The following is a 72089-nucleotide window of genomic DNA, read 5'->3' on the forward strand; positions in this document are numbered from 1 at the left end:
ATTTGGAACACTTACGGCAGCTCTCTGGTCTCCCCCTTCCAAGCCACAGTTATCGAGGGGGCCTATTATGCCTAGGGCTCACCGTCTGAGGCACACGAATGACTGTCCTATCTCCAGTGGACAGAAAACTCCTCCTGAGCCCTGGCTATGGGCCAGCAGATTCACAGGAACTTACTTGAAACAGACAAGCCTAGAGGTTCCAGCCTTTGTGACCCACACACGGCAGGCTCTGTGGCTGGTGGGTGACAGCCCACCCTCCTCCTGGGAACTGCCCCCGCCACTGCTCACCTCTCGTCACCAAGAGAACAGTGGACATACCTCCACTCAACAGGTGGGGAGATGAAGTCGTCTTCCTGTTGGACCACTCGCAGGGACTGTCTCCTCATTGTTCCACCCTGGCCAGGTGGGGCGACCCCGAGAGGTGGTCCCTGCAGTGGTGGAGCTGTGGGCAGACCCCAGGGCAGAAGAGGGTCCCCAGTGAGAAGCCCGAGGCCTTGGAGAGGACGTGGGGTCTGGGTCAGGACCCCAGAGCATGCTCTGCTCTCCCCCAGCTCGGTGGTCCATGCTGCCTCCACTCACACGCTCAGCTGCCCTGGGTCTGAGGGGACAGGGGTCTTCTAGGCCGACGCTGACGCTGTTTGCCCTGAACTGGCTGGAGCCGGCTGTCTGAGCCTGACCCAGGACACCCTGACTGCTCAGATTTTAGAGAAGCCGCTTGGCTGACACCTTCCCCGGAGCCTCTCCCTTGCTGGAATGTTATGTCACAGGACGTGCCCACCCCAGGCCAGGCTGCCTCCCCGCAGCCCCCTCGCTCTTGCTGGGTGCTGGCCTCCGGCTCCATGGCTTTGCTCGGGGGTGGGGTCGGGAGGCAGGGCAGTGCGGACAGCGCAGGGCAGGTCTGGCTCAGGCCCCGGTTCCTGCCTGGGCAGCTGCTCAGCCCTCCCCAAGCCTCGGCGTCCTCATCTGTGAATGAGAGTCAGTCCCTCGGGCTTCGGGGTGGGAGGTGTAGGGAGCGTCTGGCCCAGAGCAGAGGTCAATGCAGTCTCTTCCTCCTTTTCTCAGTGATGAAGAACTGTCTAGTCAAGGGACTTTCCTGGCGGTCTTCCTGGCTGGGACTTCGCCTTTCGGTGCGGGGGCCTGGGGGTGATGTGTGTGCGGGTTTGAGCTCTGGTTGGGGAGCTAGGATGCCACACACCTTACAGCCAAGAAACCAGGGTATAGCACAGACGCAACACTGAATATAACACATTCAATGAAGACTTAAAAAATGGTCCACGTTAAAAAAACTTTGTTTTAAAAAATTAGCTAGTCGAGAAGAGCAATTTGAAAAGGAAAAAAAAAAAGAGACCTTGGGTCACCTCTCCTGCTTTTTCTAAACTGCAAAGAACACAGCAGCTCTGTGTGGTGATGAGAAATTACGGGGACGCTTCTGTTTCTACCTGAGAACAGATCAAGATGGACTTTATTATCCCAATGAATGCCCTACAACTCAGTTAAAAATCAGAAAGAGACAGCTCCATTTAAATCTTAAATGTACCTGATGCCTAATTTAGAACAAAGCTCAGAGTAAGCTGATGATCGCAAAAGTGCTAAGAGATCCTCCACCCTTTTAAGCCACGTAGAGAAGGAGAAGGTGGCCTCCTTCTGCAGAAGTGTAAAGCCCCTAGGTGACTGAGAGAAGGCAGAGTTGTGCAACCCTGAGCTCCCAAGATCTGAAGGCAGAGAAGGTCCAGCCCTCTGAGATGAAAGATGCAGGGTGGGGGTGGGGGGGACAGGAGCACGCAGGAGAGAAGTGGGGGGCTGGTATCTGAGTGACCCCAGCCAGCACGGAGGAGCAGGCTCAGGGCCTGTTAGACGTTCCGGCTGGAGAGCTCCGGGCTCGGGCTGAGCTGCTGAGCCCCTGGCCCCTCACCTGACAGTGGGGTGCTGCTTAGTTACTGGGGCGGCAAGGACGCCTCAGTGCACAGAAGCTCCTGGGAACAAACTAGTCCACTGTCAGTCACCTCGTAGGACAGAAGCCAGGAAACCATTACGACACTAATTTCCAGATAGACCTACACCCAGGTAAGTGTGACGGTGGTCCCAGAGTCCAGATGTACGAACATGTGAGACCCGGTGGCACATGAACATTCAGAGCATAGCAGCCTCCATACCTACCCATCCAGCATGCATTATCCACCCGTTATCCACCCACCCATCCATCCCATCATCCATCCATCCCATCGTCCGCCCAGCACCCGTCCAGCATCCTTCATCCAGTCTTCCCAGATGACCTACGTGTGAGGCATTATAAGAAATTAGGCTTGATAAAGATGGAAAATTATTGATGACTGTGGAAGCTGGGTGATCAGCACACAGGGTCATTATACTTGCCCACTTTTGTGTCTTATGTTTGAAGATTCTCACATACGAGGCTGAACAGAGATCAGGTGCGGAGTGCGGAAACTGGGGACTGCGGTCTCAGGCCCGGCCCGCCACATGCCAACAGTCAGTGCCTGAACTCTTTCCAAGCTCTGGGGGGTGGTGACATTAGGCTCACCGAGCCCCAGTGCATCCAGCATCAGCGCCAAGCAGCACCCAGAAGGAGGACCCTGCTTCCACCAGCACACAGAAAAAGCAGTTTCTAGTGTGACCGAGGTCGCGTTATCACCAGGCCCCAAGCGGCATGCTGAAGACCACAGAGAAGGCCCAGGGACGAGAGTGGAAGGTGAAAGGCAAGGAAAGTCGGGGACCTGCCGCCTGGATCAACACCACACCCCCTGTGCCCCCCACAACCCCCTTCCCCTCTGTTCTCAGGCCACCTGCTCCAGGCCAGCTTCACAGAGACCAGACGTGCCTGTGGGCTGGCTGGGGACCAAGGGCACAGCTAATGAGGCCTCGGACCTCAAAGACGACCATCACACAACAGTGAATAACCATGTGTTTAATGCTTCACAGAGCAGACTTGTTCTCTGCTCTGAAGTTCATTATGAACTTGAATCACTGTGACTGTCGAGTCTATAACCCAAGTTAAATCCCGGGTGACGACAACTCTCGTGTAAAAATAATTTAACCGAGTGAAGTTTGTGCAGATTCACAAACCTTTTCATATAGTCTTGATCTCCAGAATTTAACTAGTGAGACGTAGCAAGCCCTCCACCCCACTGCCATCAGTGGAGAGAGTTGGCTAAGGCGACCACGGCTGAACCGTGATTTGAGCTCGGAGGAGCATCCATTGTCACCTGGGCCATCCGCCCGGGGCCTGGTGCCCACCCCGCCCTGGGACGAGAGCTGGCTTCTGAAGGCCGTGCCAAGGCAGCGGGCCAGGCTGAGGCCATGATGGAATCCCCGGGGGAGGGCCCTGCATCCCCACCCAGCCCACAGCCACCGATACCTACCACCACCCAGCGGTAATGCGCCTTCCCTCTCGCCATGGAAGCCGGGGCCTGGCCTCCCGGTATGAGCCTGCCACGGGTCAGAGACCACAGTTCAACTCCGCTTTACTCTAGAAGTGCCTCTGGGTGCACAACCCCATGTCCCCACCTCCAGGAAATCATCATTTCCTGGGCCGGGGGATGTCCGTCAGCTTCAGCGAGCGTGACGCTAGAGTTTGCTGTTCTTCTGGAACTGAGCCACTAGGCTGAGGACCTGCTCGGAGGCCTTGATGCTCTTGGAGCCGAGGTAGGCGGTGCTGTTGGTGGCTGTGTCCTCCAGGAAGTAGCGGTAGTTGACCATGAGGCCGCAGGCGCCCGTGATGCCCTTGAGGCTGACGTCGGCCAGCCAGTTGATGCGCCAGAGCACGGCACCGTTCTGCAGGTGGAAGTGGGCCACGGGGTTGAGCGCGTAGCCCCGGTGCTTCTCCCCATACAGGTACCAGGCGCACAGCCGCATCAGCGGGGCCTGCAGCGCCCGCGCTAGCTGCTCCGACTGCGCCCACTCGCTGCTGCTCAGCAGCGTCTGCAGCATCTCGAGCGCGGGGCCACCCGTGAGCTCGGCGATCTCCTGACTCTCGGAGTCCGTCAACAGTCCACTCCGCCCGGGCTCCTTGGCTTTGGACTTGAGCAGCCCCAGGAGCCACTTGGTGAAGCCGGGGATGGGAGACAGGCTGGAGAAGGCGCCCAGCTGGGAGAACTCCTTCTGCAGGCACGGGGGGCGAGGGAGGGGGAAGAGAACACACACACGGTTCAGGGCTGAGGCATGGACATGGACACCCCCGCATTTACGGCCTACGTGTCCTGAGCCTCCGGGTGCTGCCGCATGGCGGACGGGGCACCACGAGCAGCGGGTTACTCTTTCTTCTCTCCAGGGACAGTTAGCAAGGACCTGCCATGTGCAGGGGTCCTGGAGGCATCCTGCGGCTCCAGGACAAGCCTCCCTTTGTGGTGTGTCCACCCGTACTGCCATCTGAGCAGACAAGCTGGGGGGACTCTCCTGAAATCGGAGGGGTGGGTCGCTGCGGAGTGGGGGGCCTGACTAGAGCCCACCAGGCCCATCTCAGGGACTCCGCTGAGGCCGCGTAATTGGTTTGTTGCTCAGCACGGGAGTGACTGTCTGTTGAATGAATGATCACCCAACAATACCAATGGGGGCGGGGGATGGGAGGGACAGGGCGGGGGCGGGGGCAAGGGTAGGTCTCCACATCAGATAACACGGTTCAATCACTGCTGTTCAAATCGCACAGCGACCTCAATGCTCCTTTCACAGAAGCCAGAATTTTCCAACTGAAAATGTAACATACACTCACTACAGAAGAAATGTCTTAAAGTCCAGGACAGAAGCAAAGGAAGCAGCACACTCCAGTACTCCGAGCTGAGTGCTCTCTAGGCGGAAAGAGAGGAACTCCACTGTCTCCTGGCGGTGTTTACAAGGCTGAGACAGCTCTCTCACATCCTGCTGTCTGGATTTTGTCGTTACTCAGGATCCAGAACCACAACTTTAACAAGTTGCTGTTAAGACGACCCCCGGACGCTGCTCCTCCTATCTTTCATAACCCCCCACGCAGGCCTCTGTGGAGACAGGGCTGTGCTTCCCTCCAGACTCCCCGGACAGACATCTCCTCCCAGCCGAGAGGGGGAGCGGACGTCAGCGGGCAGCACGGCTCCTGGGCCGCAGACTCAGGAGCAGAGCTCGGGGGCAGGTCCCGGGAAGCGCCTCCTCCTCCAACTGCTTCCTGACCCTCCTGCTCGCTCCCCCCAACCCCGCCCCCGTCATCAACACCTTAAGCAGAGAAGCAGAAGAGAAGAACCCAAGAGTAACTAGAACAGGTGGCTCTAATCACCTCTGGGAAGACAGCGGCAGGGCCTCAGTCTAGAAGCTGATGCCCAACTGCATCCCGAGAGCGCAGACGAGAAGAGACGTCTACCGCGAGGCGCCTGAGCGTCTGAGTTCCACCCCGGCCGTCCCTCTCCCCCGCCGCGCCAGCGGAGACCACAGGCGCAGAGAGCACCGCTCTCAGAGCCCGTTCTTAACCGTCTAATTATTTTACCTAAAAAATGAGACTCTACGCATTACAGTTCGCCCCAGCCCCTCATGAGGTGATTTTAAACAGCCCAGACCCACAGTGCACCAGGCGTTTCGGTTTCCCAGGGCAACAGTGCAGGCACCCTCCATCTGCCTGGTCTGAGCGTGGGGCTCCCTGCGGACCACGAGTAGGTGGGGGTGGCTGGGGGGGCTCATCAGGGCCAGGGCTGGACCATGGGGGCCTGCTGGTGACCGCGTGCCAGGCAGAAGCAGCCCCACCGGCCCGGGGGCAGGGCCCCCCACAGATGCCGCCGCCCTCGGGATGCATCTGAGCCTCCTGGTCCATGAGAAGTTAGTTTCGAGGGTCTTTTTATCAGCATGCCTTCCAACTCCCGAGGAGTCTCGGGGCTCCTAGGAGCTGCCAAGGGGCACCTGGTACTTTCCCACCCCTCCTGCTCGCCCTGGCCCGGAGCATCACCTTGTCCCTTAGACGAGGGCAGGACCCCTTGGCCACCCCAAGGCGGGGACGCACAGGGCGGGACCAGCAGCCAGTTTGCTCACCTGCAGCTCCTTCACCACCCGCTTGATGAGGAAGGAGCCCAGCTCCACGCCCTGCAGCCCCTGCTGGGTCAGGCTCATCGAGTAGAAGACGGCCGTGGTGATCTTGTTCCGCTCCTCTGTCTCTGACGGGGGGCACTCCTTCATTATGATCGTCTGGAAAACACAAAGGAGCCCAGGGAAGAGAGACAGCCTCCCCTGACCCCCCAGACCAGCTCCAGAGGCTATACGTCCTGAGATCCCTCTGGAGGCGGTGGTCTCACAACCTCTGCGGCCGTGTGCCCAGCGCTGCATCACTTCTGTCACTTGGGATTCTCATGCCAACCGAGTGCAATCATGACTCCTGGCCCTTTGGCAGGCCTCTCTGGGGCCTCTGTGCAAAACGCTCCCCTTGAGCCCCGGAGAAGCACGCTGGCCCTGCTCCTCCATGGGGCCCCAACCTGGGTCACCTCCCTGCCCTGAACCGAGGGCGCACAGGTACCTGGATGCTGCTGGAGATCTCGCTGGTCAGGGCCACGTGCAGGACGATCAGGGGCTCCCCCGGCGTTGAGCAGTGAGAGAAGAAGTAGCACCTCCGGTAGGGCCCCACGCGTCGCTTCATGTCCATCCAGGTTTTCACGGGGTGCACGGCCTCAGCCCTAGCGGGGATGAGAAAACAAAGCGAGACTAACGTCACGGTTCACGGTCAGACAGCCGGGGCAGAGTCCTATCAGCTGTTCACTCAGGTCAAAGAAACCCTGTAAACACAGCTTCGAGGGACTGAGGAGGAAATTCAGAGATCGATTTAGCGTGAAGCGGCACTGGCTGTGAGGAACCAGAGCTGGTGACCGTCTCACACACAAAACTGTGCTCTTGGCCCGGGTCTTAAAGACTAGTTCGCCAGGCTCTGGGGCAGCAGTTGTGCGGCGGATTTTAACACAGGGGCCTGACCAGATGCCTGTAGCTGGGGGCCCTGCATCTGCTCTGAATCTCCGAGGTCTGAAGTCATAGCCGCCCATGGACACGCATCGCCCGGCGGGTTCCGCCTGGTCCAGCCACCTTGGCCACCACTGCTCTGTTTCAACACGAGACACAGCAGCAGCACTGTCTGCCAACCTGCCTTTCACTGTGTCCAGGGCAGGCTGGATTCGCTCACTGTATTGTGAGTTTGGAGATTCTTATCCAAGGGAGACATTTTAACACTGGTTGAGATGATGCTGTCTGGGTGACTAATGCCCACTCTTGGTCTGCGAGTCTGGGCAGCTCTGATCATGGGGGTCTTTGGGCAGAAGTGGGCTTGAGAGCTTTCTTTCTTTTCGACATTTATTATTATCATTTATTTTTTGGCTGTGCCACGCGGCATGCAGGATCTTAGCTCCCTGATCAGCAACCAAACCCGTGTCCCCTGCAGTGGAAGCACAGAGTCTCAACCACTGGCCCGCCAAGGAAGTCCCCCGAGGGCTTTAACTATGAGCACGTAGCCGAGACCCCGCATGCAGGTTCACTGGCAGAAGGAGCAGTTTCCACCTGCGCCCTTTTCTCCTCGTGGTCTCGGCATCATCTGCTAGGACAGCCACCCCTGGGAATACCGTGTTTGGGTTTTATCAGGCTTGGGAGAAGACATACACGGGTGGGGAGGCAGGGGATGGAGGCTGGCTTTGAGCTGAAATGTAAGCAGAGCGGCAGAGCCACACTCACTCGCTGATCCTCTGGAGCACTTCGCATGGAGAGTGCCAGGTGACCCGCTCCAGGTTCAGGAATCCCAAGGAGAACCACTCCGAAAGCATGTTTTTTAGCACCCCGTTCATTTCCTGGAACGGAGAGGGGAGAACGTTGGCCTTCCGTGGCGAAGACCGCAGCCCGTCCCCAGGGCGCTGCGGGGGATCGCACACGAGGACGGGCAGGGCTGTGTGCTGAGACAGCCGGACGGACGGACGCAACGCTCCTCCTTCCCTCCTCCCACCGGTAAGACAGCTGACTGGAGTGTGCAAGTTGAACCAAGTTCCCCAAGTCAGGTAACGTGCTCCGGTTCATTCCCCACCGTGGGCACAGCTACGCATGTGCTTTAGGCTGACGCTGAACGGGGTGTTGTGGAGCAAATGTGGACACCCTCTCAGGACCATTCTTTGATTCACCAAGACATCCATCCTTCTTTCTTAAGAGAAATAAGTACTGGCTCCCGGCCCCACATTTTGACAACTCTAAGGTGTGTGTTTTCCTATTTTTAATGTCTCGGAACTCAGGACCCATCTCTAGAGTGACGGTGGGTCACAGCTGAATCAGCAGCATTCTTTCCTTTCCTGAGTGGCTGTAGAATAGTAGTGCATCTGGCAATCTGTGCATTTAAATTTGACATTATTCAAATTTCACTTTTTTTTTTTTTACAGTGAAATCTACTTCCCAAAATGATCTGAGTCAACTTTACTATCAGAGCTACATTCCCACTGAAACTCTGAGGAAGAACAGAATGAGAGGTGCATGAGGAGAGGACACGGCTTAGTCTGGTGACCTCAGGCCAAATAAGTGGTGGGCTTTGTGACAGCCAGAGAGGAGAGGACACCCAGAGCAAGAGACACGGCTGTTGTTCCTCAACACTTGTGTCCCTTTCTTCCAAATCAGCAGAAGCCTCACTTTTTAGCCGGGCACAAGGATGTTCAGAACAAAGCCTGCACAGCAACTGAGGGCAGCCACATCACCGAGTTCTGGCTACTCAGACGTAAGCGGACGTGTTCTGTAGCAGCTTTTGGGAACCTTGAAAGATGGCAGGAGCAGCCCTTTGCTTCTCTTCTTCTTTGCCCTTCCCACTGCACGTTGGAAGGTGATGTGATGGCTACAGCTAGAGCAGCCATCTGGGGCTGTGAGGTAACTTTGAGGATCAAAGTTTTTCAGGGAAGAGCAACAAATAGAAGTCTGGGTCGACTGAGGGCACCACAGAGCAGGATCAGCCTGGGCTGCCCACCTCGACTTCTAAATGAGAGACAAGCTTCTCTTGTTCAAACCACTATTTTTCTTGAGTCTCTGTTACCTAAGATGAGATACATACTAACAGATACACTGAATATTATTACTGAATAATAGCAAACACCTCCGTATGTCTGGTACAGAACTGACCTTATGAATCCCTAAGAGTCACAAAGACCATGACGGATAACACCTATAAAACTGTACACAAGCTATGAAACTTACAGGGCCATTTCACATTCTAATCCCTGGTAGCAGCTCAAAGGACTCAGAACCTTGTCACTTGAGGATACAGTGCAGGCTTGGGGTTGGTGGCTCAGAAAGGGTTTCAGAATGAAGTGAGGTCCATCTTTAAACACTGAAGGCCTGGGGCACAGAAGAGGCCCCATGGGGGCAAGAAGTCGGGGGTAAGTCATCTAGGACCAACTAGGGGAGACAAAGTCAGACTCCATGTAACGAACATTCGTGTAGCTGGGGCTGCCCACGGAGTTCCTCCTGGCAGAGAGCGGCCCTCCCCATGGGATGAGACGGGCACAGGGTGGCAAGAGCATGGCGGAGATGTTTTGATGAGAGGGCCATATGACCTCTAATTCCTCTTCACTCTTTACCCCACGGTTTAGTCTCCTTCACTGGGCTCTCAGCTCCATAAGCATGGAGGTCATTTCTGATTCATTCCTCTGGTTCTCAAAGCATCAGTGGGGTCTCCCACGTGGAAGATTGATGGCAAATGAAAAAGAGAAGACACCCTGGAGAACAGCGACTAGAAGCAGCAGGGAGAGGGAGGGATGGCTTCTTATGAAACTCTCTTTCCTGCACTGACTACAATGGCTCAGTCTTCCTGGGGTCCTTGCACACTCCAGAGAGTGCACCTAACACCGGCACCCTCTCCCCAGAGAAACACAAACACATTAGTGAAACTCTGCATAGAATTTCCTGGGTTTCATGGACCCCTTTGAAACTCATCTATGGATCATCTCCAGGGGTCCCTGGATCCCAGGCTGGGGACGGCTGCTCTGAAAGGTCAGGAATGGGCCAGGCGAGTTCCATGTAGGATGTATTGGCATCTCGGTGACATTATGTAATAGGAAAAAGCTGGGAAAAAATCTAGCTTTGGTGTTAGTTCAGTTTAATTATGAAAGGAATGGTCTGGCTGATGGAAGTGGCCTCCTCTCTAAGTCCCTTCGTTCTATTCTGGGCTACTGACAGCTATAAAATGTGACACTGGACACGAGATCTGGGAATCTAGGTTAAAGGTGACCCATCTCTCCTGCTCAGGGCCATTAGGACTGCAGCTGTTTAGGCTGGAATCAGGCGCCGAGGGCAGTAAGGTTGCTGGATCTCTGACCATGGAAGGAGAGGGAACGGGTATGTGTGTGTCAGCCTCAGGAATTCAGAAATTGTTCACCAGCAATCCAGGACTTGAATATGCCAACTGCTGGCACAACATTCTTATGTACAAATAAGTTCTTCTCTTAGTCTGGCTGACGGAACCTAGTAGAACCATGAGGACCACCAGGTTAACTTACAGACAGGACAAGCCACCGGGGGAAGTTTATGACAAAGGGTCTGGGCTGGGTGCTGCGGTGGTGGCATGGGGACCTGGCTGGAGAAGAGCTTGGTCCCTTCTCCTACGTTCTGCCTGGACTTCTATTAAGGTTTCCACAGCCTTCGCCATAATTTCTGTGTTCAAATTTCCCATCATTTCCGAAATGCCAGCCCCGCTCTGCACATCGCTGATGGTACCTACACTCTCTGCTAGAATGGGAGTCCCCTTGGCTTCACTGGGGGTTTTATCTGTAAGAAACTTAACTCTTCAACCTAAAAGGGCTTTTGGAAAGAACTCTGCAGAAAATCAAACAGCCTGTAACCAGGACAAACAGGAAGCACACTCCAACCCACAAAACGCACACACTGTGTACCCTGACCAGCGCGCCGTTGACGTACAACTGCAAGTTCACAGGGTGTCTCCTTTAGGAGGAGAGCGACTGACAGATGGACTGGATTCACGCCTCAGAGCCCAAAGCCCTCCTCAGGAAAGAACATGCAGATTTGGGCTTCTGGTCACACGTCCAGGTGTCAGAATTAGCCTCTCAACTCACCTGGAACTTCAACAAAGAAGAGCTTTTTTAAACAAAAAGAACATTGGATCTTGTAAGCCAAGGCACCGCTTCTTTTTCGGTATAATTAAGCTGCTTTGTGGGTCTGATGTCTCCCCCCCCATCCCACCCCTGCCACCAGCAATGGATGACTGATTCTATTTCTTATGGTTAAAACTCGGTGGGGGTGGGGTGGGGGGAGGTCCTGTGATCAGAAAATTCAAGGACATTGACAAGTCCCTTTCCTACAGAATCCTTAATTATGAAAACAACTAAAATGCCTCTCTTGGAATAACTCCATTAAGATCAGTTCACTTACTACCATCCAAGAAGTTCTACTAAGCAGCATCAGATGGACAGATCACAGGAGCGGGGATGTGGGATGGATCAAGAAGTCCCAGACTGATCCTCTGAGAAACTCGGGCTCCTCATGACCTTCTAAGCAACAGGTGGCAAAGTCCAGCTTCTCAGCAGTGGATCAGCTATCTTGAGAACAACAGCACAAACGTTTCACCTTTGCTGGGTTGTACAAACTTTCCCCATAGCACTTGCATCTTCCCAGCAGAGACTGGACACTCTGAACTTCCTATCAAGAATAATTAAGAAACCTTATCTGATTTAAATTATCTGACAAAGGTTCGTATAGTCAAAGCCATGGTTTTTCCAGTAGTCATGTATGGATGTGGGAGCTGGACCATAAAGAAGGCTGAATGCCTACGAATTGATGTTTTCATACTGTGGTGCTGGAGAAGACCCTAGAGAGTCCCTTGGACACCAAGGGGATCAAACCAGTCAATCCTAAAGGAAGTCAACCCTGAATCCTCACTGGAAGGACTGCTGAAGCTGATGCTCTGATACTTTGGCCACGTGATGTGAAGAGCCGACTCACTGGAAAAGACCCGGATGCTGGGAAAGATTGAAGGTGGGAGGAGACGGGGACGACAGAGGATGAGATGGTTGGATGGCATGACATGTTTGAGCAAGCCCTGGTAGGTGGTGATGGACAGGAAAGCCTGGAGTGCTGCAGTCGACGGAGCTGCAAAGAGCTGGACATGGCTGAGCAAGCGAACAACAAGATAGGGGAGCCGCGCCCGCCGAGATTCCTGCCTGGGGCTTCACGCTGCACTCCACAGGGATGGACGTGTCAACTTCCAGAATCTTCCTCTACTGCCAATCATCACAGCCCTCAGTCAGAGGCCAACACTGGTAACCATGTTTTCAGCCGAGCTCCACAGGACCTCTCCGGGCATTCCTTAGAAGAGAAGCAGGCTGACCTTGGGCAGACTGGCCGCTGGCAGAGTCTCTCACCTCAGCGCAGAGCCTGCTGGCCCAGGACGGTGAAGGGACTGGGCAGCGGTCACCTAAAATCACGCTTCTAGCCAGAGGACGGCAGACAGCACCAGGAGCCAGCCTGTCCACCCCCACCGTGTGCCTTCCACGGTACCCACTACTCCGTGGGAGACACCCAATCAGCCTCCTTTTGGGCCTACCACTTGCTGGCGGTTATTCTCAAAATGCCTCTGTGCTCACAAGATCCAGTAACCAAGAAGCTGAGATCCAGCAGATTGAGTCCACAGCAGGGCAATGCCCAGGCCTGAGCCCCAAGCAGCTCTTGTTCACCTGACATTACCTGGCAGCTCCAAAGGTCGGCAGGGCCCAGGGGAGAAGCACACCTGTGTGATGGGGTGCTGGGTACAGAGCAGGGGTGCTGGCCCCTAGGGATGCAGGGCTCCCACTCTAAAGCTTCGAGGGCCAAACCTCCGCTGGTTGCCTACACTGAATTCCTAAAAGCCAAAAGCTCTAGCGCTGCCTCTTAACTGTGGCTGCAAAATCCCGAATCAAACAGAAGAGATGGGATCAAGATGGACCACACACACTAGGCGATTCTGAGGGAAACTACCGCATCAGGTCCCAGCAATGACTTCTATGGATTAAAAAACCTGTGTCAGGGAGGAAGGAAACCAGTTTAGTAACTAACGTCTCACAGCATTGGAGAACGGAGAACCAGAGGCGACATCAGGAACTGCCCAGGGCGAGGGCAGCCCTGATGTCATGTAGGATGACTCTTGGCTGCAAAGAAATCTTCCACAGCCCCTGGGACTTGGATCCAGGCTCAGACCCTTGAGTGGAGCAGCCTGACCTCGGGACAAATGGGGGTGGTTAGCTGCCAGCTTCGCTGGACGGTGGGGTATCCAGGAATCCAACTCACACTTCATCACTTGGCTACACAGGACAAGGTTCCCAGTTTCCCAGGAGCTGATCATCGAGTTGCAGGGTAACAATACATTCAAAGCCTAGATTCTCTGGTTAACGTGTCTGAGTGGTACAGACAGTTACATACCTATTAAGTTCAGAACGGGGTGAGGCCACCCTGAGCTGGACTAGCTGGAAAAGTCCAAAAAACGAGCTGGGGGTAGAGGCGGCTCCTACTATTAACAGGAATCATGAGGGATGCAGGTTCAGGAACTTTCCACCCAGGAGCCAGCCTGGCTGGAGAGGAGGGTCTGTGGAGGGGAGCGAGAAATGGGGAGCTGGGATGTGCAGGGTGGCTGGTGGGCAGCAAAAATGCCAAAGAACAGACACTGAGGGCCAGCCTTCTGGCCATGCAAAGTTGGATGATTTTTTTTCAACAGAAGAGTAGAGACTGACCTGAGACTTCAGAAAAAGATGTGTGCTGAGGTGGCTGGCGCGAGGGAAGCTTGCATAGTCTTGGAAAGATAAACACACTCACAACTAGAGAGCATTAAACTCCTGCCTCAGGGAAACCAAGTAAAACAAAGCCATTTATCGACTGTGTTGTCTCACCTTCCCTTCGGTTTTACAGAAGAAGGCACATTCTAGGAGAATAAGCCCGCTCCGATCTAGTTAGGCCGTCAACCAAGAAAGTTGGTGTGCCTTGAAGGAGCACACACCTGCAGTCGTGGCTGCAAGGCCTGGGCGGAGGCCCTCTTACCAGCTCTGTGCTCTGAGGGCTGCACTGGGACAAGCTTCAGTCACCTCATCTGTCAGGCAGTCCCCACATCTTGGTGAGGATGAAATGAGCTAGGGAATGAAAGGCACTTACACCTACTGTGTCTGCAGTTAACTCTTCATATACTCGAAGGGAAGCTCCTGGACCACGCCACCTTGGAGCCTGGAGCATGCCTGGCACGATACAGCCAGCCAACGGATGACTGAATGGATGGATGGACGGGCAGGGAATTTCACTGTGGGTCAGGTGACAGACATCCCACCTAATTCTCAAGTCTCCTATGCAACGAGAATTTAGTTTCAGAAGGCTTTCAGGAGCACTGGTCTCTGCCTCAAAGGAAAAAAAAAAAGTCTGCTTGGATTGCAGACTAAACCCAAGACTCTCTTGAGAGGAATGGGGATGCCCGCAGGGTGTGGAACACAAGGTCTCAGCCTTTCAGATGGGGATTTAGTTGGCAACACTCAATTTAACACACTCAGACTCCAAGACTGACTTGGTGCTAATGCAATAAACCACCAAGGTTCTCAGTTTGCCCCTAGGGAACACTTAGTAGTGTAGATCAGCCAGCTACAAAGAGCAGTCAAATTATAGCCTCTATTATCACCCCGAGATTAATCCTAACTACACTCAGTTTTTATGCATCTAAGGCAAAGAAAGTTTCTGATAAACACCAGAACTCATATAGCATGATGGGGATATAAAGTATAGCGTATAGTATAGAAGCCAGGAAATTTGGATTTGGGTGGTGGTCTGACATTCTTATTTGCTCTGAGTTCTTGGTCAAGTCTTGTGAACTCATCTGACCTGTTTCCTTTACTGTAAAAGGTGACATATCACTTCCCCAAGAGTAAGGATATGAACATGAAAACCATTATGCCAGGTGTTAGGAGTTCTTAAAGGAATCAGGACATAATCCTTTTAAGTGTGCACTTTTTTCTAAGCCAACTGGACTTGATAAATTTCTGAATGTCAGAACTTTCTATAAAGTTTACAGCATTTTTGGTTTGCTATAGAGCAAATTAGTGGTCTATACTTCTTATCAATGGAATACAAGGACTATATTCAACTATCAGCCACCTTTCAAGTCATCATTATTTAAATCTTAAATTATCTGTTCACATCTAAGCTGGGCTTACTTCGCTAAGTGCCTGATTACCCAAGGAGACAACTTAGAATCCTATTTTAGGGCTGAACTCCGGCTGGTGAAACGCCCTCCTCCGGGCGACACGGCAGAGATGATAGAGGGCACCCGGACTCCTGGACGGTGGTGACCTCGAGTTCTAGCCACGTCTGTACGTTTCACAGGGCTTTTCAGGATAACGGCTCACACAGCTGGCGCTACAGGTAAGTTACCTTTTGTTGACCCCATCCAGGTTTTCAGAAAGTTACCCGATGCTCCGTTTGGTACTCATTCAAGTGTACCGCACAGACGAAATCTCTCAGGTAAGATAATAAAACAGAGAACTCGACAGAGCATGCTCATCAGGAACGAGGCGTGACAGTCACCTTGAAAGTAAGCGGGTGCCAGGTTTCTACCAAGTCTGGAGCGAGCTGAGGCTTGAGTGAGGCAAGGATTCGGAAAGCGGGGGAAGGAAGGGGGGCAGGGTTCAGGGGCTGTGACTCGGAGAAGTGGGCACGGCTCCAGGCAAGCGAAGGTGGAGTGTTTGGGGCTTGAGGGGCGAGGACCGCCAAGGGTCAGCGGAGCTGGGCACTAGGCGGGGACGGCCCGGGAGGAGCCTTACCCTGACGTGCGGCCCCTCCACTAGCTTGAGGGCTTGCGCCTCAAGCAAGTCGGCCCGCAGCCGCACCAGGAAGCGCACGCCGCCTTCCATCTTGCTGATGTGGTGGAAGAGGCTGCGGTAGCGCGGCACTAGCGCGTAGCGCAGCCGGTCCTCGGCCTGCAGCAGCACGGCTGCCTCCCGCGGCTGCTGGCGCAGCTGGAGCACGCCGGCGCTCTGCTCGGCCACCTGGCTGTGGTCCACGCCGAAGCCGCGCGCCAGGCGGCCCAGCAGCTCGGCGCGTTCGGCCGTCTCGGCCAGGCCGCCGTAGAAGCTCACGAAGTCCGCGCACTGGTTCTCCGCCCGCGCCGGCGTCTTCTCGCGCAGCTCATAGGCTGGCATCGCGGGCACGGCGCGGTGCAGCAGCTCGTCCATGGCCCGCTCCAGGGCGCCGGCCGCCGCCGTCCGCCCGCTCGACAGCCGCGGTCCTGGCGGCTGCGGCTGCCGCGGGGGTAGCCGTAGCCGGAGGAGGCGCCCGGCCGACAGGCTTGGCCCGAGGACTCGCATGGTAAGCGGCGACAGCTGCCTGGGGAACGCCGCCGCCACCGCGCTTCCGGCTTCCGGCGCGCGCGCCCGCCCCATTGGCCGAGGCTGAGGAATGGCCGGGGCGGCGACCAATCGGGGATGGGGGGCGGGGCGACGGGGCGGAGCGGGGCGCCAGGCCAAGTGCGGCCAAAGGTAACCGGGACCTCGACCAATCCGAGGGCCGAGCGGCGGCGGGGCGGCTCGGGTTGGTGAGTTCAGGGGCGGCCCCTGCCCTGTCACCTGTTCCCCCAAAGTCACCTCCTCTGCCCCTCTCTCCTCCAGGGCCGAGCTCTCCAGCCCTAAGGAACATGACAGTCACCCAGCGGACGTGTTACACGCGCAGATTCGTGGCCCGAATGCAGAGATCCTCGGAGTGTCTGGGGCAGGGGCGCAGGCATCTGCGTGCCTACGAATACGCTAGTGGTCGTTTCTGGCAAGGTAGGTCGCCTCTGTCTCGACCCCTGCCTGGCGCTCTCGCTTGCACAGATGACCCCCAGAGCTGCAGGCCTTCGCTCTCCTGAGCTCCGGACCCAGGCTTCCAGCTGAGCTGCCTGCTGGAGCGCTTTCTCACCGATGCGGCAACCTGGGCTCTCCCAAGCGGCTCGTGCCCTACCCTGTCCGCCTTCCCTTGGCCCGCATTCATTCATTCTCTCATTAAACAAGGTGTTTATTAGCGGCCTGGCAGATGCCAGGACCTGCACTAGGCACAGAGATAAAATAGTGAACGACAGACCTGATCGTGCCCCCACGGAGCTTACATGCTAACAAAGGAAAACAGACCACGGCATAACTGCTGGTTGTGGTAAATGCTATAAGGGAAGTAAACTGTGCGGAGTGATATAACTGGGCCGTCGTGGACTTCCCCTCACCCTGTGGACAGGGTCATCAAGGAAGGCCTCTTCCCCACAAGCTCAGGAGCAGGAGCGCAGGGTGCCCTATCAGTTACTAACCCAGTTCTTGCTTGCTCCACAACCAAATGCAAGCACCCTCTTGCATCGCTGGAGGGAGCAGCACTTGGTAACACCCCTGTGTGTCGGGGAGGGGGGCGCCTTTGCAATACCTCTCAGCTTTGCAAACTGGCCCAGCAATTTGCACAGATAAATCCTCCGTCTGCTGAATGGGCTAATGATAAGAATGGGCTACTCTTCCTAGGAGAGATGATTTCCTCCCCTAGGAAGTGAAGCTCTGACTCCCTTCTGTTGTCTCCTCCTCCTCCTAGTCCCAACCCCATACTGCATTCATGGGAGAATACCACACACCAGCCATGTCCCCCACGGAGCAAAAACTGCAGGAGGCATGAGGAATATGGGGGTTTTGCTCCACTCAGATGGAAATCCAAAGCGTCCTTTGTTCAAGGGGGGAGAAAAGCCAGTGCCTGGCTGCCTAGATACCAGAACTACCCTAGAACTGTCTGGTTACAGTATAACCAGACAGTTAAGTGTTACAGTATAAAAAAGCCTGGGGTAGTAGTTCTTTATGGGGCCAGCCTTTGCCTTGATTTTACAGGGCTCCTTCTGAGGGCTTGGCAGTGGCTTCTGAGTCTGCGCTAGTTCACTTTCACCAAGGAAGTGGCCAAGATGCATCTCCAACTGCTGAAAGTCTGCCCAGGCCAAACAGGCTGCTCTGGTGCTTGACCTCACATTCCCTGTTCCATGTGCTCTCATCTAACCCGGCCTTGCTGCAGGAACCTTGTCCACTGCTTAATTACTAATATTCACTTAAAGTACAGTTCTCAATCCATCTTCCATCTCCCTACCTTTTCACATACTTTCTTTTTTTTTCTGAAGTATGGTTGAATTATAATGTGTTAATTTCTGCTGTACAGCAAAGTGACTCAGTTATATATATGTATACATTCTTCTTCATATGCTTTTCCATTGTGTTTTATCACAGGATATTGAATATAGTTCTTGGTGTTCTATAGTAGGGCCTTGTTATCTATTCTATATATACCAGTTTGTATCTGCTAATCCCAGACTCCCAATCCAGTCCTCTCCCAGCTCCCTCCTCCCTGGCAACCACCAGTCTGTTCTCTGTTCCTGATACTGTTTCACAGATAGGTTCATTTGTATTATCTTTTAGATCCCACATATAAGTGATACCATATGGTATTTGTCTCTTTCTGATTTACTTCTCTTAGTATGGTAATCTCTACCTGCATCCATTCATATAATTTCCTTTTTTTCTGATAAATAGGAGGTTTTAATGTATAAAAAGTGAATTAAGCAGCTCCTGGAACACATATAATTTCTTGATTCTCCTTTTCTCTGTGTTCATAATTATTTTTCTCTAGGTGTCAACCGCCATTCTCTGCTTCTCCCTGCATATTCCCTTGGTTCAAAACACTGCCCTAATCCAAGACTGAAATTGAGGAAACAATTCCATTTACAAGAGTATCAAAAAGAAAAAAACACTTACGAATAAATTTAACCCAGGACATCTAGGACATGTACACTGAAAACAACAGAACACTGGAATTAAAGAAGACCCAAGGAAATGGAAAGATACTCTGTGCTCATGAGTTGGAATTTTTAATATTGTTAAGATGGTAAAACTGCCCAGATGAGTATGCAGATTCAATGCAATCCCTATCAAATCCTCTTTGCAAAAGTGGAAAAGTTCAGCCTAAAATTCAAAAGGAAAATGCCAGAGGCCCTGAATAGCCAAAACTATTCTTTCTTTGTTCTTTAAAAAGAACAAAGTTGGAAGATTTGCACTTCCTGATTTCAAAACTCACTACAAATTTACAGTATCCAAAACAATGTGGTACTGACAAAAAGGCAGACATATAGATTGATGGGAGAAAATTGAGAGTCCAGAAATAAACCTATGCATCTGTGGTCTGCTGATTTCTCACAAGGTTTCTATGACCATTGAATGGAAGAAAGAATAGACTTTTCAACGAATGGGACCAGAACAACTGGATATCCACATGCAAAAGAATGAATTCGGATGTCTACCTCACATCATACATAGAAACTAACTTAAAATGTATCAATGACCTAAATATAAATCTCTCAGGGAAAATAGATGTAAATCTTCATGACATTAGATTAGGCAATGGTTTCTTAAATATGATACCAAAAGCAAAAACAACAAAATAAAGTGCACTTTATCAAAATTAAAACCTTCCATGCATCAAAGGACATTATCAAGAAAGTGAAAAGACAATCCACAGAATGGGAGAGATACTTGAAAATCACATATCTGATAAGGATCTAGTATCTAGAATGTATAAAGAATTCCTATAATTGGACACCAAAAAGATAAACAACCCAATTTTAAAAAAGGGCACAGGAATTTGAATAAACATTTCTCCCAAGAGGATATGTATATGATCAATTAACACGTGAAAAGATTCTCAACATCAGTAGTCATTAGGGAAATGCAAATCAAAACCACAATGAGCTATCACTTCAAATCCACTGGCATGGCAATAATAATAATTACAAAAACAGTAACAACAGTCAAGTAAGTGTTGGTGAGGATATTGAGAAATTGGAACTGTCACACACGGTGGGGATGTAAAATGGTGCTGTGCATGTGTGCTGAATCACTCAGTCATGTCCGACTCTGCGACCTATGGACTTGTAGCCCACCGGACTCCTCTGTCCATGGGCTTCTCCAGACAAGAATACTGGAGTGGGTTGCCATTCCCTTCTCCAAGGGATCTTCCCAACCCAGGGATCGAACCCAGGTCTCCTGAGTTGCAGGCGGATTCCTTACTGTCTGAACCACCAGGGAAGCCCAAAATGGTGCTGCCATTGTGGAAATTATTTTGGTAGCACCTTAAGAAGTTAAACACGGAGTTACCATATGGCCCAGCAACTCCATTGCTAAGTATATGTTCACAATAAAACGTGACTACAAATATTCATAGCAGCATTATTCATAAAATCAAAATTAAAAACAGCCCAAACACCCATGACTGGATGAATGAATAAACCCAATATCATATATCTACAAAATGGAATATTAACAGCCATCAATAGGTATGGAATCCTGATACATGGTGCAACATGGATTAGTCTGGAAAACATCTTGCCAAGTGAAAGAAGCCAGATACAAAAGACCACGTTTTGTACGGTCCTATTTATGTGAAATCTCTAGAACAAGTCTCTACAGACAGAAAGTAAATTAATGATTGCCTAGCACTGTGTCATTTTCACACATTGGAGAAGGAAATGGCAACCCACTCCAGTGTTCTTGCCTGGAGAATCCCAGGGACGGGGGAGCCTGGTGGGCTGCCGTCTACGGGGTCGCACAGAGTCCGACAGGACTGAAGTGACTTAGCAGCAGCAGCAGCAGCACTGTGGGAGGGGAGAATTGGGAGTGACAGCTCATGGGTGTGGAGTTCTTTCTGGCTAATGGAAATGATCTGGAATTATACAGCGGTGATGACTGCACAACATGAATGTACTAAAACCTCCCAAATCGCACACTTTAAAATGGCCGAGAGAGGCACAGACTTCCGGTTACGAGATGAATGACATGTACAGTGTGAGGGATATAGTCAACAGTTATGTAATGTCTTTGTATGGAGACAGATGGTAGCTAGACTTGCCGTGGTCATTTTGTAGAGAAACACTGAATCGCTATGTTGTGTATTAGGAGCTAACACGGTGTTGTAGGTCAATTATACTTCAAACTCAAAGGAAAAAAAGACCAGATTGGTGGTTACCAGAGCCAAGGATGGAGGTAGTCAAAAGGTACAAAATTCCACTTGTAAGATAAATAATACTAGGGCTGTAAGGTACAACATGATTAATATAATTAACACCGTTATATGTCCCATATGAAAGCTGCTATTAAAGAGTACATCCTGAGTTCTCATCATAAGGGGAAATTCTTTTTCTACTTTTTTAGTTTATATGCAATGATGGATGGTCACTAAATTTATTGTGGGAATCATTCCATGATGTATGTAAGTCAAATCATTATGCTGTACACCTTAAACTTCTGTCAGTTATATCTCAGTGAAAGTGGAAAGAAAAAAATAAAATGGTTAAAATAAAAATTAATTTTATGTTATGTGGATTTTATTATTTTTTTTTAAAAAGGACCATCTCAGAAGGATTTGCATCTCTCTAGCCAATTTCAGTTCAGAGAATCTGATTGATCCAGCTTGGATTAGGTGACCAGGCTAGGATAAAAGGTAAATGGGACTGGGGGATGTACCCTTTTGGGAAGGGGCACAGTATTCAGAGGAGAGGGTTATGGGCTGGGCAGTTGTCCCAAAAGACATCTGTTGTTGTTAGTTACTAAGTCGTGTCCGACTCTGTGATCCCATGGACTGTAGCCCACCAGGCTCCTCTGTCCATGGGATTTCCCAGCAAGAATACTGGAGTGGGCTGCCATTTCCTTCTCTAGGGGACCTTTGCCACACAGGGATCAAATCCACATCTCCTGCATCGGCAGGCCGATCCTTTACCACTGAGCCACTGGGGAAGCCCGAAAGATATCTACTTTTAAGCATAAAAAAAGAGTTTAAAAAAATCTTGGAAAAAAAAAATCACCCATAATTCTAGCATCTTAATTACGGCAGTTTTTATTTCTGCAAATCCTTCCAGTATTTGTCCACAGGCCAACACATTTTTCTGAGTTGTAATCACTGTGTTTGTGCTGTTTATTTCCTGTTCTTTTTTACTTCCCATCACATCACAAACATCTCCCATGTTTCTAAATCACCTTCATAATCATCCTTTTTAATGGCTGCATAACATTCAATTGAGTTGATGTACCATAATCTCTTAATCGCTCTGCCATTTCTGGATATTTACACAGCTTCTAATTTTTTTTCTGCTAATATATAGATCCTGCTGCAGGAAATATTTTCATGCATACTGATTTTTTCTTTACTGGAGTTACCCAAATTACTTAAAAACGTCCAAATAGGATACAATTTCCCATGAATTGTCAAACTAACCAAGAAACCTAGAATAGAGACTTGAAAACTCTCCAGGGCTCCCTGGGCAGACAGACACAACTCCTGGAGACCCTACCGCCCCCAGGGAAGGCTCTGCCCTCTCCCTGCTGGTGTGTTCATGCCTCTCTTCCTACTAGCTGTTCTATGAGTTGTCTGTACTGTGAATATGCGAATGTGGATTTCTCCTTTTATCTGATTTGCATCCAGGTGTGTTTGGCTCAGCAGTAAAGAATCAGCCTGCACTGCAGGAGATGCAGGAGATATGGGTTCGATCCCTGGGTCAGGAAGATACCCTGGAGGAGGACATGGTAACCCATTCCAGTATTCTTGCCTGAAAAATCCCATGGACGGAGGAGCCTGGTGGGCTACAGTCCATGGGGTCACAAAGAGTTGAACATGACTGAGCACACATGCACACAGGTGGGTTTGTTTTTGCTGTTACAGCACCACCATGAACACCCTTACACACGTCTCCAGGTCCTGGGGCACGTGTGTCCCCGGAGAGCTTCTCACCCTTGACACAACAGACATATTGTGTTTGTGTGACGCGGAGCCGTCCCGTGCATCCTGGCCTCTACATACTAGATACCAATAGAAGCTCCGGTGGCAACAACCAAAAATGTCTCTGCTGCTGCTGCTGCTAAGTCACTTCAGTCGTGTCCGACTCTGTGTGACCCCCATAGACAGAAGCCCACCAGGCTCCCCCGTCCCTGGGATTCTCCAGGCAAGAACACTGGAGTGGGTTGCCATTTCCTTCTCCAATGTGTGAAAGTGGAAAGTGAAAAGTGAAAGTGAAGTCGCTCAGTCGTGTCCGACCCTTAGCGACCCCACGGACTGCAGCCTACCAGGCTCCTCCATCCATGGGATTTTCTAGGCAATAGTACTGGAGTGGCTTGCCATTGCCTTCTCCGAAAAATGTCCCTGGCCATTACCAAATGTCCCCTGGGGGAACCAGCTGCCTTCCCACTGTGGAGGACCACTGCTCTAGACTAATGGTTCTCAAACCGCGGCACTTCAGAATCATATGGGGGATGCTTTAGCAACATTCCATTCCTTATATCCGAACAAAGCTATAATTCAAAAAAGTACATGCATCCCTGTGTTCATAGCAGCAGTATGCACAGCAGACAAGACATGGAAGCAGCCCAAGTGTCCACTGACAGAGGAATGGATAAAGCAGATGCGGCACAGACACAGACGCTGAGTTGATTAGCAACCATAGTTCCTTAGTTCCCTTTTGCCATATGTAATGTAACTGAACTGAACTGAATGTAACATATGGACTGATGCTAAAGCTGAAGCTCCAATACTTTGGCCACCTCATGTGAAGAGCTGACTCACTGGAAAAGACTCTGATGCTGGGAGGGATTGGGGGCAGGAGGAGAAGGGGACGACAGAGAATGAGATGGCTGGATGGCATCACCGACTCGATGGACATGAGTTTGAGTGAACTCCGGGAGTTGGTGATGGACAGGGAGGCCTGGCGTGCTGTGATTCATGGGGCCGCAAAGAGTCGGACACGACTGAGCGACTGAACTGAACTGAACTGAGTATAACATATTCACAGGTTCCATGGGTTAGGACGTGGACATATATGGAGTACGACATTCTGTGGGCACCCAGGGCAGCCTCCCTTATAAGGATCACATGTAGCCCATGTGAAAAAGATCTCTTTTCAAAACACTATTATACCATGAATCTATTTTTAAAAAACAAAGCATTCTGAAAAAATGTTCACCAAAATGTTAATGCTAAGTTATTTCTGGGTGATAGTTCTAAAAAAAAAAAAACTTTAAAATATTTTTTAAAACTCTATTTTTGAGTTGCCAGACTTTAAAAAAAAATTATAGTGAGGATGCATGACTTTTAATAGTAATAAAAAGCCACAGTTTCTTCATTTCCATTCTGGATGGGAAAAAAGAACCTATATTTATCTGGCTTCATAACTGTGCGTCTTCCAGGAAGTTACATGTCACCCTTTATTCAGCCCAATTTGACAGGGCAAACACTTGGAGGTGTTGGCTCTGTGCCAGCCCTTGGCCCCCCGTGTTTGTTACAAGGATGAATAAAGCTCAGTCACTGCATACAGACAGCTCAGGGTGCCTGAGCCATCACTTCCTGTGTTCCTGAACATCTCAACATTTCTTGCTTTAATATTAGTAACTGTATTAAACTCAGTTCAATCTCTTCTTGGGAACTCAGTGTTCTCATGAAGACCCACGTTGGTGTGAAATACTTTGTGGGGTCTCAGTTCCTGTCTCTGGACATCACGCTCCTGGGGCTTCTGCAACATATGGGGTCACTCACTCCTTAGATTGAATGGTCATAGATGGTCACCATTTCTTGCTGGTTGGAACTGACGGTGATGATATTCATATTTCAGAGCACTGACTACATGCTAGGAAAAGTGCAAAGTCTTTCACATGTTTCATTTCATTTAACTCTCAGATAACCCTGAAGGGGCTTTATTACTTTCCCGTTTCACAGATGAGAAAACTGAGGCTCAGGCGGGTTAGGTAATGTGTCCAAAGTCACACCGCTAGTTACTGAAGTGCCAATCACCCCATTTCTGGCCAATTCCAAGGCATAAGATATTCATCTCTCCCCAGTATCATTTCCTACATGCAGTATATAATCCCATGGATTGCAGCAGGTTGTATGTTCCAAAGACACTGGAGATAATTCCTATCCTCCTAACTCTAACTCTCCTCTCCTTGAATCTGAGGGGGTGTGTGTAGTAGCCATGCAGTTCACTGCTCAGATCTCCCTTCAAGAAAGAACTCAGTGTTCGGTTGCCAGGAAGACTGTAGCCGATGCCTGAAACGTTGGTGCCTGCACTGCGCACTTCAGCTTTCAAGCCAAGGCCACATTCTTCCTGGGCGGCCCTGCCCACGACTCAGCAGGGCAGCGGTCCAGGGCTTGGTGTTTCCCAACACGGGCGTCTCCCAGCAGACAACCTTCGGTCCTGAGTCGGGGGAGGTGGGGTTGGCCACACTGTCCACATGCACCACCCTCAGTGGCTCTTCCTGCCCCATCCTGCACACTCCCACCCTCTTCCCCTCCAAGGTGTCAGATCTGCACACTCCCACCCTCTTCCCCTCCAAGGTATCAGATCTGCACACTCCCACCCTCTTCCCCTCCAAGGTATTAGATCTGCACACTCCCACCCTCTTCCCCTCCAAGGTGTCAGATCTGCACACTCCCACCCTCTTCCCCTCCAAGGTGTCAGATCTGCACACTCCCACCCTCTTCCCCTCCAAGGTGTCAGATCTGCACACTCCCACCCTCTTCCCCTCCAAGGTGTCAGATCTGCACTGTGGTCTGAAGGCTTTCCCTGCCCCATTCTGCCTCCTCCCCTGTTCTCTCTCAGGTGTTACCCACAGCAGAGAGATGGACTCTAAGCTCCATCCCAGGGGCTGCTTACCAGAGGACTCATCTGACACAGCGTAGTACTGTCAAAAGAATGGTGGAAGTGTTGCTGCATGACTTCCAAGAATGGGGCACAAAAGGCCAGGCAGCCCCCTCATTGTTCACTGGAACACTGGCTTGTGGAGCCTTCAGCTGCCGCGAGGCCGCCATATTGTGAGGAAGCCCAAGCCAGCTCATGTGGAGAGAGAGCATGGAGAAGCTCCGAGATGACATGAAAGGGGTGGGGGAGAGAAAGAGCCAGAGGAAGAGAGAAGAAGGGGGAGGAGTAGAGAGGGAGGGGAAGGGGAAGGGAGAAGGGGGAGACAGAGAGATCGAGCTTGGCCAGCCACCATTTACTCCAATCTCCTGCTGTTCCTGGAGGAGGAAATGGCAATCCACTCCAGCATTCTTGCCTGGGAAATCCCACGGACAGAGGAGCCTGGCGGGCTATAATCCATAAGGTCGCAAAGAGTCAGACACGACTGAAGCGACTTAGCACACCTGCTGTTCTAGTTCTAGCCATCACTAGATTAAAACCACATAAGAGCCACCTGCCCAGACAAGCCCTTCCCCAGTTCCTGACCCACTCAGAGTGAGAGGCAAATTGTCATGGGTGGTTTCAAGCCACAAAGTTTGGACTCATTTGTTACGTAGCAGTAGGTAACTTGGAGAAGGCAATGGCACCCCACTCCAGTACTCTTGCCTGGAAAATCCCATGGATGGAGGAGCCTGGTGGGCTGCAGTCCATTGGGTCACAAAGAGTTGGACATGACTGAGTGACTTCACTTTCACTTTTCACTTTCATGCACTGGAGAAGGAAATGGCAACCCACTCCAGTGTTTTTGCCTGGAGAATCCCAGGGACGGAGAAGCCTGGTGGGCTGCTGTCTATGGGGTTGCACAGAGTCGGACATGACTGAAGCGACTTAGCAGTAGTGGTAGATAACTGGTACGAGCACTCTGTGGACAGAGGTGTGTGAGGCTGAGGCCTGTCACTTTCCAGAACACTTAAGCACCTTTGCTGCTGACAGCTTGGCACACCGTACATGTCCAGCACACATCTGTTACTGCTTTGTGTGTTCAGTAAGATTATAAAGATGAACTAGATCTGAGCTGCCTAGAAATACATGTGTAACTTTGAAAACACTTCCTGATTAAATTGTGATGAGGATCCATTCTAAGATGCCCTCCAAACATTTGTTAATTAGAGAAACAGAAGATGCTTCAGAGAATTGGGATTTAATGATGAGACTGAGACTCAGAATTATGAAACTTCTAACGTCAAACAAGCAGAACCTGACCAATGTCTCTATGCAGGTGAAATAAGGAAAGAAAAGTTGTCCCTGGGTATGGCCCATCCCAAATCCTGACATAGGCTGTGATACCTTTAAAAAGGAGGGGACAAAAAGAAGGGAAGAGAGAAGAAAGAAATAGGAATGACGTAGTGACAAGTTCTGGGCCCAGAACACATGGCTTCAGACACTTGTGGTTTGTCTGATTTCAGGGAAATTCTTAACCTTTACTGGGTTCAGTTTTCTCATCTGTAAGTGGGGAGTAAAACCATCAATACCACCTTTAACAGAAAGCTGTGGGAATTCAATGAGATATGCATGTGAAGAGATATGTTGCCTGTAAAGTACTTTACACACGGAAGCTTTGCTCACTTAAAACTACTAAGAGGAGACATTTGTCTTCCTGTTGTAAGGATCAATTGTCAGGTAGCTTAGGAAACAGATACTGTAGTAAAACATGAAGGTTTCTGAGCTGGGCACACCTGAGTTTGACTCCCATCTTCACTGATGTAAATGGAACGTGGTTGGTAAACCTGTTGGCAGAATCTACTGAGCTGAATGTACGCATATGACCCGGAAATTGCCTTCCTGGTATGTACCAAACAGCAGTGCTCAGCATGTTCACCAAAAGGCTCATCCTAGAATGTGCACTGCAGCCTGGCAGTTTAAAAGCCCAGACCTGGATGCGACCCAGACGTACATTGTATTTGCCTTCTCCTGCTGCATAATGAATGGCCACAAAATTAGTGGTTCAAAACAACATACATTATTGATCTACAGCTTCTGTGAGTCAGGAATTTGGGCTTTGCTTCAGAATCTCAGAAAACTCAGTCAGGTGTCTGCTGGGCAGTGGTCTCATTCCAAGGTTCGACTGCGGAAGGGTTTACCTCTGAGCTCAAGTGCTTCCAACATGGTCATTGGCAGAGTTTAGATCTTTGTGGCTGTAACCCCGAGGCTTCCTTTTCTCACTGCTGTCAGCTGGAGGGTGTCCTCAGTTCCTTGTCACATAGGCCTCTGCAGAGCCAGAGTCTCTTTGCAAGATGGCAGCACCATCCTACATAACGTACAGATGTGAGGGAAGTCTTGTTGTATTCTATTGGCTACGACTGAGTCAGAGAATTGAAGTCTTCCAACTGTGGTGCTGGAGAAGACTCCTGAAAGTTCCTTGGACAGCAAGGAGATCAAACCGGTCAGTCTCAAGGGAAATCAACCCCGAATACTTGTTGGAATGACTGAAGATGAAGCTGAAGCTCCAGTGTTTTGGTCATCTGATGTGAACAGCTGACTCATTGGAAAAGTCTCTGATGCTGGGAAAGACTGAGGGCAGAAGGAGAAGGGGGTGTCAGAGGAGGAGATGGTTGTGTGGCATCACTGATGCAATGGACATGAACTTGGGTAAACTCAGGAGATGGTGAGGGACAGGGAGGCCTGGCGTGCTGCAGTCCATGGGGTCACAAAGAGTTGGACGTGACTGGGCAGCTGAACAACAACAAAAATTGAGTCAGACACCCTGCCCACTATTAAGGGGAGGGGGTTAGAGACTGTCCATCACTCCTATCAACAGCAGAATGGATACATGAGGCGTGAAATGCCACACAGTGGGACATTCCACAGCAATGAGAATGAGCAAATTCTGCCTCATGCAACAATATGGAGAAACATCCAAATAGAGTATGGAGTGAAAGAAGCCAGACACCAATGAGTGACAATGAAACAGGAAGGAAGGGACATAGAGCCATTGAGCATGTGACATAAAGCTGATTAGAACCGACTCGGCACAGGAGGGTGGAAGATTCGCTTTCCAGGGGACTTTGAGCCTCACTGTATGCTCACCGTAACACATCAGCTAAAGACATACAGGCATCGGGACAGTTCCAAGGCCTGACTATAAAGGGCCAAAAGGTAGGTGGCAGCCCAAATTCCTGGAAATCGCCACCCCTTCCCCCAAATAGCTGGAATAATCCTCCCACTCATTAGCTTATGAAATTATTCAACCTATAAAAACTAGCCACCCCATATTTCAGGGCCTCTCACTCTCCAAGATGGCCATACTCTGTCTGTGGAGTGCTTGTCTCTAAACAAATCCATTTCTTATCTCTTACTTTGTCTCTCACTGAATTCTCTCTACGACAAGACATCAGGAACCTGAGCTTCAGTAGGCCTTGAGACCAGGTGTGATCTCAGTTAAAAGACTGTGGGTTCAGGTCCCATCTGAGTTGTGTGGTTTAGATTGCATTGTATAAAGTTCAATAACTGTCAAAACCAACTGCTACTGTCAGAAGCCAGGACGGCGGTCACCCGTGGATGAGGGAAGACGGACAACTGGCATGAGATGTGCCTGGGGCTTTGGCGAGGGCGCGTGGGTCATGTTTCTCGGCCTGGATGCTGGCTACAGGGGTGAGTTCATCGGCATGAAGCACACTCATGACGATGTGTCCCCTCCCCTGCCTGGACCATGCCTCCCCACGTGTCAGATGGCTGGCTCCATCACAGCCTTTAATCTCCCAGAGGCCCTGCTGCTGCTGCTGCTGCTAAGTCACTTCAGTCGTGTCCGACTCTGTGCGACCCCATAGATGGAAGCCCACCAGGCTCCCCCGTCCCTGGGATTCTCCAGGCAATAACACTGGAGTGGGTTGCCATTTCCTTCTCCAATGCATGAAAGTGAAAAGTGAAAGTGAAGTCGCTCAGTCGTGTCCGACCCTTAGCGACCCCATGGACTGCAGCCTACCAGGCTCCTCCATCCATGGGATTTTCCAGGCAAGAGTACTGGAGTGGCTTGCCATTGCCTCCTCTGCCCAGAGGCCCAGCCTTATCAAAACCATCTCCGTGAAGCCTTTTGTTTCCACCATAGCACACCTATCACAAATGCGCAGTTATGCTATTGATTTATTTTCAAGTTGACTTTTGTCTCTCTCTCCCCTACTCGGACGTCGGTTCCACAAATCAGGGACCACACATGTCTTGGCTTTCTGCTGCAGGCCAGGGTCACAGTATCCTAGTGCCTGGACTGTGGCATTTGTTGGCAACATGCAGTCTTCTTCCAGTTCATGTGTCCCATGAGGGACTTACCAGCAGAGGCTGAGCGGCATCTCTGAGCCATTTCCAGATGCTGAAGCCTGGAAGCAGCCCTCATCCCATCAGCCACGGCTAGACGAGCTGGGCCGCAAAGCACTGCTTTCCGACAGCAGTGGAAGGAGATGGCTTCAAGTAGAAATGGCTCCAAGGACATCTCCCCCAAACCTCCCATGACACGTTTCTTCATCCTCTGAGCCTGAGCCAGCCCCTTGCCTCCTTTTTCAGATTGGGTTTCTTGGGCCAAACCGGCATTACTCAGTGTGTCTTCTCCTGCCAGGAGGCAGTGACAGGTGCCGACACCCAGCTCGTCTGCACAGGGTGCCGGCAGCAAGGACTCTTTGCTCCATGCCCTCCCCAGCACCTGGCTGTGTGCATGAAAGGGGAGCGCTGTCAGCGTGGGACGGGACATCAGTTTTCTGAGTCGATATCCTTCCTGACAGATGCAGGGCAAAGAGAAACAAATCTGCTCCTCGAGCCGAAAGTTTCATTCCAGCTGTAGGCTTTGCCAAAACGGGATGAGAAATGGCAGGAGTGAAAAAGCAAAGCGAGTGAACGAGCGATAGTGGGCATTCTCTTTTCTCAATATCACTCTGTGTTTTCAGCTGCCAAGCACAGGGCTGCCCTAACCCAGGGCATCGATTCACTCACAGAAATGCTGGTGTGCAGCCACCAGAGGGATCGTTCTGAAGTTCTAAACGACTCTATCGCTCTCCTGCTCAGAGCCTGTCAACACGCTCAGTCGCACAAAACAGATTTTTCAGCGCCGGTTCAGAGTTATGGCATTTGTGGTTTGGAGCAGTTGCAAGTTGTATTCCAAATCACGTGTTATCATGAAAAGTTAAAACATGGCTGTTTTCATATGACTAAAAAACATTTTTTTTTAAATTAGAAATTTCTGAAAGGTCTATATAAGAATGTTTACAGGGCTTCCCTGGTAGCTCAGTGGTAAAGAATCTGCCTGTCAATGCAGGAGACAAAGGTTGGATCCCTGATCCAGGAAGATTCCACGTACTACAGAGCAACTAAGCCCATGTGCCACAACTACTGAGCCAGTGCTCTAAAGCCCGGGAGCTGCATCTACTGAGCCCACAAGCCACAGCTACTGAAGCCCACACACCCTAGAGCCCATGCTGCACAAGAAGAGAAGACGCCGCAGTGAGAAGCCCGCACAGCACAGCTGAAGAGTAGACCCTGCCTGCCGTGACTAGAGCAAGTCTGTGCACCAACGAAGGCCTAGTGCAGCTAAAAATATATAAATAAAGTTATATATATATAAAAGTGTTTATAATAGCACAAACTGTAAATAGCCCAAATATTCATCAGCACGGGAGTGATAAACTGCCATCTATTCATACAATGGAATACTACACAGCACTAAAAAAAGAACATGTTCCAGGGGCCTCCCTGGTGGCCCAGTGGGAAAGAATCCACCTGCCAATGTAGGAGACACGGGTTTGATTCCTGCGCCAGGAAGATCCCACGTGCCTCGGGGCAACTAAGCCCATGGGCTATAACTACTGAGCCTGTGCTCTGGAGCCTGGGAGCCGCAACTACTGCAGCCCAGGATCCCTTGAGCCTGCGCTCCACAAGAAAGAACACCACGATGAGAAGCCCACGCACAGCAACTAAGAAAAGCCCGTGTGGCAATGAAGACCCAGAACAGCCAAGAATAATTTCAAAGATAGATAAAATTTTAAAAGGTTACAAACCAATGGGTAAAAAAACCCAGACACAATGAGCGTGTGATGAATATTCCATTTATATCAATGAAATAAATGAAAGATCAGGGAGAACTAATCGATGCAACAGAAGTCAAAACAGAGGTCACAGCAGTGATGGTGGGGTGTGTGTGTCTGTATTCCTTGGGTCGGGAGTCTTCTCAGATGTCAGAAAAGCTCTGTATTTTTATTGGAATGGATTACACAGACGTGTGTGGAAAACTGTAGATTGTAGGTTTAAGCTTCAAGCGCTGTAGCCCTGCAGAAACAGTAGGATTGCACTGACCCGCATACTAACCATCACATCACTCTCAGTTGCATTGAGACACTTTTGTGGGGGTGAGGAGAAGAAGGGGTGATGTGATCAGAGTGACTCTGGGATGCGGGGCGCCTGCCCAGGCTGCACTGCCTGTGGGGATGCTGCCCACCCCACTGCTGAACATCTGGAACCCCTGACCTAGAGAAAGCCCTCTGTGACCTGGCCACTTCCCAGCCCTGCAACACCATCACCTCCAGCTCCCCAAACACTCCCTGAAGTTTGTGATTTCCAGAACCATAGGGGAATATATTTCTGTTGTTTAAAACCACAGTTTCCCTGCTGGCTTAGATGGTAAAGAATCCACCTGCAATGCAGGAGACCTGGGTTTGATCCCTGGGTTGGGGAGATCCCTTGGAGAAGGGGCTGTCAACCCACTCCATTATTCTTGCCTGGAGAATCCCATGGACAGGGGAGCCTGGCGGGCTAAAGTCCAAGGGGTCACAAAGAGTCGGACACGACTGAGTGACTAACACACACAAGTCTGTGGTAATTTGTTCCAGAAGCCTTAGGAAACTGCTACAATTATTATTATTTTTTATATGTCCTCTTCTCCATTTTTTTTTTTTTTTTTTGGTCTTCCGGAAGACCAATGTCAAGAAGCTTTTCCCTCATGTTTTCATATAGGACTATTACAGTTTCAGGTGTTACATTCAAGTCTTCGATCCATTTCGCGTTGATTTTTATGTACGGAAATCTTCCTGATTCCTTAGATATGACACTAAAAGGACAGGCAACCAAAGCAAATATAGACAGGTGGGACTACATCAAACTGGAAGGCTTCTGCCCAGCAAAAGCTGCAACAGAATGAAAAGCCAGCTTATGGGGCACGAGAAGACATCTGCAAAACCAAATACCCCAAAAGGGGTTAATATAAAAAAAGTATAAGTAATGCCTACAAGTCAGTACAATAAAACAAATAACACGATTAAAAAATGGTCAAAGGGGACTTCCCTGGTGGTCCAGGGGTTAAGACTTTCCCTTCTAATGCAGGGAGTGTAAGTTCGAGAGCTGGTCAGAGAGCTTTGTTCAGAGACAGCCAAGATCCCACTTGCCTTGTGGCCAAAGGAGCAAAACATAAAACAGAAGCAATATTGTAACAAAATCAACAAAGACTTTAAAAAAAAGGTCAAAGGACCTGAAGAGACATTACTCCAAAGAAGACACACACATGGCCAACAGACATGTGGAAAGGTACTCAGCATCACTAATCATCAGTTCAGTTCAGTCGCTCAGTCGTGTCCGACTCTTTGCGACCCCATGAATCACAGCATGCCAGGCCTCCCTGTCCATCACCAACTCCCGGAGTTCACTCAAACTCATGTCCATCGAGTCGGCGATGCCATTCAGCCATCTCATTCTCTGTCGTTCCCTTCTCCTCCTGCCCCCAATCCCTCCCAGCATCAGTCTTTTCCAGTGAGTCAACTCGTTGCATGAGGTGGCCAAAGTATTGCAGTTTCAGCTTTAGCATCAGTCCTTCCAATGAACACCCAGGACTGATCTCCTTTAGAATGGACTGGTTGGATCTCCTTGCAGTCCAAGGGACTCTCAAGAGTCTTCTCCAGCACCACAGTTCAAAAGCATCAATTCTTCGGCGATCAGCTTTCTTCACAGTCCAACTCTCACATCCATACATGACCACGGGAAAAACCATAGCCTTGACTAGACGGACCTTGGTTGGCAAAGTAATGTCTGCTTTTTAATATGTTATCTAGGTTGGTCATAACTTTCCTTCCAAGGAGTAAGTGTCTTTTAATTGGGAAATGCAAATCAAAACCACAGTGAGACACCACCTCACACCACCCAGGAGGGCTGTCGTCAAAAAGACAAGAGATACCAAGCACTGGTGAGGATAAGGAGAAACTCGAGTCCATCTGACTATCAGTGGGAATGTAGCTGCTGTGGAAAATAGCACAGAAGTCCCTTAAAAAGTTAAAAATATGATTACCATTCAATCCAGCAAGCTTACTTCTGGGTATTTTTCTAAAATAATTGAACTAATCAACAGAGGACTGGGCAAAGAAGATAAGGTACATATATACAATCGACTATTACTCAGCCATATAAAGGAAAAAGATAACACCATTTACAACAACACGGATGGACCTAGAGACTGTCAGTGAAGTAAGTCAGACACAGAAAGACAAATGTCATATGCTACTGTTTATATGTGGAATCTAAAAAAAAGGGTACATATGAACTTATTTACTAAACAGAAGTAGAGTCACAGATATAGAAAACAACTTATGGTTCAGTTCAGTTCAGTTCAGTCCAGTCGCTCAGTCGTGTCCGACTCTTTGCGACCCCATGAATCACAGCACGCCAGGCCTCCCTGTCCATCACCAACTCTCGGAGTTCAGGGATAAATTGGGAGATTGGGAGTGACGTATACACACCACTATATATAAAACAGGTAACTAATAAAGAGCTGCTGTATAGCATAGGGAACTCTACTCAATACTCTAATGACCTATCTGGGAGAAGAATCTTAAAAAAAAAAAGAGTGGATATATGTATACATGTTACTGATTCACTTTGCTGTATACGTGAACTAATACAACACTGTAAATCAACTATACTTCAGTAAAATTTTAAAAAATAACTGAAATCAGGGTCTGGAAGAGACATCTGTGCTCCCATGTTCACTGTGGCGTTATTCCTAAAAGCCATGTTATGGAAACAACCCCAAGGTCTACTGACAGACGAATGGATAAAAAAGATGTGTTATACATGTACAATGGAACATACTCAACCCTAAAAAAGGAAGGTCCTGCCACTTGGAACAATGTGGGTGGAACTGGAGGATGTTATACATGTTAGTCACTCAGTTGTATCTGACTCTTTGCAACCCCATGGAATTCTCCAGGCAAGAATACTGCAGTGGGCCATTCCCTTCTTCAGGGGATCTTCCAAACCCAAGGATCGAACCCAGGTCTCCTGCACTGCAGGTGCTCTCTTTACCAACTGAGCCACCAGGGAGGACATTCCATTCCGTCGCTGTCGTGTCCGACTCTTTGCGACCCCGTGGACCCCTACCAGCTTCTCCGTCCATGGGATTCTCCAGGCAAGAATACTGGAGTGGGTTACCGTTTCCTTCTCCAGGGGATCTTCCCAACCCAGGGATCAAACCCGGGTCTCCCGCATTGGAGGCAGACGCTTTAACCTCTGAGCCACCAGGGAAGCCCAGGGAGGACATTACGCTATGTTAAATAAGCCAGACACAGAAGGATAAATTCTTTTTTTTAATTTATTTTAATTGGAGGCTAATTGCTTTACATTATTGTATTGGTTTTGACATACATTGACATGAATAATTCCGTTTATATGAGACATCTAAAACAGTCAAACTCATAGAAGCAGGAAGTAGACTGATGGTTTCCAGCGACTGAGGGGTGAAGGAAATGGGAAATTGCTGGAAAATGGAAGTTTCAATTGATTTAAACTTTCAGTTATGCAAGACGAGAAAGTTCCAGAGCCCTACTGCAGGATACAGTGCCTACAAGATTAACAAGACTGTATTGTGCATTTAAACAGGGTAGGTCTCATGCTAAGTGTTCTTACTGTAACCCAGCAGGACCCTACGAGGCCTTCCCAGAACAGACCCCCATCAAGTCCTCCACCTGCCCTTAGTCTGTAGAAAAACTTTAGTCAGAGAATAAATATAACTGGAAAAGTGAGAAAATACAGAAAGAAAGGGAAGCAGTCAAGCAAGACAAAAGAACACTACTTTAGCCATTAAATAAAGTCAAGGACCTTTACCTCTTCCTCAAGGACTGCTGCTGCTGCTGCTGCTGCTGCTAAGTCACTTCAGTCGTGTCCGACTCTGTTTGACCCCATAGACGGAAGCCCACCAGGCTCCCCCGTCCCTGGGATTCTCCAGGCAAGAACACTGGAGTGGATTGCCATTGCCTAGAGACAAATAATCTGAGCCATGTCCTTTGAACTGTTTTGCAGATACTGAAACCCCCACCAGGTGGGAGAAGTTGCCTGCATGCTGCCCACAAGCATGTAGACCCCAGCAGAAGGTTGATGATGCTGACTCCTGATTACCTCACCACCAACCAATTAGAAGAGTCTCTACAAGTTGACCACGCCCTGCTCTTTGAACTTGATAAGACTCCTCACTGCCCCCTCCAGGGGAGACACACAGTCTTGAGGGCAGTAGCCTGCCCCTCTGCCTGGCAAAGCCACAAAGCCATTCTTTTCCACTTCACCCAAAACTGTCTCTGCATTTCTGTTTGGTACCAGTGAACAGAGGCCGAGTTTCACCAACATCACCATGAAAAAAAACAAAAAAGAAACAGGTTACAAGGAAACATTTGGAGGTGATAGATATGCTTATTACTCTGATTGCAGTGATCGTTTCACAGGTGCATGTATGTGTCGAAATTCATCAAAATGTGTGCATTAAATATGTGCAGTTTTCAATATATCAATATAGCCCAATAAAGCTGAAATGAGAAGATACACGTTTCTTGAGCTTGAAAAACTTCCCATTTTCTGAAAACCCTGATATCCATCCGCATTTTTCCACCACACTATCCTCTTTCATCAGAAATTCATCAGGACTTCTGAGAAGTCCATGTGTGTCGAACTCTCTGGGACCGGAGGTGGGCGGGTTTAAATGTGGATCTGGACCCTGCTCCATCCTTATTCATTCTGTCTTAGGCGAGGAACCTTCCAGGTGGTCTGATGGTTGACAATCTGCCTCCAACGCAGGGGACACAGGTTTGATTCTTGGTCGGGGAATGAAGATCCCATATGCAGACCTCACTTGCCGTGGGACCTGAGGGCCACAACCAGAGAGAAGCCCCAACACTGCAATGAAAGATCCTGCACGCCACAACTAAGCTGATGCAGCCAACAACAGAAATCTCAGGAGATGGGCATGAGGGTACAAACAAGTCTCCATAAGAAACCCCAGCACCTGGGAAGCTTCGGACACACACAGAAAATTTAGGAACCACTCCTTTGGCTGCAAAAGGCACTCCATGTTCAATTTTTACCTGTTCTTAACAAATACCGTAGGGGCTTCCCAGATGGTGCGAGTGGTAAAGAGCCTGCCTGCCAATGCAGGGGATGTAAAGAGATGTGGGTTCAATCCCTGGGTCAGGAAGAGCCCCTGGAGAAGGGAATGGCAACCTACTCCAGTATTCTTGCCTGGGAAATCCCATGGACAGAGGAGCCTGGTGGGCTACAGCTCATGGTGTCGAAAGAGTCGGACGCAACTGAGCAACTGCAATAAATACTGTAGCAAAACCTCCAAGTTCCAGCAGAGGGGGATGTTACTGCATGAAAGAAAAAGCCTTTGGCAGGAACACGGGGTTGGACAAGCCCTACTTCACAGAGCAGGAAAATGAAGATGTTTCCTTGGAAAGGATGCCCACCTGTGGAAAGATGCCCTAGAGATCTCAGAAGGGAGCCACGGCACTCTGTTGAATGAATACTGCCTGATTTTGTTCATGTTCTGAGGATTTGGGAAATTGTTAAAGCGTAATGCTGTTTAATTAGGAAGACCTTTGTTTTTAAGGGGTTTTTAGGGAAAGGATCTGACACCCATCACCCTGTCAAGTGTGAGTTTCATTCTCAGTTTTCTGACTTTCACTGAAGTGCTTGGCACACCTTTGAAGAAGCCGTGAATGAAGCTGTATATTTCTTAATCCCTGGATGAAACAAGAAATGGCTGTAAAGTGGCGTTCACTTTTGGACTCCATTTGCTCTCGTGTTTCTGCATCTTTACGAATGAGGCTTTGCAGAGATGGAAATTCTTACTGGAAGAGCGGGAGAAGCTGACATTTCTTCAGCAGACCCTTGTGCCAGAGCAGTTTATACATTGTAGTCTCTAGTCTCTGGGTCATTGTGCAAAGTCTGGATTAGTTTCTCTGGTTTTTTTTTTATTTGGCTGTTTCAGGTCTTCTTTGTGAAACACAGGATCTTTCTTTGGGGTATATGGACTCTCTAGTTGTGGTGCATGGGCTTAGCTGCCCCAAGGCATGCGGGATCTTAGTTCCTGGACCAGGGATCCAACCTGTGTCTCCTGCGTTGCAAGATGGATTCTCAACGCCAGGATCACCAGGGAAATCTCAGTTTCTCTGTTTCAAAGAGAGGGTAACTCAGGATCAGAGGCGTTGGGGAATTAATCCAGATCATACAGGGGTGAGAGTCTGAATCAAGATTGGAAACTTGGTCTAGCTGACTCAGCAGAAAACAAAAGAATCATCCCAACCTCCTGTTACTTAAACAAGAGGAGGTTTATTACTTGTAGTCAAAAGGACAGAAATGTGACAAAAGAGACGCTACGTGCCTGAGCTCAAGATGAGGTCCGGCTGCCCCTCAAAGTGCAGGCTGGAAAGTGACCTTGGGAATTACCCCGGAGTGGGGCTTTCATACCCAGTTGGCCATCACAGTTTCTTTCTTCCAAGGTTTTTGTGGCAGGCTGTCTGATGATCCCCCTAAACATGTGCACAGCCCAATTTCCAGAACCTCTGAATATGCTTCCTTAAGTAGAAAAGGGGACTTTGCAGAGGTGGTTGCATCAATAACCTTGAGACAGGGGAGATAAGCCAGGATTATTTGGGTGGACCCAGTGTCATTACAAAGTCCTCGTGAAAGAGGGGCAGGAGGGTCAGAGTCTGAGAAGGAGACAAAATCAGGGTCAGGAGCCAAAGGATTGCAGGCACCTCTAGAAACTGGAAAAGGCAAGGAAGCAGTTCTCCCCAGAAGCCTCCAGAAGAAACGCAGCCCAGTGAGGTCAACCCTCTCCTCCAGAACTACAAGACAGGAACTTTGTGTCATCTGAACCTAGTTATGGTAACTTGTTACAGAAGTCACAGGAAACAGAAACAGTTTCCAAACGTTTTTGATCATCCATCAGTTCAGTTCAGTTCAGTTGCTCAGTCATGTCTGACTCTTCGCGACCCCATGAATCACAGCACGCCAGGCCTCCCTGTCCATCACCAACTCCCGGAGTTCAAACTCATGTCCATTGAGTCGGTGATGCCATCCAGCCATCTCATTCTCTGTTGTCCCTGTCTCCTCCTACCCCCAATCCTTCCCAGCATCAGAGTCTTTTCCAGTGAGTCAACTCGTCGCATGAGGTGGCCAAAGTATTGCAGTTTCAGCTTTAGCATCAGTCCTTCCAATGAACACCCGATCATCCATACCTATCAGTAAAAAAAAACCCAAAAACCAAAAAACAACTGACGCTGCACAGGTATATTATGTACATTATAAAGCAAACAAAAGCAGAAATGAAAAAGGATAAGATAAAGAGGACATAAGAGATATTTCAAAAGCATTTTTAAGTTTAGATGTATTAACAGTACAAAACCCCTTTTGGTTATCCTCGCAATTATCTGTATTAAAATGGATAATACAGTGAAGGACTGAATATGCTTCATTACATGTTAAACCTTATTAACACTTTTTTTTTTGATACCAAAATTTAAGGACCTGATTCGGAGGTTCAGTAGATTTTAATACATGGTTTGGAAGACTTTCCATAACTGAAAAATATGTCCCACAAAGATGTGTGGCTCTCTGTATAAGATGCTAGTAATGATCATTTTCCAATCCCAACCGCCAACGATGCAGTTTCTGTTGACACTTGGCTAGTAAATTTCCCTGTTTCCTGACCTTGATGTTGCTCTTGAAGACTAACTGGAAGGTACTTTTTGTATTTTTAACAAGTGGGTTCAAAACCCACTAAAACTTTCCCTACTAAACTCCTACTAAAACTTTTTGAGAAAATTCTGTAAGTAGAATGGTTTGCTTCCAAGATTTTAGGCATACACTTATGGGCACTCTTCTAGCTGATATTTTTAAAAGTGAGTTTCTGGGGAGGGAAAGGGACACAATAATGAACAGCTTCCCTCCAACACTTTCTCCATAGCAGGAGTTTCTCTAGAAAGGCAGTTTCTTTCTCATTTGTATTAAGAGTGGGATCTTTATGTGACAGATTGATTATACTTTTGAAATTATTTGCTGGGTTATTAATTCCTTGGAGCTACTTATCATGGCAGAAAACGTCAGCAAATTTGAAACACTTGTCATCTTGTTTTTAAAAAGTGTATCCTCTTTAAGTCCCGACACTCTTCTAGGCTTCTGCCACAAGGTACTCAGGTGTCTGGCGGCTTCTGGCCATCTCGCTGTGAGCTGTGGGAGGCCCGGAGTTCCCTGCCCCGGTGACACGCAGTGCCACTGATGTCGGCGTTCTTCTGACCTCTGCAGCTGCTGCTTCCTTCCGCCGCCGGCTCTCCTTCACCCTCCTCCCTTTCTCCTTTTTGGAGCTCGGGTAGAGACGGAGGGGCCACATGACACTGTCATCACGGTCAGGCCAAGGTCCCTCGTGAGGGTGAAACCTTTCTCTCCGATATCCTCACAGGTCACTCCGGATTCTCAAGTCCGCCAAGCAAGGCTTGTCATGTACTCATGTTGTTTTTCTTTTTCAGGGGAGGGGGTCCCCGGTATACATTCTTGCAAAATATATATTGTTGCTCTGTGTGATGTCTTTTTCACTGTATGTAAATGGTTATTTTATCTCCTTACTTTCCCCGCTGAGCACGTGCTTTAAAATCCATCCTACTGCTGTGTGTGCCTCTAAACTGTTCCCTCTGAGTCTGCCACCATATGCAACCCTGTATTTCCCTTCTTTCTCTCTCTGGAATGGACAGTCAGCATGCTTCTGACTCCCTGCCAACACGAAAAAATGAACACCCTAGACATCCTTGAGCCCCGACCCTTTGTAAACTGTGTGAGCCCGTCTTTGAATTACAGACCCGAGAGCAGCCCTGCTGGGCTACGGGGCATGTGTGCAGTTTCTACTGAACCAAGAGCTGATTTTTCCTCCCCAGGACACTATGTCATCCTGTTTTCCTGACCATCACACACAAGGGTCCACAGTACTCACATAATTTGCCAATAACTGGCGTGATTCAGCTTTCTAATCATCAGTCGAACAGGGATAAAATGCCATCTCACTGTTTTAACTTCCATGATGACTAGTGAACTGCAGCATCTTTTCAGATGCTGTCAGCTTTTGGGATTTCCTCTTTTACAAGTTGCCTGGTGATGTCTTTTGTTCTTTTTCCTACTGGGATTACTCTCTATTCTTTGTGATTTTTCAGGAGTTCTGTGAATTGTCTGTAATTGTGTCTCCAATATGGTGGCTACTAAACGCATGTGGCTTTTGAACCCTTGAAATGTGGCTGCTTCAAAGTAAGACATGTTGGGATAGTATGAAATACACTTATAGACTGAAAGACTCAGGATGAAAAAGAGGAAGCAAGAGTCTCATTAATATTTTTTACATTGATTTTATGTTGAAATGGTTAAATATATTATCAAAATTAATTTCATTTATTTTTATGCTTTTAAATGTGGCTACAAGAATAGTGTAAATTATCTAAGTGGCTCAAGTTATATTTCTAGTGAAAGGTGCTGGGTTAGATATTATGTCCTTGCCCACTTTTGATTTTGTAATGCCATATCCCAGGCTGTCTGCTTTAAATTTTTATTTTATTTATCAAAAAAATTCTATTATTTATTTTTGGCTGTGCTGGGTCTAGTTGGACTTTGTGCAGTCCAACTAGAGAAAGCCTGTGCTTTCTCTAGTTGGACTGCACAGGTTTCTCACTGCAGAGGCTTTTCTCGTTGCAGAGCACAGGCTCTAGGGCACATGGGCTCCTGGGTTCTAGATCATAGGCTCAGGAGTTGTGGTGCAGGGAGATTAGTTGCTCTGCAGCATGTGGGATCTTCCTGGACCAGGGATCGAACTAGTGTCTCCTGCATTGGCAGGCAGATTCTTTACCACTGAGGCACCAGGGAAGCCCCGACTTTTTATAAAAAGGGGGAAATTTTATTCATGGTGTCTTTTTTTTTTTGTAAAAGGCCTTAATATTGATGTAGTCAAATTCACTGATTTCGTTGCTTTCTGGCTTACACTTTGAACCATGTTTTGAAAATTTGTTCCTCTATCTTGGCTCACAAATATTTTCCTAAATTTTTTCTATTAGCTTTATAGTTTCAGCTTTCACCTTTACCTCTTCAATTCATCAGAGTCTACTTTTATATAAGATATTACATAGGGATCTTGCCTTAGCCAGTTAGTTCTCCTTATACCATCTATGAAGCAATCTATCTTATTATTATTATTAGTTTGGTTGTGATATGTGGCATGTGGGATCTTAAGTTCCCCAAGCAGGGATCAAACCCATGCCCCCTGCACTGGGAGCACAGAGTCTAAACTGCTGGACCACCAGAGAAGTCCCTAGCAATCTACCTTTTATTCACTAATTTGTGGTGCTTTTATTGCATATTAAATTCTCACACACACACACTCACACACATACACACACAGGTCTGACCTATCCTATTTCGCATTGGTTTTACTTACACAGCTTTTCCATAAAATGTTACTGTTATTAAAGAAGTAATATACTACTGAGAATATACATATATATATATATATTCCCAGGTACATCTTTCATTTAATGGCTCACAAAAAGTGGTCTTTATGTATTTTTATACTGAAACAAAATCTAACAAATACCATTAACTACGACATTTAAAAAAAAAAACTATACTCTCAACCAGTTGTACAGAAAACCTCCCACACAGCTTACTTTCTTCTAATTCTAGGTTGTTCAAATCCTCAGTGTTTTCTATGCCATTTCCAAAGGCAATGCTGACAAAGAGATGAATTTTACTTTTTGCATTTTTCTTTATTATTTTACCCATTTTTACCACAGCAGGAAGAACAGGCATTTCCCCAATGGTATGTGTCTCTCTCGCCTATTGCTATGAAATTCTCAAGAGAGACTTTAGTATATTCATAATTATACATTTGGCACAGTTTTACAAAGCACTGAGCATTGTCTGGTTTACACACTGCTGAAAAAAATTGTGTGGGTTTGTCTTCATGTTTCCAGAGTTTAGTGTTTCAAGGTCATGATGTCTCGACTCTCATGAGCTAATCTCTAACAATATAACATCAGGCAGGCTGAGAAAGGCTGCTTTATTGACCCAAAGTCCATTCCTCCTTCTCAGCACGCCCACCTTGATTCCACTCAAGTCATCACCCCCTTTTACTCTCAAGGGAGTCTTTGTGCAACTGACGCCAGCCCGCTCAGAGGTGGGCACATGACTCAGGCCCGGCCAATGAGCTTGTTCCATCCTTTTGGTCCTGATTTGGCTCATGGGTGGGCACACGACCCAGTCCAGGCCAGGGAGGCTCAGTTTAAGGGTTTGGTTGGAGTATCTGGAGAGGGAAGTTGCCTGTCTGCTGTGGCTGCAGTACCTGAGGATGGAAGCCTGGACCTAACTACCCGGGAAGAGTCTGCCTAAACACAGGGGGCCTGATGGTGTGGTCCGAGTTCCTTCTTCAGCCTTGCCTAATCCCTGGGATGTGGACCAAAAATGCCCTCATTTTTTGCGTATGGCTACGTGGGTCGTTTGTGGTCATTTTCAAATTACAGAACATCGGAGGAATGACTGCACCTTGTTCTTTGTCTTCAAGACTGGTTTCTGTTTACAGAGGTCTCTGGTCAAGGCACAGGGCATAGTGACTGCGCCAGCTGAGGCTGGTTTGTGGGTGACCTATGACCAGAAGGCTTCCCAGTGACCTGTCTGAGAGGCCCTGCTCACAGGTCACTCTCCAAGCCCGAGCCGATGACATGCACCAGGCAGTCACCAGCTTCACATCCACCTCCCGTGTTCTGTTCAATATGTTCACAGTCAGCAACAACACAGGTATTGCACACCTGAGATTTCCTAAGAGGGTTGATCTTATATGTTCACATCACAAACACACACGCACACACAGAAAATGCTAACTAACTATGTGAGGTCATACACACATTACTTACCTTGATTGAGATGATCGTTTCACAATGTATACTTTCATCAAAACATCAAGGTATACACTTTAAATACATACAATTTCTACTTGTCAGTTACATCTCAGTAAAGCTGAAAAAAAAATGTACTGCTGCAAGCTGAATAACTTGCCTCTTATTTCTGATCTTTGCAGATGTTCTGAGAAAAGGGAGGGTTTGCTAACTCAGCAACCTTCTGTGTACCTAATTACCCAGAGAATTTTGTGTTGGGAAGACAATGACACAACATTACAAGAGAAGCACAGAACCCCGGTCTTGAAACGATCTCGGAGATTCTGATTTGTAGCCTCATTATCAGAAACCATATCATCCTAACAGAAATTCAATGCTTGTATACAGTCTCATGACAACACTCTATAGAAAGAGGTCTGGAAGTTTCTTTTAAAATTAAATGCTCACTAACTCTCCAACCAAACATTCTATCCCTAGATTTTTAGGCAAGAGAAATTTAAAAAAATGTGTTACACAAAGACCTGCATACTAACACTCTGCATACTCTATTCATAATAGTCCCAAACTGGAAACAATCCAAATTCTTGCAAATGTCAGCAGGGCAAAGAGGTTTTTTTTAAAAGAGATATATTCAGGCAATTGATTACCACTCAGCGATGAAAAGAAATAGACATCTCAACAAACAGTCCAATAAAGAAATGGGCAGAGGAATGGAAAAGACATTTTTCTAAAGAAGGCATATGAATGGCCAACAGATACAGAAAAGGTGCTCAGCGTCACTAATGATCAGGGAAAAGAAACGCAAATCAAACCTGCAAGAAGAGATCATGTCACACATAAAATGGTGCTCCTCAGAAAGACGAGAGGGAAGTGTTGGTGAGGGTGTGTGGAAAAGGGAATCATCGTACATCGCTGGTGGAAATGTAAGTTGGTGCAGCCACTATGGAAAACGGTACGGAGTTTTCTTAAAAAAACAAAAGTGAAAAGAGAACTACCATATAATCCTGCAATCCAACTTTTCTGGGTATATATCCAAAGGAAATGAAAGCCAGATCTTGAAGATTTGCATTCTCATGTTCAGTGTAGCATTATTCACAACAGCCAAGACATTGAAAACAAGTCAAGTGTTCATCTCCAGATAAAGAAGGATATACGGTGGCTACGTACACACAACAGAATGTTATTCAACCCCGAGAAAGAAAGAAGCCTTGCCATCTGCAACAACCCGGATGGACCTTGACGGCATTATGCAATGTGAAATGAGCTGAATAGGGAAAAACAAGTACTGTACAACCGCACTTACATGTAGAATCTAAAAAAGCTGAACTCACAGAAAGAGACTGGAGTGTTGGTTGCCAGAGGCTGGGAGATGGGGAATAAGGGTGATGTTGGTCTAAGAGGGTACAAATTTCCAGATATTAGATGAGTAAGTTCTGGGGATTGAATGTACAGAGTGGTGAGTACAGTTAATAATTCTGTATTATACTTGAAAGAGTAGACCTGCAGTGTTCTCAACCACAAAAAGAAAGGGTAATTATGTGATGTGATAGGTGTTAGGTATGGTGGTAATCACTCGCAAATGCAGCAAATCAATCCGTTGTACACCTTAAACTCACACAATATTGAATGCCAATTATATCTCAATAAAGCAGGAAAAAAGCTAACAGGATCGAATACCTCATACAAACAACAACACGGATGAATCTCAAAAACGTTACACTGAATGGAAGAGGGCACGCCTCCAGAGCTCATAGTGTGTGACTTTGGTTATACAGAGTATTGGACAGATAATCTAGGGTGAAACGTGCCTGTGCAACTCCAGATCCACAGCAGGCTGTCTAGCAGAGGCTGGTACCCTGGAGGAAAGGCAGCCACTGCCAAAGATGGTCCAGAAACACTTTGCCTTCTCCCTTCCTCCTGCGCTCTGATCACTGCCCAGACCAGACGAGCCTGCATGGAGTCTGGAACACAGCCCTCAGAAGTACTGCCAACATCACAGCCAGTAACAGAGCTGACAGACAAACCCTGGACTGCTTTGCTCCTAAGCGCAGGTTGTCAGATTTAGCAAGTAAAAATATAGATGCATCTGAATTTCAGATAAACAAAGAATGATTTTACAGGGTAAGTATATCTCATGCAATATTTGTGGCATTTGTTGTTGTGTCTTTGTTACCCCATGGACTGTAGCCCGCCAGTCTCCTCTGCCCAAGGGATTTCCCAGGCAAGAATACGGGAGCGGGTTGCTGTTTCTTTCTCCAGGGGCTCTTCCTGACCCAGGGATCAAACCTGCATGTCCTGCATTGGCAGGAGGATTCTTTACCACTGAGCCACCAAGGAAACCCTATTTGTGGCATACGTATCTTAAAAAGTCATTGGTCATCTGAGATTCAAGTTTAGCTATCCTGAATTTTATTTGGCAACCCTACCCCAAACTCCTGCTCTTCTGACATCTGTCTGGTCACCTCTTAACAGGAAGAGACCACGCTGCACAGACTATATCAGTGAGATGCTTATACATTCACAGGTTGGCATTTTAGTTTGCACTCCTGTAGTGGTCAGAACTTTCTGGGTGACAGTGAGGGAAATCCAACAGAAACTGGTTAAGGGAAAGGGCAGCTCACTGGCTGACGTCAAACCTTGGAAAACGACGGGCCTTGGGGCTGGAACGAGGAAGCCATCACCTCCCCCTCCGCCCCTCTGCCCTGCCTGGCTTCTTTCTCTGTTCTGCCCATCAGCTGGGCCCAGTTCCCAGACTCACATATTTCCACGAAGTGGGGGGCGGGGGTTGTCTTCTATTGAGACTTGAGAACAGTCCACGGGAAAGCCCATCTTGGGTCACAGGGAAGGATTACCCCCACATCCCTGGGCCTCCACGTGTGACCCGGGGCAGCGGTATGGACCAGGGCCTGCCAGGAACTCCCGGCGGCCTCCAGGTTCTCGGCATCAGAATCTGATTTAACGAGCCTGCACGTGCTGGCGCACGCTCAGGTGTGCGAACCACGCCCACGGGGAACGAGAGCTGCTGTTTCTGGAGGTCCTCCTCTAGGGTTCTGGGCAGAAAGCAGTGAACAGCCACCCGTCACCCACCATCCTCTCTGAACCGGGCCTGCCCGAGCTCTCACCACGCTTTGGTAACCGCGCCCGCGCCCGGGAGCCCGCAGAGCGGAGACCGTGGGGCGTGATGACGTCACCGGGACCGCGGCGTGGGGCCGGCCGACCCGCCTTCCTTCCGCGCCTGCGCTCCCAGCCGGTGTTGTTCCAGCCTCGCCCCTCCCTCCGATCTGGCCGGCGTTCCCACCTCCGTCTCCTGTCTCTCGGTGATTAAACCTGAAACCGTGACCAGACCGTCAGTAGTATCCAAGACAGGGCAATTAAGTGGTAAAAATAAAGATGCGGCTTTCAGTTCAGTTCAGTCGCTCAGTCGTGTCCGACTCTCCGCGACCCCATGAATCACAGCACGCCAGGCCTCCCTGTCCATCACCAACTCCCGGAGTTCACTCAAACTCATGTCCACAGAGTCGGTGAGGCCATCCAGCCACCTCATTCTCTGTCGTCCCCGTCTCCTCCCGCCCCCAATCCCTCCCAGCATCAGAGTCTTTTCCAGTGAGTCAACTCGTCGCATGAGGTGGCCAAAGTATTGCAGTTTCAGCTTTAGCATCAGTCCCTCCAATGAACACCCAGGATTGATCTCCTTTAGAATGGACTGGTTGGATCTCTTTGCAGTCCAAGGGACTCTCAAGAGTCTTCTCCAGCACCACAGTTCAAAAGCATCAATTCTTCCGCGATCAGCTTTCTTCACAGTCCAACTCTCACATCCATACATGACCACGGGAAAAACCATAGCCTTGACTAGACGGACCTTGGTTGGCAAAGTAATGTCTCTGCTTTTCAATATGCCGTCCAGGTTGGTCATAACTTTCCTTCCAAGGAGTAAGCGTCTTTTAATTTCATGGCTGCAGTCAGCATCTGCAGTGATTTTGGAGCCCAAAAAAATAAAGTCTGACACTGTTTCCACTGTTTCCCCATCTTCAGTTGTCCCTTTTAAAGACAGGACAAGAGCCTTTTACATTCTGTAAAAATATGCTGCTATATTAATACGCCTAACCTGATTATGGTTTCTCCAAATGCCTTTCTCTTTTCACTTAAGACATTACGGCAGACATTTTGAACCATATCTTCACGCATCTGGAGCATTAACGAATTATTAGACACTAATTGCCCTGGGTTCCAGCCACCTCTCTACACAGGCAAAGTTTTCCATTTGCAGAATTTAAAACATAGCAGAGCAATTTGTGTTCCTTAATAGCTACAAATTTGTTAGCTTGACTCAGAAGCAGCAAAACCTGGGAAGCTATTATGTAAATATAGATAATGTCTCTCCAATGATGGTAATTAATGCAGAGATTTCCAGAAAGGCACTGTTTTTATGATTGGGTCTATAATGCCAGCGTTTGAAAGCCTGGTGGATGGAGCGGGCACAAAGAACCCCTCCTTGGAACATTTTCCTGGTCCCCTGGTGATTCTTTCTGAGTCTGAAAAATTCCCTCAGTTTCCTCAAAGGGAGTAAGAAACAGCGGCTGAAGCCGCAAAGCTAACCATGAGCAGAGTGGCCTTGCAGATGGTTATGGCCTGTCTCCCTGACTCTGCCTCTCAAATGGTGGGCTCCATGTCAAAACGGAGTGCTGTGTCTCATGTCATCTAATTGCTATTAAAACCAGTGTCATTAAAATTGTGTTCACTCTTAATCAGGGCCTAGGTTGGCATGTATTGGGTAATTCTGGGCTATGAGGTCATATTTGCATGCAGGAAGGGGCTTTCCAATCAGTTGACCTAACATTTGTATTTTATGGAAGGGGAAACAGGCCCAAAGAAAGGAAATGATCCATGAAACTAAAGAAGCAATAGGTTATCGTCGGGGACCCAGGAACCTTGACTGCCGCCCCTCCCCCAAGGGATAGACTGGTCTTCATAGTTCTTCTGACTTAAAAATCAGTGGGGACTTCTGGTGGTCCAGTGGCTAATCAAACCCGGTCAGGGAACTATGCTGCAACTAAAGATCGAGCATACCACAATTAAGACCTAGTGCAGCTAAATAAGTAAATAAAAATAAATATTAAAAAAAAAGATTTGAAAAATCTTAAAAGGTTGGATGCTAGAACGGTTAGATAAATCAAACGAGGGTGAATGCCAAGAATTTTTCTTAAATACCTCGAACCCCACAAGTACAGGCCAGAGCAGACTTAAGAGAGGTTCCTATGAAGAATTCCCAGGAGGCTTAAGTACCTCCAGACTAGCAGTGGGAAGTGGTGGCCACAACGTAAATGCTACCCAACGGCTATATTAAAAAAGGTATTAGGTCCAAATGCAGGGAGGGGATAGTCCCACTGGAAAGGAAGTTGTTCTTGACTTGTACTGGTACTATTACAATTACCATCCCCTGCTCCATATTATCATTGTCCTCCTTATGCTATGAGCATCTTTGGGACATCACTAAAATATTGGTTCTTTGAAAGAACCCCAGATAGAGCCTGGTGGAAGGGGAGTGGGCTTCCTGACCAGCTGTCCTTTAGAATCTCAGTTCCCCACTGCTGAGCTGAGCGACACTGGTCAAGTTAGTTCCCCTTTCTCAGTCCCAATTCCACCACCTGTGAGGTGGAGAGAACAGTATGTGAAGACTAAAGGAAACAGTGTCTACAGAGTCTCTAAGGTAGGCCTTCAATTACCCCGAGGTCCCTTCCCTGTAATTTCTAAGATTGGATGTGATTCTTTTGCTTCTTCCCTTTTCATCGAGATTTGATGGATGCTTAAAACATTCCACAAAGTGAAAGCGAGGGTCATATCACCAATCCCAATTAGACATTACAAAAGCCCCATAAATCTGGGTGAGTATCTTACAGGGAATTGAAAGCTGAAATTGTATGGCCATCGCTCTAAAGAACAGAGCAATCACTCTCGTAAAGCCCTCGTGTAATTTTTTTCCGTCTGCTAGCAGTGCGTGTCTATCAATAATCGGTGTGTTATTGATTTCCTAACCCTGAATAATGCAGCTAATGGGCCCGCTTTCCCAGCCAGGATGAAATGAACGGGCCACGACGTGCTGAGTGATGGCTACTTGCCTCATTATGTGAGAGCATGTTAACACACAGCTCTGATGACCTGCACAGAAGCTGGGTGTCTCTGGCATTGAGAATGGAATTGAGTATTGATTTCTATACCATCTTCTTATTGTTTAATTAAACAAACCACAGTCCCCAAGTATGTGCTGCTGACCCACACTCTTACTTGTTAACAAGCTGAACGGCTTGTCACATGAACCATCACACACCCGTCATAGGCTGTGTGCACTGGGGGCTGTGGTCTCTTGATATGTTAAAGTGGAATTGATAGCCCATGTCCCACTTTACATGTAAGATCAAGTCGACGCAAATCTTTAGCAAATACCCCTGTTCCACAGACTCAGGCAGCGGAATGTGCGATGGTTAATTCTCTGTGTCGAGTTGACTGGCTGTGGGTGCCCAGAGGCTCTGTTACTGTGGGCATGTCTGTGATGGTGACAGTGCTTCTGGCTGATCAGCACTTGAAGTTGTAGACTCAGGAAAGCAGATGCTCTCCCCAGGGTGGGTGGTGTGTGTCTCATCTAACCCGATGGCTTGAGTAGAACAAAAGGCAGAGGAAGGAGGAAGCTGCCCCCCTTTTCCTTGCCTCCTGCTTGAGCTGGGACTCTCATCTCATCACCTGCCTTCACGCCCAGATCTTCACCATCAGCTCCCTGGGTTCTTAGACCTTTGGACTTGGACTGAATTATACTACCTGCTTTCCACGGACTCCAGCTTGTAGCTGGGAGCTCAAGGGACCACTGAGTTTCCATCACTGCTCACTTCATGGGCCAGTTCTTCATTATGCACATTTTATAAACACATATTTCCATTTTATATGTACGCTTATATACATTACTGTTTCATGGGACCCAAACTCTGATCCAGGGGCTTTGTCTGCTTTGGTCAAGTTTCTCTGGAAAAATCCTAAAAATCACTTTCTTTTTTTAGACTGAACTACAGTTGACCTATGATGTTTCAGGTGGCAAGGGAAGGTCATACCCACAGCGGACAGCTTGACCTGCACACGGTTCTTTCAGCCCTCCTGCTTTCGTGGACACATCGCTGTGGGTGGAGTTGGCTCCTGGCGCTGACTCAGGGCTTAGCCTTGTGACCTGCTTTGGCCAGTGGACCATAAGTGGACGAAATACATGCCGCCTGTAACCAGAGTCTTTTCGTCTGCTTTTGTGGTTTGACTTGGCCTCTTGTGCTCCAATTCTGGCCTTAAGGAAGGCATGTCCTAGAAAGCCATCGGCCCTTCAGGAATAAAAGACCCATAAAGTGAATGGAAACTCAGCCACGGCCAGAACAGCACTGAACCTGGCTCCCCTGCTGATGCATGAGTAAGAAACAAATGCCTGTTACGCCTGGAGCTTGGGACTGTTTATTACATGGCATTACTGCAGCAAAACCTGACTGTAGCAGAGCAGGCGGCAGGGATGGAGTGCAGGGTGGGCGTGGGGGGTCTGTCTCACGGGGCCCGAACTTGAGGCAGGAGCTTTGCCTAGGATTCAGATGGTGGCTCCTGTTAAACACTCCTCCTCCCACCAGAATAATCTCCCTGATGGGTAACTATTCCTGTGGGCCATTGTCTTGGGTGCTCACGCATCCGTGGTGGGAATGGTGCTTGCAGCACTGCTTGTCCAGAGGACGACGTAGACATTCACCCACGGGAGCCGGGCTGAAATCCATGGGGTGTATAGAAGCAGATCGAATGAGCCAGACCACAGACATCCACTTGGAGGCATTTCAGACACCCTGGGGCTGAAAAAGCAAGTCATGGAATGATGCGATCTGAATGACATTATTTACATAAAGATTAAAAACCTAAAACACAACACTGGATATTGTTTATGGGTGAAGAAAGCTGTATTAAAAATGAGAACATACACACGAAGGAGAAACACCAAACCGATGACGGGAGACCCTCAGGAGAGGTGTGAGGGAAGGGCCTGGAGCGGGTAAGTGGGAGGCCTCAGCTGAATCGGTGAGGCTTCATTCCTTAAAACACAGAGAGTTGAGCAAATGTGACCTTCGGCTGAGATCTGATAAAGCCGTAGAGGGCGTCAGGTATTCATCACCCCTTTCCGTGTGTGTGTGTTGAAAATATTTCAGATCAAACTGCTTTAAAGAAAGAAATGTTCGTGGTGTGTGATGTACGTGGGGCAGGACAGATATGATGGTGGAGGATGGATGCAGGTGTGTGAGCGGAGGTGGGGGGATATGGCTGGGGGGGCCTATGGCAGGGTGGACCCCCAGGAAGCCGGCCCTGGAAGGAACTGATGCATGGGTGTCTGCTGAAGGAGGGCTTGCATCAGCACTGTGGGAGGAGGGGGCAGCTCAGGTGCCCCACCAGGAGCTATGGAGCTCAGGTGGCCCCCCAGACCTGCCCCTAGCTGGCTTGAGATGGCCAGGCCTTTACATGGCAGTGTCGGTGGGTCATAGAGCCTGGGTCGCTGGGGAAGGGCCTGACCGTGGGTGTGGCTGACCCTGAGGGGTGACTGCTGGGCCTGGAGCTGGGCCACGTCCCCTCCGAGGAGGTTTGGGTGGCCTGACAGGTTACCTGTCACCACAGGTCACTGGGGCAAATTCACGAAGGACTGAGGAATCTGGGCTGAGTTCTCAACAATTCCTTAGCACCCATGGCGATCACACCCAGAATTTTAAATAACGCTTTAAAAAAATGTTTAATTTGCAAAAATTTCAAACTTGCAGAGAAGTTGCAAGAACAGAACAATGATGCCCACCTCCCTCATCCCCCACCAAAGCCCCCGACCCAGATCCTTACCTGTTAACATTGTACTCTGTCAGCATCGTCCTAGGAAGCCTCCCTCGACCCCTGGGGATACGCGGCGGGGTCACGGCACTTTATTCTTCGAGAGGTCACATGTGTCCCCTAGGAACAAGGAGCCCCCTTCCATAATCAGGGTCCAAAGATTAAGTTCTGGAAGAGCTGAATATGATTTGATACTATTATTCAATAATAGTCATTATTCCATTATTGGTCCTATGCTGGGTGGCAACTCACTTCTGCCCCATCCAGGATCCACCTAGGTTCATTCCTTGCATTGTAAAGTCATGTTAAATAGCTTTTCAAAAGAACATTATTTGTGCTTTTTTGAAGTTTCCTGACGTTTTCCAGATTTAACTCATGGGGAGCCTCAGCTTGGAAAGATAAGCCACCCCCTCCCAACCTCAGCTGGCCCCAGTGTGGGAGGGTCGGAGCCTGGGCTTCTCTCAGTCTAACCCTCCTAGGTCTGCCCCCTCACACCCCAGGATGCTAGTGGTGAACCAGGGAAGGTGTCGCCTGGCTCTTTCACTTGGTGGGAGAGTGAAGCCCCCGAAGAGGCCAAGCTCCCTTATAATGAGGGCTCTGGTCCCAGCAGAGTTTTCAGGCATTTGCTCCTGGGCAGGCTTGCTGAGCTGGAGGAATGCGCACCTTAGGGTGGGCAGAGCTGGGTAGTGATGCCTTTAAACGCGGTGCAGCTGCTCCCATCATTTCCAGCGCCGTGTTCTGCGGGCCCATTGGAGCAGGAACCAAGAGCAGGAGGCTTGGTAACAAGGGCAGAGCATCAGCTGTGCCCCGAGCCAACTTCCACCACCAAGCAGGCCCCTGACCATGCACTCAGCTGCTGCCTTCTCTCTCAAGTAGCAGTGCAAATACGTATAAAAACATACGTAGTCAGAGATACTGCTCGAGATGCTTCGAGGTCCAACAGACGCTGTCACACACGATTCACCGCTGGCTCACACGCAGCAGTAATTAAACATCCCTGGATGAAAAGCCCTATTTGTTCAATCTGCTGTAGCTGGAGCTTCTGTTCCACCTGCCAAGCATTCCTAACGGATGCAAGTTCCTACAGGAACAGCTGGCTGGAGCCTGGAGTTCACGGCACCGGATGCGTGCTCTATCATTTGTCACCACTAGCAACACTTTGCAGGCAGATTCTGGCCCACGAGACAGACTGCTTGGGTTCAAGTCTTGACGTTGTTCCTGAGTGGCCTGGGTCAAGTCCTGAAGCCCTTGGAACCCCTCATCGTCAGATGGAGGTAACAATATGAGAATTCAGTGAGCGGGGGCAGGGGCAGTGCCCGGGCTGGCAAGCATGCACCCCGCTAGCGACTCGCATCGATGCACCCGCCGGCCCACCAGGGGTGGCTCCGCCCCACAGGCCTGGAACTCTCCCATGGAATGAATGTGGTAAACAAAATGTAATCATTTTATTTCTTGCATCAGTTAAAAAAATATTAAAACCAATGGAAACCTATTTGGACCATATATACAGATTAATGATCATATTCTTACAACATAGAAAGATCCTATGAAACAGAAAAAGAAGTTAACAGCCCGGTTTTCACAAATGGACAAAGCGCTTGTGCTGGTAATTCACAAAGAACCATAAATGGCCCATCAATGACCACGGGTTCCACCAGCTACTGAAGAAATGCAAATTAAATCAACAGAGAGACATTTTCTAGATACTATTTTCAGATGATAGCATCAGGCCCCAGTGTTGGTGAGACTGTGAGAAAATGCGGCTTTATACCACACTGCTGGTGTGATGTAAAATTTTTGTTGTTCTAGGGTCAAATTAATGGCATCTGTTCCCTTGTGATTCAGCTGGTAAAGAATCTGCCTGTAATGCAAGAGACCTGGGTTTGATCCCTGGGTTGGGACGATCCCTTGGAGAACGGAAAGGCTACCCACTCCAGTATTCTGGCCTGGAAAATTCCATGGACTATGTAGTCCATGGGGTTGCAAAGACTTGGACATGACTGAGCGACTTTCACTTTCATCAAGGCTTTCTAAGCGTTGAGTATCTATGAATTTGTCTTAAGGAGATAACGATAAATGTGTTCAAGAAGCTTTGTGAATGTTCACTGCCTGCTGCTTATAAAGTGAACTGGATTCAACCTAACGTAACAAAAGGGGGTCATTTACATAAATTATGACATGTTCACACCATGAAAAACTTCATATATTTACACAGCAGTAGAAGAATGTTTACTGATAAATAACATGCTCACAATTCATTGTTAGGTGAAAAAACAGCTTAAATAAAAATGGCAACCCACTCCAGTACTCTTGCCTGAAAAATCCCATGGATGGAGGAGCCTGGTGGGCTGCAGTCCATGGGGTCGCTGAGTCAGACACGACTGAGCTACTTCACTTTCACTTTTCACTTTCATGCATTGGAGAAGGAAATGGCAACCCACTCCAGTGTTCTTGCCTGGAGAATCCCAGGGACAGGGGAGCCTGGTGGGCTTCCATCTGTGGGGTCGCACAGAGTCGGACACGACTGAAGTGACTTAGCAGCAACCTACAGTAAATGCATTTTGGTAAAAAATGAAAAGTGCATTTTCAGCAAGGAAAAATATTTAGAATCTTACACCACCCCTCATTTTTAACACTGGTTCTCTTCAAGGAGTAGAAATAGGGATAATTCTTATTTTCTTTTGACTTAAAATATTTTCTAACTTCTTTATAATTTTATAGGCATCACATTTATTTTTTCCTAAATGAAAGTAAGTTATGATGACTAGGCAATGGCACCCCACTCCAGTACTCCTGCCTGGAAAATCCCATGGATGGAGGAGCCTGGTGGGCTGCAGTCCATGGGGTCTCGAACAGTCGGACGCGACTGAGCGACTTCACTTTCACTTTTCACTTTCATGCACTGGAGAAGGAAATGGCAACCCACTCCAGTGTTCTTTCTTGCCTGGAGAATCCCAGGAACAGGGGAGCCTGGTGGGCTGCCTCCTATGGGGTCGCAGAGAGTCAGACACGACTGGGGCGACTTAGCAGCAGCAGCAGCAGCAGGCATGGCTGAAATACTCTTTTTTCTAAAAGATTTTTTTGATGTGGACCATTTTTAAAGTCTTTATTGAATTTGTTACAACGTCGCTTCTGTTTTATGTCTTGTTTTTTGGCCCTGAGGCATGTGGGATCTTAGTTCCCAGACCAGGGGTTGAACCTGCACCCCCTGCATTGGAAGGCAGAGTCTTAACCACAGGACGGCCACTGGATGGCCAAGGAGGTCCCCAAATACTTCTTTTTGATATACGTTTTCAAAAAGTGGTAATAAAGGGCTTTTCAACTTTTTTAAAAAAATCATCTAGTCTTCTTAAAAATTACAGAAGGATCCAAGTTGTACCAGCAGGCAGTGTGAATTCCACCAGGGGAGTTTAACTGATTACTAATTAAGCTATCTGAAGTGCTATCTCCATGCTGCAGGCCTCATTTTGCCCCAAGTAAAACTTAACTTGCAGCGGTGGCTGTGTGGTGCTAGAACAACTCTGAGGAGATCTCCCACATCCAAGGGCAGAGAAGCCCCAGCAAGATGGTAGGTGGGGGCCAAAATCACATTTAGAATCAAACCCCATGCCTGTCAGAGACGCTCAGAGGGCTCAAACATACTTTGTGTGCAGTAGGACTCAGAGATCCCACAGAGATTGAGACAGAACTGTGCTTGGGTTGTCTCCTGAAGAGGTGTGGGTCAGCAGTGGCCTGCTGCAGGGGCAGGGGCTCTGGGTGCATCAGTCTTGGGTATGGCATAAGCCCTCTTGGAGGAGATTGCCATTAACCTATCACAGAGCCATGAGAACTTGCACAGGACTGGGGAAACAGACTCTGGGAGGACACAAACAGAACCTTATGCACCAGGACCCAGGAGAAAGGAGCAGTGACCCCGCAGGAGACTGACCCAGAATTGCCTGTGAGTGTCCAGGAGTCTCCAGCAGAGGCGTGGGTTGGCCGTGGCCTGCTGCAGGGTTGGGGGCGCTGTGCAGCAGTGCGTCCATGGGACCTTTTGAAGGAGGTCGCCATTATCCTCATTACCTCCACCATAGTTTGGCCTCATGTCAGATAACAGGGAGAGAACATAGCACCGCCCCTCAACAGAAAATCGGATTAAAGATTTACTGAGCATGGCCCCTCATCAGAACAAGACCCAGTTTCCCCCTCAGTCAGTCTCTCCCATCAGGAGGCTTCCATAAGCCTCTTATCCTTCTCCATCAGAGGGCAGACAGATTGAAAACCACAATCACAGAAAACTAGCCAATCTGATCACATGGACCACAGCCTTGTTTAACTCAATGAAACTATGAGCCATGCCGTGTAGGACCACCCAAGACAGACTGGTCATGGTGGAGAGTTCTGACAAACTGTGGCCCACTGGAGAAGGGAATGGCAAACCATTTCAGTATTCTTGCCTTGAGAACCCAATGAATAGTATGAAAAGGCAAAAAAATAAAACACTGAAAGATGAACTCCCCAGGTCGGTAGGTGCCCAGTATACTATTGGAGATCAGTGGAGTACTAATTCCAGTAAAAATGAAGAGATGGAAACAAAGCAAAACAATAGCCAGTTGTGGATGTGACTGGTGATGGAAGTTAAGTCTGATGCTGTGAAGAGCAATATTGCATAGGAACCGGGAATGTTAGGTTCATGATCAAGGTAAATTGGAAGTGGTCAAACAGGAAATGGCAAGAGTGCAAATCAACATTTTAGGAATCAGGGAACTAAAATGGACTGGAATGAGTGAATTTAACTCAGATGACCATTATATCTACTACTGTGGTCAGGAATCCCTTAGAAGAAATGGAGTAGCCATCATGGTCAACAAAAGAGCCCAAAATGCAGTACTTGGATACAATCTCAAAAATGACAGAATGATCTCTGTTTGTTTCCAAGGCAAACCATTCAATATCACGGTAATCCAAGTCTATGCCCCAACCAGTAACGCTGAAGAAGCTGAAGTTGAATGGTTCTATGAAGACCTACAAGACCTTTTAGAACTAACGCCCCCAAAAGATGTCCATTTCATTATAGGGAACTGGAATGCAAAGTAGGAAGTCAAGAAACACCTGGGGTAACAGGCAAATTTGGCTTTGCAGTACGGAAAGAAGCAGGGCAAAGGCTAATACAGTTTTTCCAAGAGAACTCATTGGTCATAGCAAACACCCTCTTCCAACAACACAAGAGAAGACTCTACTCATGGACATTACCAGATGGTCAACATTGAAATCAGATTGATTATATTCCTTGCAGCCAAAGACGGAGAAGCTCTATACAGTCAGCAAAAACAAGACTGGGAGCTGACTGTGGCTCAGATCATGAACTCCTTTTTGCCAAATTCAGACTTAAATTGAAGAAAGTAGGGAAAACCATTAGATCATTCAGGTATGACCTAAATCAAATCCCTTACAACTATATAGTAGAAGTGACAAATAGATTCAAGGGATTAGATCTGATAGAGTGCCTGAAGAACTATGGACAGAGGTTTGTGACATTGTACAGGAGACAGAGATCAAGACCATCCTCAAGAAAAAGAAATGCAAAAAGGCAAAATGGTTGTCTGAGGAGGCCTTACAAACAGCCATGAAAAGAAGAGAAGTGAAAGGCAAAGGAGAAAAGGAAAGATATACCCATTGGAATGCAGAGTTCCAAAGAATAGCAGGGAGAGATAAGAAAGGCTTCCTCAGTGATCAATGCAAAGAAATAGAGGAAAACAATAGAATGGGAAAGACTAGAGATCTCTTCAAGAAAATTAGAGATACCAAGGGAACATTTCATGCAAAGATGGGCATAATAAAGGACAGAAATTGTATGGACCTAACAGAAGCAGAAGATATTAAGAAGAGGTAGCAAGAACACACGGAAGAACCAATCAAAAAAGATCTTCATGACCCAGATAATCACAATGGTGTGATCACTCACCTAGAGCCAGATATCCTGGAAAGCGAAGTCACGTGGGCCTTAGGAAGCATCACTACGAACAAAGGTAGTGGAGGTGATGGAATTTCAGTTGACCTATTTCAAATCCTAAAAGATGATGCTGTGAAAGTGCTGTACTCAATATGCTAGCAAATTTGGAAAACTCAGCAGTGGCCACAGGACTGGAAAAGGTCAGTTTTCATTCCAACCCCAAAGAATGGCAATGCCAAAGAATGCTCAAATTACCGCACAATTGCACTCATCTCACACGCTAGTAAAGTCATGCTCAAAATTCTCCAAGGCAGGCTTCAACAGTACATGGACTGTGAACTTACAGATGTTCAAACTGATTTAGAAAAGGCAGAGGAACCAGAGATCAAATTGCCAACATCCGCTGGATCATCGAAAAAGCAAGAGAGTTCCAGGAAAACATCTGCTTTATTGACTATGCCAAAGCCTTTGACTGTGTGGATCACAACAAACCGTGGAAAATTCTTCAAGAGATGGGAATACCAGACCACCTAACCTGCCTCCTGAGAAATCTGTATTCAGGTCAAGAAACAACAGTTAGAACTGGACATGGAACAACAGATTGGTTCCAAAACTGGGAAAGGAGTACGTCAAGGCTGTATTTTGTCACCCTGCTTATTTAACTTACATGCAGAGTACATCATGAGGAATGCTGGACTGGATGAAGCACAAGGAGGAATCCAGATTGCCAGGAGAAATATCAATAACCTCAGATATGCAGATGACAGCACCCTTATGGAAGAAAGTGAAGAGGAACTAAAGAGCCTCTTGTTGAAAGTGAAAGAGGAGAGTGAAAAAGTGGCTTAAAACTCAACATTCAGAAAACTAAGATCATGGCATCCTGTTCCATCACTTCATGGGAAATAGATTAGGAAACAGTGGAAAGAGTGAGCAACTTTATTTTTTGGGCTCCAAAATCACTGCAGATGGTGATTGCAGCCATGAAATTAAGAGACACTTGCTACTTGGAAGAAAAGTTGTGACCAACTTAGATGGCTTATTATAAAGCAGAGACATTACTTTGCCAACAAAGGTCCATTTATCAAAGCTATGGTTTTTCCAGTGGTCATGCATGGATGTGAGAGTTGGACTCTAAAGAAAGCTGAGCGCTGAAGAATTGATGATTTTGAACTGTGGTGTTGGAGAAGACTCTTGAGAGTCCCTTGGACAGGAGATCCAGCCAGTCCATTCTAAAGGAGATCATTGGAAGGACTGATGCTGAAGCTGAAACTCCAATACTTTGACCACCTGATGCGAAGAACTGACTCATTTGAAAAGATCCTGATGCTGGGAAAGATTGAAGGCAGAAGAAGGGGACAACAGAGGATGAGATGGTTGGATGGCATCACCAACTCAATGGACATGAGTTTGAGCGAGCTCCGGGAGTTGGTGATGGACAGGGAGGCCTGGTGTGCTTCAGTCCATGGAGTCGCAAAGAGTTGGACATGACTGAGTGACTGAACTGAACTGAATTAAGCTCCTGACCCATGAGGCTAGAAACTCATCGAGAGTTTCAGCCTTTGTCTCATCCTGAATTCCACAAAAAGTGAAGTCTTCTGCTCAGCAGAGTGTTCATTACACAATAAAGTGAATGTAGCCCCTGAAAATATTCATGCAAATATCTTCATTAGTAAAATCATGCAATTAACCTGAAATATGTGCTAAATGAAGCAGCCAAATTGTTGCATATTTTCCTAGCTCTTAATTATAATTTTGGTAATCAATTTTTCTCCTGATTACTAAAATGCAAAAAAAAAAAAAATCCAAAAAAACCGAAACAATTTTCAGCATATGCACAGATCTGAGGCTGAGCTGGAACGTGAGATAAAGCCTCAGATTGTTTTTAGCAAAGAAGGCCATTAACCTTTCCAGTTTTTGTTCAGTGCCTGCATCTCCTGCTAATGCTCATTGCTCACGATGATTGGATTTTAACAAGAGCTTTTTGGATCAAGCGTTAGCCCTTCGTGAACTGTACGTTTTGCGAGCACCACTGTCATTAAAGGTTACCAGCACTTCCATTACTGTCTTCCTGGAGTTTATTTCTTAAATGGCTTTTGACTGCAGTGTAAAAATTTTCCCTAAGTGAAAAGGGACATCTAGGCTCACACAGTAAGGTACTCAGCCAGCCCATCCTTGTGGTCACGTCTCTCGTCTTCTCTGGTCTCTTGTTTCAACCTGCTGAGTTAGGGGGTTTGAGGGTGGGAAGACCGTGCAGTATAGCATTTCCAATGAACCCTGGGGGAGCTGCTTAGTCTTGGGAAGACTCGATTTCTATTACCCGTAAAATGCAGGATAGAATGAATTCACAAGCCAGTGAGGATTGAGATGAGTCCAGTCTCCAGCAAATGTGGAGGCTTGATACCCTTTAACAGGTTCTCCTTGAAACAGTCTAGCTTCTAAGACTGAACAGGAAGTTATCACCTCCAGAGAGGACAGGCCAGGCCAGGTGGGTACATGATCTTTCTAGCAAGATGCTGATTTTGACCACTTGACCTTAGAGTTCCTCCCAAGACATTGAGATACCTAACGCTCAGTCATGGAAGTAGTGCTGGGAAAAACACATACATGATGCAGAGAGAAAAAAATCCAGGAAGGCAGGGCCTGGGAGGACAGGCTGTGCCACACACAAGGATGTCCTGTAAGGGGTGCCTGTTGTTTATGGCAGAGATGCTGTGGATTTGGATATCTATCCTGAAAGATTTCTAGATACATTAGCACATGACAGTGATTTTCTGCCAGATGGAAGTAAAAGTATCGCGAGGAAGGAACACCTCTTTCAAAATGGCACAAAGACACTCTATAGGCTGCTGCATGGGGCGAGCTCTCTGCTGATGACTCTGGAGGAAACACAGGGAGCAGAGGGAAACTCAGGCTCACGGGTCCCTTGGAGGAGACCTGATTGGGCAGTTGCAGAGGAACCTGACCATGGAGGGCTTCTTCCAGGCAACAGGCCAGGGAGTTATATTTAGATTTACCATGAGCCCGCGGAGTCTGTCCCAGGGAAAACACCAAGACCTGAAGTACCATGTTTGTGCTTAGGTGTCTTCCTCAGTTTGTACAGAGCTGGGGGATGGGCTGCGTGGGGTCGGGGGGCCTCAGCAGCGGCCGTGGAGCTCCAGGAGGGTCAGCAGTGAAGATTCTATCCCCGCTGCTGGGCTGGAGGCCATCTGGGGTGCCTCCTGAGGACATGGCGTCTGCTGCAGAAGAATACCGGGGATGTGAAGCCCTGTGATGGGTCTCTAGCAAGCAGTGTTCCGGAATTTCTGTCATTCGAAGAAATCCAAACATGAGTGAACCAGAGAGAACTCTTGAGGGTGGGGGACTCCTGTTGGTGCTTTTTCTTGGAAGCTCTGCATCCGTGACTGCAGGAGGCTCTGTCTTGTCTCGGTACCTCTGAGCTCACTCCGGCTTCAGTGCCAGCTCGTCTTTTGGGGAAGGAGAACTTGCTTCTCTTTTCTCTTCTTCCTTTCTGGCTGGGCCATTTCCTCTTCTGTGGCCACAGAACCCTCTCTGTGCTGATCACTCCCAAATGTATTATCTGTGCTGTAGGCTTTTAAAGCCAGATGTTTTGAGGTAGAGGACTAACTTGGAGCAAGCTAGGATAAACATTTTAGTTATTTGGTTTTTTAAAACATTAATACCTTTATCATTTTATAAAATGATAACGTGGTTATATTTTCTAAAAGTTGAACAAGGTATAAAAGTGCAAAGGATGATGCCCAAGGAAAAACAACCTCAGTACTCTACTCCCCGCCACCCTCGAATAACCTACATCTTCAGTTTGGTCTCTGCTCTACGGATGAAAAAAACAAATAATATGCTTTTTTGAAAAGGAGGGAATTTTACTACATAGTATTTGTAATGGGAAGGCATTTGACTTTACTCAGATTTGATACTAACGAAATCTGAAGTTGAACTAAAGAAACTGCCACCATTTGGACACACACACACACAGTTAAGAGAAACAAATTCACCTTCCCTTTAAACTTAAGAAAAAAAGATGATAAAAAGCAGAGAAGCTGAAGTCATCAGTTTTTTCTAAGGCTCCATGTTTTAACTCTAGATGGTATTTACTGACTCTGGTATGAAAAAAAAAAAAAAACTGGTCCATTTATTTTTCCTTCCTACTCCCCTCCTTAATAGCCCCAGGAAATAATTTTTAAAAAGGAAACTGAGTTTTCTGGTAGTTGATTAACAAATGTCTATGTCATATAAATCCTCAAAACTTAACTACTGCCTGAATTTAAAATGTTGAAAATCTGGGGAATAAAGCGAATTAGATAATTACAGTTGTGACACTTGAATTAATTAATCTGTTTTGTCTTCTCAACTCTGTTTTAGAGCTGAAATCCAAGAAGACAAGAACACAATTCAATGGCTTTGAAGATTTTTTGCCTTCTGGTTTTGCCTCAGGAGAAAGGATAACTTAATACGAGTGGAAAAATTAAGATTTCTGTTCTACACGATAGAGATAAACTAAAGAATCCCATAGAGTTCAAATTATTGTCTGAGTTCCCAGATGGCACTTTATATCTGTGGTTGAGGGAAGGAGAAATATCAACCTTGCTAATAAGTAAGATAACCAGTTTGAGTATAATTTCCTGAAATATGTTAATGGATGGTTTGGTTTTCTAAAGCAGTCAGGGGACCTGAATCTGAAATTTGGATGTTCTTTTACAATCCATAGAAAAGACATGACAAGTTGTTCTAATGCGATTAGAAGATTATGTCTGATCACATTTCTCTTTCTAAGCACACAGTCTATGAAGTTAAGGCAATTAAGAAGAGATCATTGTTGTAACTTGATCCTCCCACTCCCTAGAATTAATCTGTCCTCCTCCCTCTCATTTGTTCATTCATTCATCAGTGCTTTCTTTTGCTCATGAACTCACCCATTCATTCATTCGATAAATACTTATTGGGAATTTACTAGTGCCAGCCCCTGCTGCCATGAAAGGAACAATGACAAATGTAGCAGTCAGCGTGTGCTGGGTAACAAGCCACTACTGTTTCATACTGAAACTCAGTCTGTGTGTATGTTAGTCACTCGGTCGTGTCTGACTCTTTGCAACCTCATGGACTGTAGCCCGCCAGGCTCCTTTGTCTGTAGAATTCTCTAGGCCTACTGGAGTGGCTTGCCATTCCCTTCTCCAGAAACTCAGCTTAAGATATTTTAAAAAGGAATGCTTTCTACACTGCTGGCGGGAATGTAAACTGATGCAGCCACTATGGAGAACGGTTTAGAGGTTCCCTAAAAAACTAAAAATAGAGTTAACATATGATCCTGACACCCCACTTCTGGGCAGACATCCAGAGGAAACGATAATTTGAAAAGATACAAGCACCCTGATGTTCACAGAAGCACTGTTTATAACAGCCATGGCAAGGAAACAACCTAAATGTCTATTGACAGATGAATGGGTAAAGAAGATGTCACACGCACACAGACAGTGGAATACTACTCAGCCACGAAAAGAATGAAACAATGCCACTTGCAGCAACATGGATGGGCCTAGAGATGATCACACTAAGTGCCGTAAGTCAGACAAAGCCAGATACCATATGATACAGCTTGTATGTCGAATCTGAGGAAGAAGATACAAATGCACTTATTTACAAAACATGAATCGATCCATAGACACAGGAAAAAAACTTAAATGGTTACCAAAGGGGAAGGTTGGTGGGGAGGGATGAACCAGGGGTTTGGGATTAATATATATACACATTATAGATAAAATAGATCATCAAAAAGGACCTATATACAGCACAGGGAACTCAATGTTCTGTAGTAATCTATAAGGGAAAAAAATCTGAAAAAGAGTATATATATATATAAAAGAGTAGATATATATAAAGTTATATACACATACAACTGAATCTCTGTGCTATGTACCTGACACTAACATGACACTATGAATCAACTATACTTCAATAAAAAAATAGAGAAAAGATATTTAATTCTCACAACCACCTTATGACATAGAGTATGAGCTGCATTTTTAACATCAATACACAGAGGCACAAAGAGGTCATTATGTAACTCTCAGGGTCTAGGGGAGATGGACACTGAATAAATGAACCATGTATGAAAGTCTAGGTGGTCTGTATACAAGTCTGCTTTCACTATTTTCTGCAGGTAGGTTAGGAATATTTCTTAGTTGAACCTCATTACCTACGGAATGGTTGAATAATCATGGTTATGCTGAGTTTTAAGAGAGACAGTACCTGGTGCCACCAGAGCACAGATCACAGAGTGGCCTGCCCCATGCTGGGGTTACTAGTCTAATATCTAGAAATGAAGTTGTTACTTTCAGTTCAGTTCAGTTCAGTCACTCAGTTGTTTCTGACTCTTTGCGACCCCATGAACTGCAGCATGCCAGGCCTCCCTGTCCATCACCAACTCCTGGAGTCCACCCAAACAAACCCATGTCCATCGAGTTGGTGACGTCATCCAACCATCTCATCCTCTGTCGTCCCCTACATTGCAAACACTTTAAAAGCTACTGCAACAATACCTTCCAATAAAGCTGTACCAGTCTGTATCCTTATCAACTTATTATGAGAGTATCCACTCTTTTACATAAAGGCATATTGGCATAAATCATTAATCATTAAAACATTTAACAAATTAAAAACCCAAAATAACACCCGAACAATACCACAACAGAACTAAACAAAACACAACTAAAATCCTGATTTATGTTGGTTGAGTCAGTGTGAATTTGAATTGCCCTAATTATATTAAGAAGAGGTGGTAAGAATACACAGAAGAACTGTACAAAAAAGATCTTCACAACCAAGATAATCATGATGGTGTGATCACTTACCTAGAGCCAGACATCTTAGAATGTGAAGTCAAGTGGGCCTTAGAAAGCATCACTACAAACAAAGCTAGTGGAGGTGATGGAATTCCAGTTGAGCTATTTCAACTCCTGAAAGATGATGCTGTGAAAGTGCTGCGCTCAATATGCCAGCAAATATGGAAAACTCAGCAATGGCCACAGGACTGGAAAAGGTCAGTTTTCATTCCGATCCCAAAGAATGGCAATGCCAAAGAATGCTCAAACTACCACACAATTGCACTCATCTCAAACGCTAGTAAAGTCATGCTCAAAATTCTCCAAGCCAGGCTTCAGCAATACATGAACCATGAACTTCCAGATGTTCAAGCTGGTTTAGAAAAGGCAGAGGAACCAGAGATCAAATTGCCAACATCCGCTGGATCATGGAAAAAGCAAGAGAGTTCCAGAAAAACATCTATTTCTGCTTTATTGACTATGCCAAAGCCTTTGACTGTGTGGCTCACAATAAACTGTGGAAAATTCTAAAAGAGATGAGAATACCAGACCACCTGACCTGCCTCTTGAGAAACTTACATGCAGGTCAGGAAGCAGCAGTTAGAACAGGACATGGAATGACAGACTGGTTCCAAATAGGAAAAGGAGTACGTCAAGGCTGTATATTGTCACCCTGCTTATTTAACTTATATGCAGAGTACATCATGAGGAATGCTGGGCTGGAGGAAGCACAAGCTGGAATCAAGATTGCCGGAAGAAATATCAATAACCTCAGATATGCAGATGACACCACCCTTATGGCAGAAAGTGAAGAGGAACTAAAGAGCCTCTTGATGAAAGTGAAAGAGGAGAGTGAAAAAGTTGGCTTAAAGCTCAACATTCAGAAAACGAAGATCATGGCATCTGGTCCCATCACTTCATGGGAAATAGATGGGGAAACAGTGGAAACAGTGGCAGACTTGATTTTTTTGGGCTCCAAAATCACTGCAGATGCTGATTGCAGCCATGAAATTAAAAGACGCTTGCTCCTTGGAAGGAAAGTTATGACCAACCTAGATAGCATATTAAAAAGCAGAGACATTACTTTGCCAATAAAGGTCCATCTAGTCAAGGCTATGGTTTTTCCAGTGGTCATGTATGGATGTGAGAGTTGGACTGTGAAGAAAGCTGATCGCCGAAGAACTGATGCTTTTGAACTGTGGTGTTGGAGAAGACTCTTGAGAGTCCCTTGGACTGCAAGGAGATCCAACCAGTCCATCCTAAAGGAGATCAGTCCTGGGTGTTCATTTGAAGGACTGATTCTGAAGCCGAAACTCCAGTACTCTGGCCACCTCATGCAATGAGTTGACTCACTGGAAAAGACTCTGATGCTGGGAGGGATTGAGGGTAGGAGGAGAAGGGGACGTCAGCGAATGAGATGGCTGGATGGCATCACCGACTCTGTGGACATGAGTTTGAGTGAACTCCGGGAGTTGGTGATGGACAGGGAGGCCTGGCGTGCTGTGATTCATGGGGTCGCAAAGAGTTGGACACAACTGAGCGACTGAACTGAACTGAACTGAATTTTCATGTAGTCTTGATCAAGTATACAGTGGCCGAGCTGATGAGACGCTAATTCACATTTCAGGAGGAATTTGCTTTGGGAAATTGTACAGTTTTCTTTAAAAGTTTGTGGATAAATTGAGGGTTAAACTGCTTCCAAATGAAATTTAAGGTTTATGGCAACATGTATGGCTCTGAAGGATCTCAAAGTAACAGCTCAGAGCCATTTCAAAATGCTTACACAGCTCCTATCAGAATCAGAGCATATATGAACAGGGAACCCATGGTTTGTCTAGGGCACACTCATTATAGAATTTCTTTTGGGGTAATAACACACACTGGCAGGCCATCTTCCCTTCTGAGCAGAGTAAATGTGATAATACTTTATACTTGTATTCATTCATCAAGAAAGGATGGTCATATCCACATCGATAAATGTAGGCTTTATGATTTCAAAAGTTGTTTATGAAAAGAAGGACTCAGCAGGAAATGCAGACATGGAACCATGTGAAATCTGACTGGGCTACTGACTGGGGCTGGTTTAATAAAAGCCATTATGTTTTGCTTTATACCTAGACATTTATATTTTAAATTTAATCAAACTGAATTCTTATGCAGCATAATTTTATTAAACTTGGAACTGATTGAATTCAATGTTTTTTTTCTTTTAAAAATTATTCCAAATTGGACTCAATCAATTCTAAGTGCTCATGAGTGGAACGTTTGGTGAATGACACTATGTCACTAACAGAGAACGTGGCTGCACCTCTCAGAAGGCTCACATTCATAACAGAACAGTGTGCTCTGTGGTTTTGAGGTGTGATTACTACAAAATTGAGTTTAAGAAAACCGTCATATAGCACTGAATCCATATAAAGAATTTCTCTCTTGCACCAAGCTATCCAGTCCATAGGAAACTCCTATCAATTCCTTCTCTGATAACCCGACTCATCCAGTTCTCTAAGTATGCTCTGCCTGGTTCAGGACCACTGCCTGTGCCCGTGGAGCCTCCCAAGGCTCTTCCAGCATACTGTCCAGCCCTGGATGGGGGATGGAGTTTGGTATCAATCCAGCAATCATCGCCCTCCTCGCTAAGAAGATCCGACAAACTAGGGAGAAGGTGACCCCCATCTCCAACCTATGGGGAGATTCTGGTTCGTCTCAGGCAAGCAGGGTAGCCCTGATGTCACTGCAGTGAACGGTCCAATGGGCCATGAGGACAGTTTTCTTGTGGCTAAAAAAAAAAAAAAGAAAAACTAACTGGAGGTGTTGATATCCTTTCCTTTGGATATTGACGTACTTGAATGTCATGCCTGGAAGGAGGGCCCCCATCGAGCAACCAGGCCCAGGATGAGGCCAGCACGTGGCAGGGCGGAGGGGCTGGGGCTCACTTTCTGCGAGCATCTTTCCTCTCTCCTCTGCCCTGTCCAGCTCCTTCAGCTCCTGTAAAATCTTCCTCTCCCCACCACACGTGTCCTCTCTTAACAGCTTTCCCCTAGTTTCTCAGATCTGTCTTGCTTTGATGAACCTGACAGTTTTGAGGACACCAGTTGGGTATTTTGTAGCTGACCCCCTTTAGGAATCTGTCTGATGCTATTTTCATGCTGAGTCTGCGATGAGTTTTGAAGACTGAGACTCCGGAGCTGTAGTGTCTCTCTCATCACGTTCCGCCGAGGGAGGGCGCGCGCCATCCACACGGTTCATCGCCACAGAGGCGGGCCTTGATCTGTTTGGCTTTCCCACCACACAGTGGTCTTTGGAAGGTTGCTCTGTGCAGACCGCACTTAAGGAGTGAGGGCTTGCTCCCCCAGAGGGTTGTTTCAGGGAAGGCTTGGCAGGGCTGTCAGGGAGGCCCCCTGCCAGGGTCACACGGAGTCCTGGGTCCCCCAGGAGTGGACCAGGCTGTGTCTCTGCCACACTCCGTCACCGGCTGGGCCCAACCCGCAACTGGCATGGCCTTGGTACAGATGTGGCAATGGCTTTCAGAATGTGGCAGCTGGGACTGTATGGCAGTCCCCTCCCTGCAGTCAGAGATCTTCGGGATACCTCCTCACGGACGCCCAGGCCACAGGGAGAAGCCACGTGTAAGTGTTCCACTGACAGTCCCAGCCAAGTTCCCAGCCGCTAGCGTCAACCACCAGCCAAGTGAGAGGTGAGGCCACCAGCCTCTCAGTGAAGGCCCGGGCATCCTGGAGCCGCGACAGGCTCTTCCTGCTGTGCCCTGTCCAATTTCCTGACTCACAGAGTTTTCAAGCATTAAGAAAGGGGTTGTTTTTTGCCTCTCAGTTGTGGGATGACATGTCATGCAGTACCGGTAACTGGAACGCTGCCCACCCTTGCTTCCATGACAGCAGCCTGTCCTTATAAAAAGCCTCCCTGCTTTACCCATGTGGCCGTGTTGGCTTCAGTGACACCCACCCTGAGGAGTCGCTGAAGACCCTCCCTGGCCTATGGTATAAGCAGTTGCTGGCGCCACCAGTGACAGGTGTTGAAAAGAACATTCTGCTTCTGACAGCAGCAAAAACTACAACTACACAGCCACCCATAGCTCTCCCAAGCCCGGGGCTCCGCGCTCCTGCACCAGGCTGTGGGTGTCTCTGCTCGATAAAAGCACTTTATAATTCACCCTTGACAATGTGTTCGTTTGAAAGGCTTGGACGCTCATAGCAGGAAGGGAGGAAAGAGCCACTCAGTGCCCCTGGGGCAAGCCTACAACCCACCTACTTCACGGGAAGGCTCAGCCTCTTCTGAGCAACGCAAATTGAAATGGGGAGGCCAATCCTTTGACTCAAAGAGGCTTCTGGCAAGGTCGTTAGAGCTGCTATTTTCTGCTTCTAAAAGGAAATTGAAGCATGATTTTGCGCAAACAAGATTTGCCGATCTCTAATGCATTCCAGAGTGTTTATTCACCACCTTTTGGAAAATTAGAATTTCTGTTTAAACAAAAGATTTTCTTCTCATAATCTATTTACAGCTGACATTGTGAAAGTCATTTTATAACACGACTCAAAGAGCGAGAAGCAGAAAGTGAGGGGAAAGGGCAGAAGGATGACGAGGGTCACAGACTTGAGAGAGGAGTAATTACTGGGTTTTAGCAACCCCCTTTATGCAAGCATGGTCCCGGGGAGGGAGGCAGGAAAGAGAGATGAAGGGGTGGATGAGGAGGGCAGAGGCCACTGCTGGGACCCCCTGGGCATTTGTCGCAGCCCTCCTTCCTAAAGGCATTCTGAGTCCATTCCACGTCTACCCCAGTCTCAAAGCAGACACCCCTCAGGAGAACTGCTCTCATAGAGGGCTCCAGGATGGGTCTGTACCACCCAAGGGCACTGAGGGGTAGGAAAGCATGGATGGAAATTCTGGAGTCAGCTGGCTTGGGCTAAAACCTCAGCTTTTCCACTTAAAAGATATGCAGGGTTGACCAAGTAAGCTAACTTCTCTGGACCTGAGTTTCCTCTTCTGTAATGGTTAAACCCTCCTTATAGGGCCGTAAGAGGACTGAGTTAGCGCTTATGATCATGCCTGGCACAGAGCGTTTCACTAAATAAATAAAGCCCATCTCATTTGCTTCACCAGTATTGGCTCAGGAATAGATGTGACTGCCTCCAGCCAAACATACAGGAGAGGAAACTGACTCCCTCCCTTCTTGCTATGTGAGAAAACCCCCGACCCCACGTGTCTGCAGAGCCTTAGGGCCTGACAGTCACACTGAGGCCTTTCTGGGAAAGTGACTTCACCGTCAGTGCTTCCGTCAACGGCTGGCTGTGAGTTCTCAGCGCGTGTCCTGCACACCTGGAGACTTCGGTGAAGTGAAAACACAAAAGCTGCAACTTACTCCCAAGTGCAGTGGCGGTCTCACTTACTGCAACCATTCACAAAGCTGAAACAAGGTATTCGGTGGTGGTGGTTTAGTCGCTAAGTCGTGTCCGACTCTTGCGATCCCACGGACTGTAGCCTGCCAGGCTCCTCTGTCCATGGGATTTCCCAGACAAGAATACTGAAGTGGGTTGCCATTTCCTTCTTCAGGGAATCTTCCCAACCTAGGAATCAAACCTGGGTCTCCTGCATTGCAGGCAGATGATTTACCAACTGAGCTATGAGGGGAGCCCTGATATTTGGTAGGCACTCTCAACTATAGATGGGCACTTGCCATCTGCCTCTACAAGGATGAAGTCAGAAGCCGCGGTGCTCACTGACCCTCAACAACCCCTGCAAGGAGTTCAGGGTGGAGACTGGGTATGGGGCCCTCTCTGTTCTGGGAAAATCGGTAGAACAGGCCTTCCGATGGCTAGAAATTTTGGGGAGAAGGTTATATGAGCGCAATTCTTGCATCTCCTCGTATCTGGAAAACCACTAAAATCATAAATGGTGACAACGGCTTCTCGTGATTAGCAGTAACCTTCAGGAGACAAACTTCTGCAAAAATGTGTACTTGACTGCATATCCTAGCATGGGAAAGAATATGCTCTGCCCCTGTTACAGGATGGTGAAGATATACCAAATAAGATGCTAGACACTCATTAAGTCCTCCACCTGTGGCAGGAAAGTATGAGGTGGCACAGCCGTGCAGGGCTTAACAAAGCAAGCGTCTTCTTAAATGACCAAAAAGGCATCTGCTGCAATCTGGCTGCAGAAACACAGATGCTGGGAAGGCATACGTCTGGGAGCAGGAGATCCTCGATGGGTGAACTAGCTCTGTGGTTTGGGGCGGGTCGCTTAGCCGCACTGCGCCTCTATTCCCCCTCTTCAGAGTGGTCATGGGGTCAGACGACCTGTAGCACCCTCTGTGCCTCTGGAATACCACCCCTGCTCCTCCCCACCTCCGACTTTCAACAGTTGTGCCTGGTTCATCTATTTATTATAACATTTTATTTATTAATGTTTTGGAGGCAGAAAAGGCATAGAAACTAAGGTTTGTCTCTGAGGGGCAAACTCATGTTTTTTTTGTATGGGTTCAAGAAAACACAATGCAGTAGAAAGTTTTATCATAGAAAAAGAAAAAAAAAAGATTTTCTTTATCCTAT

At 47.7% G+C, this 72089-nt stretch overlaps 1 protein-coding gene and 1 long non-coding RNA gene across 3 annotated transcripts; one reads left to right on the forward strand and one right to left on the reverse strand.

The window, feature by feature from the left end:
• Positions 1-2908: 2908 nt before the first annotated feature.
• On the reverse strand, positions 2909-16327 carry MLYCD (malonyl-CoA decarboxylase). The gene is made up of 5 exons (XM_055413052.2): positions 15747-16327; positions 7675-7787; positions 6479-6635; positions 6001-6153; positions 2909-4116 (listed from the first exon to the last, which is right to left on the reverse strand). The coding sequence occupies exons 1-5, from the start codon at positions 16287-16289 to the stop codon at positions 3583-3585; spliced, it is 1500 nt and encodes a 499-aa protein (XP_055269027.1). The 5' UTR covers positions 16290-16327; the 3' UTR covers positions 2909-3582.
• Positions 15228-21343, forward strand: LOC129547222 (uncharacterized). Of its 2 annotated transcripts, none has more exons than XR_008684034.2 (3): positions 15228-15348; positions 16590-16745; positions 18601-21343. It is a non-coding gene; the product is annotated as an uncharacterized LOC129547222 (long non-coding RNA). The 2 variants fall into 2 exon arrangements; XR_008684035.2 differs by lacking the exon at positions 15228-15348 and adding an exon at positions 16171-16290.
• Positions 21344-72089: the final 50746 nt, after the last annotated feature.

The sequence above is a fragment of the Moschus berezovskii genome, chromosome 22 (genome assembly GCF_049115385.1).
Source record: "Moschus berezovskii isolate FMDL1 chromosome 22, NW_MosBer_1.0, whole genome shotgun sequence".
Taxonomy (NCBI): Eukaryota; Metazoa; Chordata; class Mammalia; order Artiodactyla; family Moschidae; genus Moschus; species Moschus berezovskii.

Excerpts from the sequence above, each read along its gene's own strand:
- MLYCD (XM_055413052.2), bottom strand. The coding sequence starts at position 16,289 with ATGCGAGTCCTCGGGCCAAGCCTGTCGGCCGGGCGCCTCCTCCGGCTA. Across the intron at positions 7,788-15,746 it reads TGGAGGGGCCGCACGTCAGG|GAAATGAACGGGGTGCTAAA; the intron begins GTAAGGCTCCTC and ends TCTCCGTTCCAG. Across the intron at positions 6,636-7,674 it reads GTGCTCCAGAGGATCAGCGA|GGCTGAGGCCGTGCACCCCG; the intron begins GTGAGTGTGGCT and ends CATCCCCGCTAG.